Source organism: Scyliorhinus torazame, chromosome 4, assembly GCF_047496885.1.
Source record: "Scyliorhinus torazame isolate Kashiwa2021f chromosome 4, sScyTor2.1, whole genome shotgun sequence".
Taxonomy (NCBI): Eukaryota; Metazoa; Chordata; class Chondrichthyes; order Carcharhiniformes; family Scyliorhinidae; genus Scyliorhinus; species Scyliorhinus torazame.
The window spans coordinates 156,186,181-156,258,269 of NC_092710.1; the positions used below are offsets into that span (position 1 = coordinate 156,186,181).

Below are 72,089 nucleotides of genomic sequence, written 5' to 3' on the forward strand. Positions count from 1 at the left end.
TGTTGCGCCGCACAACAGAGCCATCAGCCATATGCACAACGATCGAGGAGCAGCCTGTCTGACAAGGCTGCCCTCAACTGGGACCTGGGATTCATGTCACATTACATTCATCCTCCACCATCTGGCCTGGGCTTGTGAAATCCTACCAACTGTCCTGGCTTGAGATAATTCACACCTCTTTAACCTGGGGTTACCCCTATCTTTGGATCTTTGAAGTCTTAATTACCTGCAAATGTTTGCATTCTAAACATTGTCTTGCATCTTTGAATTTGTCTATATATATGTTTCTGGAACATACCTCTTCATTCACCTGAGGAAGGAGCAGCGCTCCGAACGCTAGTGTTTGAAACAAACCTGTTGGACTTTAACCTGGTGTTGTAAGACTTCTTACTGTGCTCACCCCAGTCCAACGCCGGCATCTCCACATCCTATGCCCCCTAGTAATTGACCCCTCTACCCTGGGAAAAAGTCTCTGATTATCCACTCTGTCTCTGCCCCTCATAATTTTGTAGACATCTATCAGGTCGCCCCTCAACCTCCTTCATTCCAGTGAGAACAAACCAAGTTTATTCAAGCTTGCTTTATAGCTAATGCCCTCCATACCAGTCAGCATCCTGGTAAATCTCTTCTGCACCCTCTCAAAAGCCTCCACATCCTTCTGGTAGTCTGGCGACAGAATTGAACACTATACTCCAAGTGTGGCCGAACTAAGGTTCTATACAGTGGCAACATGACTTGCCAATTTTTATAGTCAATGCCCCGGCCAATGAAGGCAAGCATGCCATATGCCTTCCTGACTACCTTCTCCACCTGTGTTGCCCCTTTCAGTGACCTGTGGACCTGTACACCTAGATCTCTCTGTCTGTCAATACTCTTGAGGGTTCTACGATTCACTGTATATTCCCTACATGTATTAGACCTTCCAAAATGCATTACCTCACATTTGTCCGGATTAAACTCCATCTGCCATACCTCCACCCAAGACTCCAAAAGATCTAAAGCCTGCTGTATCCTCTGACAGTCCTCATCGCTATCCACAATTCCACCAACCTTTGTGTCTTCAGCAAACTTATAATCAGACCAGCTACATTTTCCTCCAAATCATTTATATATACTACGAACAGCAAAGGTCCCAACACTGAACCCTGCGGAACTCGACTAGTCACAGCCCTCCAATCAGAAAAGCACCCTTCCACTGCTACTCTCTGCCTTATATAACCAAGCCAGTTCTGTATCCATCTTGCCAGCTCACTTCAGACCCCATGTGACTTCACCTTTTGCACCAGTCTGCCATGGGGGACGTTGTCAAAGGCCTTACTGAAGTCCATATAGACAACATCCACTGCCCTACCTGCATCAATCACCTTTGTGACCTCTTCGAAAAACTCTAACAAGTTAGTGAGACACAACCTCCCCTTCACAAAACCATGCTGCCTCTCGCTAATACATCCACTTGCTTCCAAATGGGAGTAGATCCTGTCTCGAAAAATTCTCTCCGGTAATTTCCCTACCACTGACATAAGGTTCACTAGCCTGTAGTTCTCTGGATTATCCTTGCTACCCTTCTTAAACAAAGGAACAACATTGGCTATTCTCCAGTCCTCCGGGATATCACCTGAAGACAATGAGGATCCAAAGATTTCTGTCAAGGCCCCAGCAATTTCCTCTCTTGCCTTCTTCAGTATTCTGGGGTAGATCCCATCAGGCCCTGTGGACTTATCCACCTTAATATTTTTCAAGACACCCAACACCTCGTCTTTTTGGATCTCAATGTGACCCAGGCTATCTACACACCCTTCTCCAGACTCAACATCCACCAATTCCTTCTCTTTGGTGAATACTGATGCAAAGTATTCATATAGTACCTCGCCCATTTCTTCTGGCTCCATATATAGATTCCCTCCCCTGTCCTTCCGTGCGCCAACCCTTTCTCTGGCTACCCTCTTGCTTTTAATGTACGTCTAAAAAGCCTTGGGATTTCTCGAACCCTATTTGCCAATGACTTTTCGTGACCCCTTTTAGCCCTCCTGACTCCTTGCTCAAGCTCCTTCCTACTTTACTTATATTCCACACAGGCTTCGTCTGTTCCCAGCTTTCTAGCCCCGACAAATGCCTCCTTTTTCTTTTTGACAAGGCCTGCAATATCTCTCGTTATCCAATGTTCCCTAAATTTGCCATATTTATCCTTCTTCCTCACAGGAACATGCCGGTCCTGAATTCCTTTCGACTGACATTTGAAAACCCACATGTCAGATGTTGATATCCCTCAAACATCCGCCCCCAATCTAGGTTCTTAAGTTCTTGTACTATCTATATATTGTTTTAAGAAGCCCTCCTGGATGCTCCTTATAAATTCTGCCCTGTCCAAGCCCCTAGCGCTAAGTGGGTCCCAGTCAATATTGGGGAAATTAAAGTCTCCCATCACAACAACCCTGTTGCTTTTACTCCTTTCCAAAATCCGTCGACATATCTGCACCTCTACCTCCTGCTGGTTGTTGGGAGGCCTGTAGTGAAACCCCAACATTGTGACTGCACCCTTCGTATTTCTGATCTCTACCCCTATAGCCTTGCTGCCCTCTGTGGTGTCCTCCCGCAGTACAGCTGTAATATTCTCCCTAACCAGTAGCGCAACTCCTCCACCCCTTTTACATCCCCCTCTATCCCGCCTGAAACATCTAAATCCTGGAATGTTTAGGTGCCAATCCTGTCCTGCCCTCAACCAGGTCTCTGTAATGGCAATAACCTCATAGTTCCAAGTACTAATCCAAGCTCTAAGTTCATCTGCCTTACCTGTTATACTTCTTGCATTAAAACATATGCACTTCAGGCCACCAGTCCCGCTATTTTCAGCAACATTTCCCTGTCTGCTCTTCCTCAGAGCCATACTGACCCCATTCCCTAGTTTTCCTTCAATTTTTTCACCTTCCGACCTATTGCTCCGGTACCCACTGCCCTGCCATACTAGTTCAAACCCTCCGGTGTGACACTAGCCAAACCTCGCGCCCAGGATATTTATGTCTCTCCAGTTTAGATGCAACCCGTCCTTGTTATATAGGTCACACCTGCCCCGGAAGAGCTCACAGTGGTCCAGATAACGGAAACCCTCCCTCCTACACCAGCTGTTTAGCCACGTGTTTAGCTGCTCTATCTTCCTATTTCTAGCCTCACTGGAACGTGGCGCGGGAGTAATCCCGAGATTACAACACTTGAGGCCCTGTCTTTTAACTTTCTGCCTCGCTCCCTGAACTCCTGCTGTAGGACCGCATCCCCCTTCCTGCCAATGTCGTTAGTACCAATATGTACCATGATCTCTGCCTGTTTGCCCTCCCCCTTCAGGATGCCTGCTACCCGCTCTGAGACATCCTGGACCCTGGCACCAGGGAGTCAACATACCATCCTGGACTCTCTTTCACGTCCACAGAAGCGCCTATCTGTGCCCCTGAACATAGAGTCCCCTGTGACTATTGCTCTTCTGTGCTTTGACCCTCCCTTCTGAACATCAGAGCCAGCCGTGGTGCCACTGCTCTGGCTGCTGCTGTTTTCCCCTGATAGGCAATTCCCCTCAACAGTATCCAAAGCGGTATACCTGTTCGAGAGGGGGACAACCACAGAGGATTCCTGCACTGACTGCCAGCCCTTTCTGGTGATCACCCATCTCTCTGCCTGCACCTTTCGTGTGACCACATCTATATAACTGCTGTCTATGACGCTTTCCGCCACCTGCATGCTCCTAATTGCATCCAACTGCTGCTCCAACCAAACCATGCGGTCTGTGAGGAGCTACAGTTGAACACAGAACATAGAACATGCAGTGCAGAAGGAGGCCAGTCGGCCCATCGAGTCTGCACCGACCCACTTAAGCCCTCACTTCCACCTTATCCCCATAACCCTTCCTAACCTTTTCTTTTTCTTGGGTGCACTTTCTGCAGATGTAGTCATCCGGGATGCTGGAAGCCTCCTGGACCTGCCACATCTCACAGTCAGAGCACTGCACCCCTCTGATTGACATTGCGTTAACAAATTAATAAATTAAATTTAAAAATATTTTTTTTTTAAGTTACTGTTAACTATATGTTTCCCAGCACTAGATTTCTACTATAAATGTAAATGCTAAATACAGTACACTCTGGTCTCTAGCTTAGATACCCCTCTTAATTATTAATAAGTAATTAATTAATTATGTTTAATTAGTTCAACAATGTTTAATTTTGAAATTTAGTGCAGATTCCCTACCAGCCAATCAGGTCACAGCTTTCCTGTGATGTCACTTTTCAGTTATACCCCCCCCCCACCCCCCACCCCTGCAGTCGGATCACTCAGAACAGCAGAATATCTATCACTTACCTCTTCCAAAGCTGCTCCCTGGCTCTCTCTCTCTCACTCTCTCTGTTGCTCCCAAAAATGAAGGCTGCTGGAACCTGGGGTAAGATGTTATGTCACCTACCTTCCCAGGGTGCTCCCTGGTTTTCTCCCAGCTTCCCGGAATGCACCCTGGATCTCTCCCTGCAGATTACCAGTTACAAAGCCAAATGAAGAAAACAGAACAAAAAAGGGAAACAGCACCTCCTCAGGATGTGTCTCCTTCACGTGCGCAGCTTACTGACTGTGCACTTGATGCCTGTCTCTTATATAGAACTCAGCTAAACCAAGGTGTCTCACACTACTTAAGCTTCAAACAGAAGAATACAATGGACACCCTTGTGCCACTAAGCAGGCTTCAGGTGACTGACAGATAACTGCCTCTCAGCAATTAGCGTGGGGGTAGCTTCAGCCAATCAGACACTTTAGCTAGACACTGAACTTTTAACTGAAAAACAGGAAGATTTAAATTCACGACTCACCTCTTTAATTACCACACTGCCCCAAATTACCAAGTTCCAATTCCCACTCTGGCTGTGTCTCACTCAGGATGTGTCTCCTTCACTTGCGCAGCTTACTGAGGGTGGGACCCAGCTGGGTCCTGGGATCCAGCAGCCCTCCGTCTCCTGTCTCGTCTGGGGATTCCTGCCTCCACCTGATGTGCTTCAGCAGCAGTGTGGTGCTCAGCAGATTGTGCCTCAGAAACCTAACATTTCCCACCGAGGTGTGTGTATCTGCGCTGGTGGAGGGTGGGGGTGACAGCGTAGCGTGACTATTACGGTGGTATCCTCAGAGCTCTCCTCTGAGGTGGACTCGTGGGAGGCAGGAGAAGGGGCCTGCGGGAGAGTGGACATGTGGTCAGTGGGAGGGATGGGTCAGTCAGTAAGGGAATAACAACTCACATTTGACAGGTCCCCCGGGTGGAGCCCAGTGGTTCCTCACCTCTGCGGCATCCGCCAGCCTTCGCGTTGGTGATCAGCCTGTCCTCCGCAACCCCAGTCACCCCCAGTGCCCGCTCCTCGAAGGAGGTGAGGATTCTTACGTCTGGCACCCCTCTGCCAATCTGGGCATCTCCCGACAATTATGAGAGACACAGAGAGGGCATTGTTAGCCACACGCGTGGTTCACAGTGGTGGGAAAGGGGGGGGGGATGGTGAAGGAAAGGTCAGGTTGTCCCCTGTCAGATTCGAAGGGTCAGCTATAGAGCAACCAGTTACACCTGGGAGGAAGTGCCAGTGACCGTCAGCTAGGGGAGCGTGACCAGGAGGACAGACACCTCGTGCCAGTCACGTCAAGGATGCATTTGTGGCCTGTAGCTTGTGAGATGCTGCACAAGTCCCCGCTCGAGCCTTGGAATGATCCTGAGACGTAAAGGTTCAGGTCTGCGGTGACCTTGATGGCCATCGAGAGCAGGTATCCTCCTCCTCCACGTGGTGTCGAGTCCGTGAGGACATGGCACAGGTGCCGCACCATTCCCTTGTTGAGGTGGAGCCTCCTGCAGCACACACTGTTTATCATCTGTTCGAAAGACCAGAGACGCCTGTACGCCTTGGGTCGTCACTGGCCTACCCCTCTGGGTCCCTCCCAGGCCTGATGGGCGGCCGGGTCCTCAGTATGTGAGGCGGGGCTCTGCACATAGGTCGCTGCATCGGACCTCTGCCGATGCTGCTGCTGCCGCCTTCCCCGATTCCTGGCCGCTAGGCCAGCAGCACAGCGAGGACAGCCTCTGCAGAATCCAAGATATCATCCATCCCGTGTAATATCTGTGAGGAATTGGAGAAGGTGATAGACTGACAAGCAGCCGTGTCTTCCACACGGACCCTCTATTCCCCCATTGCCCTTCCTTACCCCTCTCCCTCCCTCCCTCCCTCCAGCACCCCCCCCTCCCCGCCACCCCTCCCACATCCCCTGGCACCCAACACACCTATGTCATGCACCCCCAGGCCGTATTATGTACAGTAATCAATACTTATACATTAATTCGACTTCTAAGCTACTTCCTACAACTAACAGGCCAATACTTAACTTTGGAAATGGCCCACCAGGTCAGGGAAACGAATGGCCTTTCGTATGGGTTCTGAGCCTGCGGGATTCAAAGCGGGTACAGGTGGATAGTCAGGGGTGCCTATCTCGTAGCGAGCATTGGAGTAAGACTTACGGTTCTCGCGGCTGTTGTAGAAGGTCAGCAGAAGGGTCTCGAAGGGTGCGGAGAGGAGAAGAAGGGTTGATTTGAACTTGGACTCTATTCTTATAGTCCCCAGGGGCTTCCCGCCTTTTGGGGCGGACCCTGTACCTGGTTCCAAGTGATTGGACTTCGTTCCAATCACTTGGTTCAATATTCTCCAATGCTGGAGCGATTCCTTGATCGATGGGCGGTTTTGGGGTGGTCGTTCACCTCTCTTTTGTGTAGGCTCCTGCTGGCGCCGAAAAGTCTGGGTTGGCTTGTGTGTCTAATTTGTGGCACATTGTTCCCGGGGATTGTTAATTTATATTCAGATAGCTGGTGTGTTGTTATGTTGATGGCTGCAGGTATCGATTCTGTCTGGCCTCCCCAGAGGCGAATACACAGTTTTACCTGCAGCTGCCTGTTTGAGTCCTCTTGGCTGATTTTCCCATCAGCCTCTTCCGTTTGCCATTTTAAATCGGGGTTTGGCCATTCTAATCGGGAGTTAGCCATTTTAACTGGCTACACTCAGCACAAATTTTTTTTAAACTTCTCTGTAAAGCATACTAGGACATTCTTTATATTAAAACCACAAAATAAATGCAAATCCTGATGCTGATCTGTGCAATTTCCAATAGGGATCACTGGAGTGTAATTGAGAGTGAGAACCTTGCTTGAATTGCCCAAAACCCAGCTGAGATCATATAATGGTGTTATCCTGATCTTTATGGCTCTGTTCAATGTTGAGCAATGCAGTTACTAAGTCATGGGGGAATCTCATTCTAATATCTGTGTCCAAGAAAGTTTACTGAAGCATTTTTCCAGGTTATATCATTTCAGACAAGACTCACAAATATTGAAGTGAATGTTGAAGCTTTGTCAAATGAAGCCCTAAATTTGATGTATTTACAATTATATCATGGGTTCATTGAGAAATAAAACACAACTCAGGTTTCTTTAAAATATATTGACAGTTCAGCACACTTAGAAATATAAGGTACTGTCGAACTCCTGCACTATGTACAGTAGGTCACTCTCATTATATTTGAGTGCAATTTCCAACATATATAGTCATTATATAGTTTCCTGGGCTGGACTGAGATATTCATTAAAAGCATGCTCACAGGGAGTTGTTTATGCGCAAGTCAGTGAGGATACAATATATCGTACTTCACACAAAATTAACAGGTACGGCTCTGTGAAACCTTTGAGCAAGAACAAGCTGGTGGTGTCAGAATTATAAATACTTGAGCAATTCTCATTTAGTTCCATTTAAAGCAATGATTTCACACCTTGTAAATCACATACACAGTCCGGTACTTAACAAAGAGACCTCAGAGAAAGTACAAAATCCATTGGATTCATTAATCTTGATGTTGTGCAAGTACAGGAAATAAAAGCAAACTATGGTTCCACTATTTCTTAGTCTAACTGAGGTTGGCTTATACACTCAAACTCTCTAAGAATAAGGATTATCTGATATAGCCACTACTACCGTGCAACTTTTTCAAATTATTTTTTCAAATGGTAATGAAGCTCATAATGGAACATGGCTTCCAACTTAATGATCAAATGGGTTTACCAAAAGAATGACTGCAGAAATAATAGTAATCCATGTTCTTCCTTCTAGTGTTTGGCACCGTGTCATTTTGAATGCACTCCAAAGAGACTTGAAAGGTGGCCAGTTAAAGCACTTCCCCAAGAGGAAAAAAAAGTGAACAAATTAAACTGGTGCACCTTTTTCTTTCACTTCCCCTTTTCTCAGCTTTCTCCTCCAACAATGACTCATGTTACAGTCAAAGTCCACTGAAGCCAGGAAACTTTCCAACACCTCACCCAAGTAACCACCTTCCATACACTTTGAGTTTGAACATTCACTTGAGTCACACTGCCAAACTCAATTGTATCCTCAACTAACACTTTGCACCAAAGGTCACTGAACAGAGATTAGCAGCAAGAACCCCAGAAAGAATCACCCAGACTCAAAATATTAGCTCCCTTCTCCCTCCACAGATGCTGTCAGACCTGCTATGATTATAAATAATAATAATAATAATATAATATTGTCCAGTATTTTCTGTTTGTTTATCCCAGAATTATGTTTTGGAGAGCCATGTGCCCGACGTGCTCAAAAATCAATCATATTTAAGAATCTCTTATAGCGAGCTAAAGCATAGATTGATATAACCGAAGTCTCGGGATCAGCACGGCTACCAAACAGCATTGATTAGAAGCCCAGAGCATTTGATAGCTTCCTGCTGCTTCTTGAGAAAGCACCACCCCATCTTTAAAGGCACTGTTTTCCAAGAGTATGTGAGTCTGGATGAAAAGGATCACAACTCCCAGCGCTAGGTACAGCCACCCTCCTTTCTTTAGGAGCCATATTGCCTGAACTACCAGTAGTACTAGGAATCTGCCTATAGTTCAGAGTATCAGTGTCTCTAAGTCTTCCTGGATAAATTAGTTTTCAATTCAATCAACTCCAACAACTATGCAACTCTAATATTGAGAAGTGCCCCAAGGTGTCTCACAAAAACATAATCCGTTGCAGGATAGGGGTTGTGGGGGATGGTTTGGGGTATGTGCAAAGGTTAGACAAACAGAGAGTTTAGAGGGGTTGTGGTGGGGTGCATTGTGGGGTTTGTAGGGCTGGAGAGGGTCACAGGGATTTAGAGCGGTGAGACCACAAAGGAATTTAAACATAAGAATGAAAATTTGGAGAGATAAGAATCTAATATAAGACAACAAGGAAAGGTGAGGGGGCTCTAATGTAGTATAAGATACAAGGAGCAAAATTTTGAATGCGGCAACGTTTCTTTTGCCAATGATGGAATGTTGCTGTCAAAACTTACATTTTATGAGTCAGACCTACTTGAAAAGGGAAGCTGGAAAGGAAACTGACACTCCTAGATGATAAGCAAACCAAGACTCTAACTGTAAATGGAAACCAAAACCTCTGGCTGAAACTATAGAAAAGGAGACAGAACCATCAGAATTGAGTGATTGATAATGATTTCAGTGGTGCAGTACAGGCACGCAGAAGTTGACAGAAACTGAATCCATAAACTGAGAATAAATGAAATAAAGTTTCTGTTACTTGAAAATAACATTGATGGATCTATGCCATCCAGACCATCCGAATCAGAATTGAGGAGGTTCTGCAGATGTGCGGCATTTCTGGTGAAGACCGCACCCCCATGGAACCTGGGTCATTTGTGCATGACTGTCAGCTGGAGATGAGTCTTAATCCAGAAGAAGAGGAGCTGAAATTCTTCATGAGGAGGACAATGTTTTGAAAGACTTTGCGGCTGAGGTTGATGACATTAGTACTGAGTGGACTGCCGAGCCAATTCATTTCACCTGTCTCAGCTGTATCTGTCATTTATTGTGTAATTTATATTATATAATTGCCTGCAATTTGCCCGTTAATTCCTTTTTAACTTATGTTGGTTCTGGGGTTCAGAGTGCAGGTTGTTACCGATGATAATATTTATTGTTTGCTTTGTTTGACTCTTGTTCAGCAAAATTATTCTGTTTTGAACTATGGAATCTTATTGCTTCATTCTTTTCGTAAATGACAGGGATCTTGGTTTTTTTCTTCAAAAACAACCTTACAAGATCGCAACCACATGCCAAGACAGCATTGGAATAGACAAACCTGGAGATAACAAATGTATGGATGAAAGTTGCAGTGGCAGTTGACTGGAGTTTGGGGCAGAAATTGAAATTTCATAGAGTTGGAAGCAACCCGCCTTGTAGTGAAAGGGCCGGGATTCTCTGACTCTGTGCCAGGTCGGAGGATCCCAGGGGGGTGCGCGAATCGCGCCATGCCGCCCCGACGCTGGCTCCCCGGTTCTCCAGCGTGATTTTTCGGGCGCCCACGGGATCACCGCCGCGCCGGTCGGGGACTGTTGAAAGCGGACCCCCGGCAATTTTCCAGGCCTCGACGGGCCGAGTGCCCGCTGGGTTCGGCCGAGTCCCGCCGGCGTGGGTTATGCATGGTCCCACATGGTGGGACCTCAGAGTTCTGTCTGCGGGGGCTGTCCAGGTGGGGGGGGGGGGGGCGGGGGGTTGCGACCCGGGGGGGGGGGGCTCCACGGTGGCCTGGCCCGCGATCGGGGCCTACCGATCGGCGGGCGGGCTATTTCCGTGGGTGCCTATGTTCCTCCGCGCCAGGCCCCTGCAGGGCTCCGCCATACTGCCGTGGCACGCATGTGCAAACTCACGCCGGCCGTGGCTTTCGGGTGCCGGATCTGCGGAGACCACTCCGGTGCCATACTAATCCCCGAGGAAGGGGTGGATAGCTGCCAGGTGAGGCCCGTTGATGCCGCTTTACACGCCAGCGTCAGAACTTGGCCGCAGGAGTGGAGAATCCGGGCCCGGGAGTCAGAAGCACAGCTTGGGGTCAGATTTTGGCCAATGTTGTATATTTTATATCTCAGAACTATGCAGAGAAGACACCCTTTAAATTGTTTTAAAATGTCTGTTCCATGCTTAGAGCTCTTTGATGCCAGCAACCTCTACAGTTTATTTACTTTTATTTGAGTCCACCTCCAGACTTAACTAATCAAGCTCAGTGAGCATCAATGGTGAACCAACTCACATAATCGAAAACATAGGGTGCAATCTAATGGAAAATTTTCTAAGAGTCATTATGGGCTTGATTGGCAGGGTGTTTCTTGACAGCCACGTTGCCGAGATCACGGCCTGTATTTAACGGCACTTAGTGCTGAAAATGAGCCGCCACCAGCGTCTCGCCAATATCGGTTGTCTCGCCATCTGATTCGGCAGACCCAAGTCTCAGCATCTCACGGCTAACAAGTAGGAACTGCTTTAAAATGCTCCCTCAACACTCACGCCCAATCAACACACACAGACCTGCTCAATGTGAGTGGGACATCTTGTTCCCCTGAGAAGACAGAGGACCAACAGTAGGGAAGCGGTGGCAGCGGCTGTCAATGCGGGCAGCTGACAAGGAGGACCAGTGTCCAGTGTCGGAAGAAGACCAATGACTTCCACCTAGCTACAAGATTAAGTTACCACCTCTCTCCTGGCATCAGGTCCGCCTGCCACCCCTCAAATTCCCAATCTCCCCCGCGCCACACAAAACACTGCCCACAAGTACACTCCTTCATGTCCAGTTGCAGTGCCCACACATGCCACCTGCTATAGACGCCCCTGATCCATCAAGCGTACTGCTCACAATGTCCTCTCCAATGGCCATGTCCTAACATCTGCATCAGCTCTGAGATAACCTTGTCCAGAGGTTCAGCATCTGACTGGGATGCAGCTGTGTCCTGGGATCCAGCAGACCTCCGACTACTGACTCCCTTGGATGTTTCCGCCTCCACCTGAAGTGTATCAACAACTGTGTGATGCTCACCAGATTGTGTCCCAGAAGCCTGTCCACCTAGTGGTCGAGTGGTTGTGTCCAAGACATGGCTCAGTCTATGATGACCATGATTGAGAGCCTTGATATTATATCCCAGTCACTGAGGGATATGTCACATACGCAGGTAGACATTGTCGAGGCACTGCAGAGTATGTCTCAGTTGCTGAGGGACATGTCCCAGTCGCAGGTGGACATTGACGGGGAACTGCAGAGTGTGGTCCAGTCACTGAGGAGCATCACTGAAAGCATCAAAACCACTGTGCAGACAATGGGAAGGTGCCAGGTCTGGCAGAGCCAGATGACGCAGAGGCCTGTGGAGCACACTCCAGCTGCCATTCCGTCCCATAGAGACCTCCAAGGGCCGATGGGCATCATAAGGGAGGAGGAAGCACTGAAGGCCAAGCCAGAATCTGCCGCCAAGGAGGTGGCGGCGGTCTCTAGTTCTTCCAAATGTCCTCCTCCTCTCACTGGCATATCTCAAGGGTAGTGGGCAGAACAGGGTGGCATGGTGACGCCTGTGACATGAGTAACTCAGCCGTGGCTCTCCGACTCCTGGTTCTCCAGAGGACGTCAAAGGCCACAGAAAGCAGCAGGCTGCCCCACCTCTGATATCATGGGAACACACCTAGATGTAGCAGCACACCACAAAAGATGAAGAAGAGGAAGGATAACTGAGTGGGCACTGGTGGGAAGAGGGCACTGTGTGTAGCTAGGAGGAATGGAAATATCCAATGTTAACTTTTAAACCATGTTACACCTGAAAAATATGAAGGCTCTGTCAAGTTAATCTTCATAGCGGGTCTGCCTGCACCTCCAACCTCGGTTACCTTCCACTCCACCCACCCCCTGTTCCCCGGGCACAATGATCCAAGATCAAATTCCTCGATGCAGATTCCGTTCAGAGGATGGGTATGAGCTCGCTGTCAGCAGAAAGACAGGAGTCAGACTTCAGCAGAAACTGAGGAGCAACAGAGCTTTCCTCACGGCAAATTATCATCACTCTCCTGCCTTGTATAGTGACCCATTGACAGTGCCGACACAGGCCCATCGCCCTGGGGTGATGTTACGCAAACCCTGGAAGGGTGGAACAGGGTAGTTGGGGGAGAGGGAGGTGGGAGGGCCGGGGAATTCGGAGGTGCTAGGAAGAAGGGTAATAGAAGGGGAGGACGAGAATGGGATAGGAGGGAGAGGAATGGGGGAAGGAAGGGAATGGGGGGTGGGGTGAGCTCACGGACAAATACCATTCCTATGAGAAGTGGGCGAGGATGAGGGCCTCCTTGGTCCTCCGAGCATGCCGGACCCTTGCCGCCCCCCTGTTATTCTTCCTCTGGCTCCTCCTGCGGCTTGTCCCCAGGATCATCTCCTCTTGGTCCAGCTCTTCTTTTTCCTCTTCAGTTGAGGCTGCATGTCCCTTCTACACCTCCAGCATGTTGTTCTACTGCTGTGCCAGGTTTTGTAGGGCACAGCAGATCACCACAAAGCAGGAGACTCTCTGGGGAGTGTACTGCAGTGCACCACCAGAGTGGGCCTGGCATTGGAACCGCATTTTGAGCTGTCTGATGCACCGCTCAATGATGGCACCGGCCTCATTATAGCGGTTCTCCGCATCGATCTCCGGCCTCCGCACTGACATCATCAGCCAGGACCTCAGCGCATACCCCTTATTCCCCAAGAGCAAATCCGTACTCCTGGGGTGGTCCTCGAAGATGCCAGTGATCTCTGAGTGTCCCAGAATGTAGCTGTCAGATACGCTCCTTGGGAAGCGTGACACATGTGCATGATCCAGAGGTGGTGGTCGTACATGAGTTTAACATGTTGCTGTTACTGAAGGGTAATATCCCGATATCCCTGACATCCCGATGTGCACAAGGCAACCTGCGTGCCATCAATTACCTGTTAGACCTGGGGCATCCTGTCAATAGCGGAGAGTCCTGCAGCCCGTGCATCTTGGTGGGCTTGGTCCAGCTCATAGTTGATATTGTCTGCTGCCCGGGCATGCAGGGCATCCGTGACTTCATGGATGTACTTGTGGGTTACAGCATGTGATATGCCGCACAGGTTCCTGCTCGTGCCCTGGATTGAACCGGTTACATAAAAGTTCAGAGCTGCGGGCTTTCCACCCCGTGCCAAGTCGGCGCAACGCGCCGCAGGTTTCGCACTGTGTCTTTGTTGAGGCGGAATCTCCTGAGGCACATGCTGTCCATCATCTCCTCGAAAAACCAAGGACGCCTGTACCCCTTGGGCCGTCTCCTGCCTGCATCAATGCTGCTGCCACCTTCTCCAGTGTGAGGCCGCCTGGGCTTCCACAGCACCGCAAGGACAGCCTCTGCGGGATTTGGGTTTGGATTTGGGTTTATTGTCACGTGTGCCAAGGTACAGTGAAAAGTATTGTTCTGCGTACAGTACAGTCAGATTGTTCCATACATGAAAACATAGGACATACGATAGATAAACAATGTAAGTACATAGACTTAGAGATCGGGTGAAGCATACGGAGTGTAGCACTACTCAGTTGAGAAGATGTGTGAAGAGGTCAGGTCAGTCCAAAAGAGGGAGAGGCTCATTCAGGAGTCTGGTAACAGCGGGGAAGAAGCTGTTTTTGAACTTGTTAGTGAGTGTTCTCAGACTTTTGTGTCTCCTGGCTGATGGAAAAGGTTGGAAGAGAGAATAACCTGGGTGGGAGGGATCTTTAATTATGCTGCCCACTTTCCCAAGGCAGCGGGAAGTGTAGACAGAGTCAATGGATGAGAGGCGGGTTCGCATGATGGACTGGGCTGTGTTCACGACTCTGTAATTTCTTACGGTCTTGGGCCGCGCAGTTGCCATACCAGGCTGTGATGCAGCCAGATAGGATGCTTTCTCCGGTGCAACTGTAAATATTGGTAAGAGTCAATGTGGACATGCGAAATTCCCTTCGTTTCCTGAGAAAGTATAGGCGCTGTTGTTCTTCCTTGGTCTTGGCGTCGGCATGGGTAGACCAGGGCAGATTGTTGGTGATGTGCACACCTAGGAATTTGAAGCTGTCATAATCAACATAATCAGCCATATTGTTATATCTGTAAAGAATTGGAGAAGGAGAGCGATTGACAATCAGTTAGGGCTTCCACCCGGGACCCACAAATCCCCCAAGTTTCCCCCACCCTTTTGTGTCCCTCCTTCTCTCATAGTGTCATGCATCGAGTCAGTTGTGATGGAGAACCTCACGCTGCACACCCACACTCGGCCACATCTGGAACCCCAAAACCCCTCACCCCAGAACCCTTCCGGGAACATGAGGGAGATGGTGCTCAGGTGTCCGCACCGACCTACACACACTCTTTAGTTGCAGGGATATCCCCAGTGCTGAAGCCCAGCTCTTGAGTGTTTGATTGTTGCCTGCTGTCTTTATGGTGCCGATGCTTCTAGAATTCAGGCAAACAATTTTGATTGACATGCAATGTAATAATCAACGTCTGAGACATGGCACATTTACCCACGAGAGGTCACTTGAGAATATTTTGTTTATTAAACCGTCAACAGGAACAAATATTTGAAAAGCAACCACATGACTTTGACATGATGACTTTTGGGGGCGACCATGGAGTGAGTGGTCACACATTTGGCAGCTCCCGCTCATGTTGGTCTTTTAGTGGTCTTTACGCCGGTTTGTGACAGGAATTTTGTAGGAAAAAGGTGCAGAAGTAAGAACAGAAGAAAGTGACCCCTAGTTTATGGAGCTGCGGCCCAGAAGTACTTGGAAAAGAACAAATCAGGTGGTGGTGGCGGTGAGTGAGGAACGGACAATGCTCGTGGATGTGGTGGACAAACAGGGTATGACCCTGTCGGCTCAGTGATCGATGGACCAGTTGGTGAAGTTCACCCAACAGCGGAAGGAGAGTACGGAGGACCTAGCACGGGTTGTGGACTCGATCAAGGCGGTGATTGACTGCGTGGAGACGAGACTGGAGGCCCAGGGACTGGCAATCCAGAGGTTGGAGGAGCAGGCAGGGGAGCAGGAGGAACAGTCCACCTCAATGGCAGCTGAGATTGGGATGCTGCGACACCAGCAGAAGAGACTGCTGGAGAAAGTGGAGGACATGGAGAACCGTTCTCGGAGGTAGAAAATTCAGATCGTGGGTCTGCCGGAGGGAATCGATGATGGCTGCGTATGTTGGGAAGATGTTGGAGAAGCTGCTTGGAGAAGGTGCGTTTGATCGACCGCTGGAGGTGGATCGGGCCCACAGGGCATTGATACGCAAACCCCAGGGGGGTGAGCCGCCGAGGGCGATGGTGGTACGATTACATCAGTTCCTGGACAAGGAACGCATTATGAGGAGGGCCAGGCAGACGAGGCGATGCTCTTGGGAAGATGTCGAGATTTGGGTGTACCAAGACCTGGGAGCAGCGCTGCTGAAGAGGAGGGTGAGCTTTAATAAGGTCAAGTCGGCCCTGTACAAAAAGGGCATAAAGTATGGACTACTGTACCTGGCTTGCCTATGGGTGACTTGTGGGGGCCGAGAGTTGGACCTTGGCTCGGCGGAGGAGGCAGCGGAATTTATGAAGGAGAATGGACTGGCAGGGGAAGGAAGATCTTGAACTATGATTGGGGAGATCTGAACTATGTTGTGAAAAACTTTGTGTTTATGATGTTCGGATTTCTTTCATTTTTTCAGTTTTTTCGGTTGTATTTGGGTTAGGCTGGATTACAGTTCTTTGTTAAGGGATGAGGGGTGGGCCTTTGTGTTCGGACCTTGGGAGAGATTGTTCGTTTGTTTTTACTTCTTGCCTTTGTTTTTGACAGTTTGCACTAAGAGCGGGGGGAGGGGAACCAGTGGGGGGTAAGATGCTTGGCGCCATGGGCGTGGGCTGCCAGGCTAGCTGGGCGGGATAGTTCACGGAAGCAAAGTGGGGGGGGTGAGCTGAAGATCAATGTGGGGGGAGGGGTGGGAGGGGAGTGGGGAGTTGGGTTGGGGGGGGGACTTTTGAAGTGGAGGAGGAAGAGGTTTGATGACGGTAGTTGCCCGAGGGCGGGCCAGGGGAGGTGCGGGACATGGGGTGCAGACTGGCCTAGGAGACGTTATGGTTGATCGGCAGGGGGTGGGGGGTGCCCCCGACCTGACTGGTCACACGGAACGTTCAGGGACTGAATAGACCAGTCAAAAGGGCCTGTGTGTTTGCGCACTTGAGTCAACTGAAGGTGGACGTGGTTATGTTGCAGGAGACACATCTGAAGGTGGTGGACCAGATTAGGTTAAGGGAGGGATGGGCTGGGCAGGTGTTCCATTCAGGATTCGGCTTTAAAACGAGCGGTGTGGCAATCTCGGTCAATAAGCGGGTGACATTTGAGGTGGGGAAGATACAGGCGGACCCGGGGGGAAGATATGTTATGGTTAGTGGAAACTGGAGGGAATGGCTGTGATATTGGTAAATATACATGTCCCGAACTGGGATGACATTGAGTTTGTTAGACAGGTGTTGGGGAAGATCCCAGACCTAGATTCACATCGACTGATTGTGGGGGGAGATTTCAACACGGTCCTGGATCCAAGGCTGGCTCGGTTGAGTTCTAGGTCTGGGAAGGTATCAGCTGTGGCAAAGGAGAGGGCAGCACGGTCGCACAGTGGTTAGCACTGCAGCCTCACGCCACTGGTGCCCCGGCCCTGGGTTACGGTCCGTGTGGAGTTTGCACGTTCTCCCCATGTTTGAGTGGGTTTCGCTCCCACAACCCAAAGATGTGCAGGTTAGGTGGATTGGCCACGCTAAATTGCCCTTTAATTGGAAGAAATTAATTGGGTACTCTAAATTTATAAAAATAAAGCTATGGCAAAGGAGCTTCGGGGGGTGGGGGTTTGATCCGTGAAGATTTGGGAGGCCGAGGAGTAAGGAATTTCCAGTCTACTCCCATGTGCACAAGGTGTATTGCCGGATAGACTTTTTTGTGTTGGACAAAACGCTGCTGGCTGAGGTGGTAGATGCTGAATATTCAGCAATTGTGGTGTCAGACCACACTCCGCATTGGGTAGACCTGCATGTCAACAAAGGAAAGGCCCAGCGGCAGCAATGGAGGCTGGATATGGGGCTGTTAGCGGAGGAGGAGGTGTGCAGCCTGGTGAGGGAGGCCATTCGGGAATATATAAAGATCAATGACACAGGTGAGGTTTCGGCCGGGATGGTGTGGGAGGCACTGAAGGTGGTTATTGGGGGGAACTTATCTCAATTCGGGCCCATAAAGAGAAGACTGAGCGGGTGGAGTTGGACAGGCTGGTAGGCGAAACTTTACAGGTGGACAGGAGGTACGCGGAGTCTCCAGATGACGTGCTTCTGAAGGAGTGTCAGAGACTGCAGCTGGAATTTGGGCTCCTGTCCACAGGTAAGGCAGAGGGACAGCTGAGGAGGGTAAAGGGGGCGGTGTATGAACATGGGGAAAAAGCCAGCAGGATGCTGGCACATCAGCTGAGGAAACAGGAGGCGGCGAGAGAGATTGGGAAAGTAAGAGACACAGGGGGAAGGTGATTTTGGATCCGACGGGGGGAAATGGTGTGCTTCAGGAATTTTATAGTGGATTGTATAAAGCGGAACCCCCAGCCGGGGAGAAGGGAATGGAGCAATTTCTGGGAGTGCTGGAGTTCCCGAGGATAGTTGAGGAGTTGGTGGAGGTGTTGGGAGCTCCAATTGGGCTTCGGGAGGTTATAGATGGGCTGGGGGCGATGCAATCGGGTAAGGTCCCTGGACCTGATGGATACCCGGTTGAGTTCTATAAAACGTTTTCCGGGCTGTTGGGGCCCATCCTGGGAAAAGGCTTTCAATGAGTCGAAGGAGTGGGGAGTGCTCCCTCCGACTTTACCTCAGGCATCGATTTCCCTTATTTTGAAACGGGATAAGGATCCAGAGAGCTGTGGCTCGTATCGGCCAACCTCCCTGCTAAATGTGGATGCGAAACTGCTGGCAAAGATCCTGGGCACACGCATAGAGGATTGTGTTCCGGGGGTAATTGGGGAGGACCAGATGGGATTTGTTAAGGGACGACACCTGACGTCCAACATTAGGCGGCTCCTAAATGTAATAATGATGCCTGCGGAGGGGCGCGAGGTCGAGGTGGTGGTAGCCATGGATGCAGAAAAGACCTTTGATAGGATGGAGTGGAAGTACTTGTGGAATGTCCTGGGAAGGTTTGATTTCGGGCTGGGATTTGTGGATTGTGTCCAGTTGCTATATCAGGCACCGGTGGCAAATGTAAGGACCAACCGGGTTCGATCGGAGTATTTTAGTCTGTGTCGGGGGACGTGACCGGGGTGTCCACTCTCCCCACTACTGTTTGCCCTGGCCATAGAGCCTTTGGCAATGGCGCTGAGAGCATCAAACATTTGGCGGGGGATAGTGAGAGGTGGGGTGCAACACAGGGTTTCGCTCTACGTGGATGATCTGCTCCTTTACATAGTAGACCCATTGGGGGGAATTGCAGGAATTATGGAGATACTGGAGGAATTTGGTTGGTTCTCAGGTTACAAGCTGAATATGGGCGAGAGTGAGATCTTTGCGATTCAGGCAAGGGGGCAGGAGAGGAGACTGAGGGAGATGCCGTTCAAAGTGGTGGGAAGAAGTTTTAGGTACCTGGGGATTCATGTGGCAAGGAACTGGGGTCAGTTTCATAAACTAAATTTGGGCAGGGTGATTGAACAAATGAAAGGGGACTTCCATAGGTGAGACGTGCTACCGCTGCCATTGGCGGGGAGGGTACAGACTGTGAAATTGACAGATCTCCCGAGATTGCTGGTCATGTTTCAGTGTCTTCCAATCTTCATCCCCAAGAAATTTTTCGGAAGATGAATGCGCCGATCTCGGGATTTATATGGGCTCAGAAAGCCCAGAGAGTGAAGAAGGTCCTTCTTGAGCGGGGGCGCAGGGAGGGGGGCTTGGCCCTTCCGAACTTTATTAATTACTACTGGGCGGCCAATATTCCGATGGTTAGGAAATGGGTAGTGGGGGAGGGGTCAGTGTGGGAGCGAGTCGAGGCGGCATCTTGCAAGGGCACGAGTCTGAAGGCTTTGTTAACGACACCTCTGCCACTCTCGCCAGCCCGGTACTCCACACGCCAAGTGGTAGTGGCAGCCCTGAGAGGGTGGGGGCACTGGAGGCAGCATATGAGACCGGAGGGGGCATCGGTCTGGTCACCGATTTGTGATAATTACAGGTTCACTCCGGGAGGGGGGGGAGGGGGCCGGAGGCAGGTTCCAAGCTTCCCTCGTTCTCTCTATGGGGACTACAGGATAAGGTGATGACTAAAACAGGGGTTGGGAGGGGAAGGTCTCTGAAATATATAAGGAACTGATGGGGTTGGAAGGGGTCCCAATCGGGGAGGTGAAGAGGAAGTGGGAGGAAGCGTTGGGAGGGAAGCTGGAAGCCGAGTTATGGGAGGAGGCCCTGAAAAGAATCAATGCATACTCGTTGTGTGCCAGGCTTAGCCTGGTCCAGTTTAAGGTGGTCCACAGGGCTCATAAGACTGTGGCCCGGATGAGTAGGGTTTTTGAGGAGGTGGAGGACAGGTGTGAGAGGTGTAGGGGAAGCCCTGCGAACCATGTACATATGTTGTAGGCGTGTCTGAAGCTGAGGGGATTCTGGCAGGGATTCTCAGATATCATGTCAGAGGTTCTGGATGGGAGGGGAACTCCGAGTCCAAAGATGGCAATATTTGGATGTCTGAAGATCCAGGAGCCCAGGGGGAAGAGAGGCCGACGTTTTAGCCTTTGCCTCCCTGGTGGCCCGGAGATGGATTTTGCTGGGATGAAGGGACTTGGAGCCTACAAAGTCGGGGGTGTGGATCAATGACATGGCAGGGTTTCTTAGGCTAGAGAAGATTAAGTTTGCCTTAAGGGGTTCATTACAGGGGTTCGCTCAGAGGTGGCAGCCATTCATCAACTTCTTCAAGGAAAATTGACCATCAGCAGGAGGGGCGGGCGGGGGGGGGGGGGGGTGCGATGAAGGGGGGCATGGAGGTGAGAAATAAGGGCAAGGAATCTTATATGCGTGTAGCTAGGAGTTAGGGCAGGGGGAAGTTGGGTATGTTATTGTGGGGTTTTTGCATGTGTTGGATTGCTCTTGTTTAGAGTGTTAAAATGGTAAAATTATAAATGCCTCAATAAAATGTTTTCTAAAAAAAAAAGACATTGCACATGACACACTAACCATTAAACAACAAGGAAACGTAACTGTTCCATATTGGTACCAATATAAAGCTATATCAGCAACTTTTCACAAAAAACACACACACACACAGTATCGCCCCTTGCATGTTCCTCAACAGAAATGGAGGATAAACCTGAGAATGTGTTGTCATGTCCAGAAATTTGTTGTAGAAATAATCTGCCTGTCAATGTGTGACTTGTTCCACATATCAGTGCCATTCTCCATCCTGGAGCCGCAGCTGTGCAGGCCCTCTCACATGGCCCAAACTCGCTGGAATCAAATCCTGGCGTCCACATATTCCACTGGTGCTCGCGCAGTTGAACATCCTTGACTTCCAGTGGGCTTACCCCCACGGTGATGTGCCAGTTACATGCAGCACTCACCACACCTTCAACAAAAGCATCCGCAATCTGTGAAAGCATTTCTTCAACGGCCTCATCTTGTCGCCCATTTGGATCAACGTCACACACCAAGTTCTGCAGCGTCTTCTTGCTTCAAACCGGATCGCCTTCTGGACTCATACGTCCCCCTGAGCCCAGTGTTTCAGTACCCAGGTACCTTAGAATAAATTGTCCTTCTTTCTGGCTACAGAAAAGGAAGTAAACAGCAACAGCAGTCTCCAGGCATCTGCACCACCAGCAGGGGTAAACAGCAAACACAACCTGCAGCTGTGAAGTACTCTTACAACTAACAAAGCCAATTCGTTATTAGTAATAGTCTTCAGCTGTGAAGCTAGAGGCTGCTCAAAGTCAAAGGGAGTTAAAGTGTCCTTCAGCATATAGCGAAGAACAGGGCTCTGGCCTGGAAATGTTTGGTAGGACAGATAAGCAGCAGCTGTAGTTGCCCCTGTTATGGATATCCACACTATCTAAAGGTGGCTTGATGACCTCACAAATGAAAAGCACCTCAACCCCCTTCTCCCCGCATGCAGTAATACTTCAGCCCCCCAACCAAGCCTAACCCTCCCTTCCCCCCTCCCTACGAGGAGACCCCCTACCGCTCCTGAGCACTGCGACAGCAGCTCCAGTGCCCTTGAGCTTTCTGCCGGAAAATAGAAATGGCTGCTCACCTCCTCAGTTCTCCTCTGCAGCCATTTCGCCAGCCTCATGTTTTTAAAAAGGAATACTGAATGATTTCTTGCTGGGGAGCCGGTTAATTCCCGGGAGGCCATTACAATCTCGCTAATGAGATGGAAATGAATGCAAATTATGGTTCAATGTAGGGCGGCACGGTAGCATAGTGGCTTTCACTGTTGCTTCACAGCACCAGGGACCCGGGTTCGATTCCCGGCTTGGGTCACTGTCTGTGCGGAGTCTGCACGTTCTCCCCGTGTCTGTGGTTTTACTCCGGGTGCTCCAGTTTCCTCCCGCAAGCTCTGAAAGACGTGCTGTTGGGTCATTTGGACATTCTGAATTCTCCCTCCTTGTACCCGGACAGGTGCCGGAAAGTGGCGACTAGGGGTTTTTCACAGTAACTTCATTGCAGTGTTAATATAAGCCTACTTGTGACACTAATAAAGATTATTATTGGAATGATATGCTCGCCACATTTGGACGATATCCAGAACTTGCCATCGTGAGCAGGTCCATTAGATAGCAACGAATCTCGATTTTGGCCTTTTCAGCTATTTCACCGGTGCGCTCAAATCTGCACCGGGCACAATGTGCTCGTTAGATAGCGTGCATAATCAGTTGAATATTCACTGGTGAAAACAGGGAAGGCAAGGGTACATTAAAAAAATATTTGTACATGGGAGTTGCAGGCTGTGCGAGCATTTATTGCCCATCCCTAATTGCCCTTGAGGGGGCAATTAAGAATCAACCACATTGTTGTGGGTCTAGAGTCACATGTAGGCCAGACCAGGTAAAGATGATTTATTTCCTTCCCTAAAGAACATTAGTGAACCAAATGGTTTTTTACGACAATTGACAATGGTTTCATGGTCATCAGATTTTTATGAAATTCAAACTTCACCATCTGCAGTGGTGGGATTTGAACCTGGGTTTTCAGAGCATTACTCTGGGTCTCTGGTTTACTTGCCCAGTGACAATACTATTAGACCACCGCCTCCCCTTGTGGCAGAGATTGAACAAATCTTTACTTATGTTTGCCTGGAGCCATTTCATCCTCAAGAAGATGTTGTTTACCCTCCACCAATGGAGGACAGCCACTCATCGGTTGTTAGACAACTGACTTTTTCTGTCCCAGACTAAGGATTGTGAGGCTAATTTTAGCACCCTGTTGCCTCCCCATAAAAAAACAGTGATTGAACTTGGCACCTCCTTGGTTTACTGGCTGCATTCCACACACCTTGTTGTCTTTACATCTGGAGCAACTGAAGGAAGACATCTTGCCTTAATAACAGCAAGACATCAATTCTGGGAACTGGTCATCTAACTTTTCGATCTGAACATAAAGGATAGCAGTCCTTAACAAAGATTTGAGTAAAATTAAACTTGCTATATAAAGAACACAAATATAATCTATTTTTAAAACCTAAGTAAGATGTGGGATTCCTTGTCATGCTATTTTAAAGAATTAAGAACATCATTCTTACAACATTATACATCTGTAAATAGCATTTCTGTAAAAGTGGTTCAACTTGTCAACTATTTCTGTGATTCGTCCGGCCAATTCTATTCATAATCAGTTTCATTATTATGTTATAAATGGCCCTATATGAAACCCACTGCTGATCAACCGATCATTTTGATTTTGATTGTGGAAAATATTTTTCCACTTATCTAACAATTTTCCTCGTTGTGATCAGATGTAGAGGGAAAATAACGTACTCTGTGATGTACTTCTAATATTATAAATAATTGCTTTTACCTTTGATTTTGTTTTCAAAATTCATGCCTGTTTCTTCAAGAGACAGAAGAAAGGTTTCCAGAACATTCAAACTAAATCTGATTCAACAAAACAGTTTAAAACATATACTTTTATTAATGTTTCCTGTTAACTGAACAGACTTCATCAACATCTGCATGGATTGTAAGTGCTAAGGAGATAACTGAATGGAACATACAAAGATGCATTGATTTTAATTTTACTTTAGCCTTTTACCATGTGAAAGTAACATTGTAAAAGGAAAAGTGGTCATTACTGACCACATTTGAAAAGAGTCTGTAATTTTTCAACCATTATTTTACCACTTACCCTTAAAAATAGCCAGCTCCATCTGCTTTGAATTAACTATTGTCACTCCCACGTAAATGACATGTTTCAGTTCTTGTGACTACTGTATTTCAATTCATTAACAATGCAAAGTGCTCTTTCCATAGCACGACAGGAAAATTGTGTCATGTGAGATTATCAGTCAGTGTTGGATTCATTGATACCATCCACAGTAATCTAGCGGACTTTCAGTTGGCCTCTCTGTCCTTGATCGTGGGAATGAGATAAAGAAAAAAATTACGCCAACATTCAAACTCTTGACTGCTATCTCATAGCTCCTGCTATAAAGTTCATGCCTAGAAATCAGCTGAGAACAGAATTAGGCTCATGTGTGACGCACTTTGTTAAAAAGTCTACTGACATTTATTGTCTAGACTTGTACACGTCAATGCACATATGGGCATTTTTTCGTACAGCTGTTGGCATCTGTGAAACTATACTCCAGCATGAGGAGGAGTCAAGAAAAAGAGGAACAAAAAATAGCATATAAAGTGTCTCTGTGTCTCTATGGAGTTATACTTTATGATGTAGGCCTCATTTCTAGACAATGAGAATTTTAAAAGATGCTCAGCTTGCAGACTGTAGATGCATAACTAATGAATATAAGACAATGTGTCACTTGTGTCTAAAGCCTAAGAGCTAGTGTGACTTCTTTAATCTAGTAGAGGATATTGATGTGACTTCATAAAACAGAGCAACCACAATGCATGAGCACAACAAATACACTTTTCCTCTGAAAATAAAAATATTACACGTTCCTTTCAAATAAAAGTTAGTATTACAATGAAACCTAGTAATAAATTATAACTTAGAAAAATTTACAAATCTGGATTGGTCGCAAAACTCCACTCAAGACACTCAAACAAATAACACAATGCTTCCTTTTTATTATTATCCAGTCTTTTACAAGGGAATTTGGCAAGCTCTTGAAAGAAGAGGACATGGCCAGTGTAAAAGTTAGGTGAGGGCATGTTACCACACATTCAATTGTGATCATGGGCGGGCCATGGCCTCCTGGAGCTTGTTTGAGAACCTTGCTTGAATGAAGAATTTCCCAGAGATTTTCCTGAATTGGCCTCAGGTTTATTTCTTCTTTTATTTTGCCTCTCCCAAGTGATTCTGTGGCTGGGGATGGATGAGTGGCCCATCAATGCACAGCAGGTGCAGTAATATTGATTTGTTGTGCTGCGACCACCAATTGAATTCCACCTAACTAGAAGCACTAATATGCATTGCGCCACTGTCATCAATTGAATTACACACTTACATCTACTTGTCCAAGCTAAACATGCTACTGCCATCCACTTGACAGTCATAAACAATTGTCAATACCCAACACTGGAACTAACATAATCAGCATAGAATGTGCTCAATAGTGTGATAATTTGATACTCTTACATTAACAGTTACATTCATACTTTTTCCTCCAAAGTATTCAATATCTGATTTGACTACTTTTAATTCAGCTTCAGCTTTTCAATAAATTACCTCTCCAAATTATTACACAAAGCTAAAAATAAACACATTTTATTTTAGGACAAAGATGTGCAGGTTAGATGGATTGGCCATGATAAATTGCCCTTAGTGTCCAAAAAGGTTAGGTGGGGTTACTGGGTTACGGAGATAGGGTGGAGGCGTGGCCTTAAGTATGGTGCTCTTTCCAAGAGCCGGTGCAGACTCGATGGGCCAAATGGCTTCCTTTTGCACAGTAAATTCTATGATTTATGAAATAAACACTCTGACAATCACAGTAATGATAATCAAATAATGATCGTGGAAAATATGCCAGCTATCAACCATTGAACTTCAATGAGAAAAGTGCATGTAAAGTGTGTATTTTTTTAAAAGACGTTGCACATGTTTACAGGAACTTCTGTCAAGTCTGATTTGCTTCGGACAAAAATTACTACTTTTTTCAGTAAAATTGAATCTTCAAATATTTTTTTCTTCTCAAACAAACTTCCCAGTTCTGCAGCCATTTCCTTAACAAACCAAAAAATGTTCTCTTTAAAATGATCAAGAGTTTCCCAGATCAAATATTATCCGTACTGGAGAGGAACATATAATGAAACATAGAAAATTATATCATACAAGCACCAAGAGTCATTTCCCCTTTTACAGGCATGTTGTCTTTCATTTAAATAATAAAAATAAGGCATAGGCTTGCTTTCATAATGATCCACAGTAAAAGAAATGTGTAATTTCCAAATACATTAATATTTTTCAATGAGATTTGTGCTTGATGCCAAGCTCTATAATTTCCAAAGATTTCAAAGCCACATTAAACATAACATTAATTTGAATCAACTATACTTCAAACTGTGTGCAACTTTCTTTTCTGAAAGGTAACTATGGTTCAGAAAATCCGTGTTACTGATAATTTATTATTGCATTTTTCTCCCCTCCTCTTTTGCAATTGATGACTCATGTTGGATTCCAGTGCCGCATGCTCCTGCAGTGAACTAGACTGTTTTTATTCATTCACAGGAAGTGGCCCACATATATTGTCCATTTCAAATTGCCCTTGAGAAGGTGCTGATGGCATGCTTGGCAATTTTAAAAGGCTGTTTAAGAGTTGGAATGGGTCTGGAGTTACATGTAGGCCAGAGTGGATAAGGATGGTCAGGGCAGATTTCTTTGCCAAAGGACATGGGATATTTTACAACTATCCAATAGTTTCATTGCCACTATTATTGGTAGTAAAATTTTGTTCCAGATGTTATTTATTTATATTTCAATTCCTCAGCTACTGTCGGATTTGAACTCAGTCTCCAGATCATTAGTCTAGGCCTCTCGATCACTAGTCAAGTAATATAATGACTATATATGACAATTTAGATAGCTAGAGTTGATTGACCAATGAAGGATATAGAGTTTAACTGTTTTCTTCAGCTAGAAGTGGTGGTTTAGAAATCTGATCTCATCTGAGAATGATCACGCGGGGGACAGGCATACACTACACCGCTGTTCATATGGTCCCAGGACAATATGAAATTGGTATTCGCACTGATTATGATCCAGCCATGCAGCCATTGCAATCTCCGGAGAGTAGCCTTGCCTCCTTGAGAGAGGATGGCAACATGCCTGCTGTCTTACCACCTAATTTGCTTTTGCCTTTATTGCTCTCATACAGCAAGTTGTGCCAGCCTTCTCCAGCAAATGCAGTCATACTGTAGTCTGCAGCCTGGCCCTCTAGACTCAGAGCTGTTCAAAGTCACTCACCACAGATATCTGCAAGCTTTCTCAATGGAATATCAGCAGTTTTCCACCTCTTAAACTGGGGGTAAAACTTCATAAGAGCAGTAGGGTAAACAAGCACACAAGCCAGGCACTAAAGGATTGTAAAAGAGCAATTCATAATTCTCTCCTTCAACTATTAGATTCAGAGGGAATTGAATTGTTGGATACATTTGTTACTGTTGGTGGGGTTAGGGGACTTCAGGGACAGGGGAGGGGAGTGATCCTATGCAGGGTGCTCTTTTGGAGGATCGGTGCAGACTTGATGGGCCGAATCGCCTCCTTCTCACTGTAGATATTCTGTGGACTGTTCTGATTTTGACTCTGGTGTTTATATTTGCAGTGAAGTGAGCACAGAACCTAAAAGGCTGGCTGACGGAAGGCAATAGGGTTTTGTTTGTAAAATCAGTGGTGAGAAGGCATGTGGGATTGTTGGTGTATTAGGGATTGGAACGACAGTGCAAGTGAAGTGCTTTTGAATCAGCTCTGGCAGCTAGGACTACTGGCGATCACTGCTGCTCCTGCTCTTCCACTTCTTCATTTGCACCTTCTCCTCATCACCCCACTCTTGCTTTTGGTCCCTTTTCTCCTGCAATCCTTACTGCCCAGATGGTAGCAATTCTGAGCAGCCATAGTTGGATTTGCATTTCACTAATGCACTATATTCACGCTAAGTGCCATTTAACACATTTTGACTCTGCACTTAATTGTGCTGTTGTATATCTAAATAAATTATCAGATGACTTTACCAATAGATTGGCTTTAGATGCTGGCACAATCCATTATTATTTTAAATCAGCTGTGCCTGAATTTGAATCTCCTGTCACTGACATTACAGTCAATTTTAACTCTCACTCCTGGAGAAATCTAGGTAGGGCTGTGGAGGGGGAGGGAAGTTAAAATGGGGTGGGATTTGCCACCTCAATTTGACCGACCGGAATTTTTAAATTACAGAGATAGAGATCTGGTTTCAGTTGAGGTAAGAATTGTAATTGGTCATTTTAACTGGAGATATAATAATGAAAGAAGAGATGGCTTCCCTGCCAGGCAAAACCTACAGGGAGCAGCAGCCAAGGCCAGAGAATCACCAAGGTCATCTTTTGTGGGCTGAGAGGAACCAGTGTCTCTCAGGATCCCACAAAGAAACCTTTGATGTCCCAAGCCCCAGACTTCATCCCCTCTCCAAACAGGATGCCCCTTCCTGAACATTTACCTTGAGCCAGGGATTGTGCCCATTGTCCCTCGCAATGGCCCTTGATGCCCAATTTTAATAGTTGCGCAGCTTCTTCCCATTGACTGCACTGCCATTTTTGTCGGGGCATTTGCAAGCAGTATATGAATGAGGCCTAGTCATTAGAATCAACTGATCCTTGCTACTGTCACTCCAGGTTAAGTTTTCTCCTTGTGTTCCAGCATGGGAATTAAAGTTGAGCTGTTAATATCAGGAAGTAAAAATTGCATTCAAACTTGAAAGGTATGCCAAAGAATATGGTACCGATAGGAACTGATTTTAAATTTGTGCAAGTGAATGGGTCTTGAGTGTGTTAAAATCTTGCCCACATACTGATCTAGAATTATAACTGCAATATGAACATATTTTGACACAACAGGAAATGCCTCAACATAGTATTGACTAAATGATCAGTATTTAGTCAATACTGTTTTGAACACTTCCTATTTTGTCATATAGAGGCTGGAGAGATGTACAAATGCTTTATTGGGTAATTGGAAATGCCCTTCATTTGCTCTTGGCAAACAAATTTGGCCTCCAGAGATCACCAAATAGATAATGGCGCATTCCCATGACCTCACAATGAACAGTCGTGAGAAAGAACACAGTAAAGTGTGCGTGTTTACATCAGAATTCTGTTGAAATCTCCAATTTTAAAAGAAGAGAATGTAAACTATAATCAATAGGTAATTCAATAGTGATTCTTGGAAAAAACCAAGTGCTTCCGAAAAGGGAAACAACAATACACCGCAAACAACAAAAAATGTTTTTATTTAATACAAGTTATGGGAGGTGAAGATGTGGGCATGCTGCCATAGAACAAGAACAAAACAAAGAACAAAGAAATGTACAGCACAGAAACAGGCCCTTCGGCCCTCCAAGCCCGTGCCGACCATGCTGCCCGACTAAACTACAATCTTCTACACTTCCTGGGTCCGTATCCCTCTATTCCCATCCTATTCATGTATTTGTCAAGATGCCCCTTAAATGTCCCTATCGTCCCTGCTTCCATCACCTCCTCCGGTAGCGAGTTGCAGGCACCCACTACCCTCTGCGTAAAAAAATTGCCTCGTACATCTACTCTAAACCTTGCCCCTCTCACCTTAAACCTATGCCCCCTAGTAATTGACCCCTCTACCCTGGGGAAAAGCCTCTGACTATCCACTCTGTCTATGCCCCTCATAATTTTGTATACCTCTATCAGGTCTCCCCTCAACCTCCTTCGTTCCAGTGAGAACAAACTGAGTTTATTCAACCGCTCCTCATAGCTAATGCCCTCCATACCAGGCAACATTCTGGTAAATCTCTTCTGCACCCTCTCTAAAGCCTCCACATCCTTCTGGTAGTGTGGCGACCAGAATTGAACACTATACTCCAAGTGTGGCCTAACTAAGATTCTATACTAAGCTGCAACATGACTTGCCAATTCTTATACTCAATGCCCCGGCCAATGAAGGCAAGCATGCCGTATGCCTTCTTGACTACCTTCTCCACCTGTGTTGCCCCTTTCAATGACCTGTGGACCTGTACTCCTAGATCTCTTTGACTTTCAATACTCTTGAGGGTTCTACCATTCACTGTATATTCCCTACCTGCATTAGACCTTCCAAAATGCATTACCTCACATTTGTCCGGATTAAACTCCATCTGCCATCTCTCCGCCCAAGTCTCCAAACAATCTAAATCCTGCTGTATCCTCTGACAGTCCTCATCGCTATCCGCAATTCCACCAACCTTTGTGTCGTCTGCAAACTTACTAATCAGACCAGTTACATTTTCCTCCAAATCATTTATATATACTACAAAGAGCAAAGGTCCCAGCACTGATCCCTGTGGAACACCACTGGTCACAGCCCTCCAATTAGAAAAGCATCCTTCCATTGTTACTCTCTGCCTTCTATGACCTAGCCAGTTCTGTATCCACCTTGCCAGCTCACCCCTGATCCCGTGTGACTTCACCTTTTGTACTAGTCTACCATGAGGGACCTTGTCAAAGGCCTTACTGAAGTCCATATAGACAACATATAGAGATTATTATTTTAAACAAATATATATAATACATAAATATATGATGTTAAATAGAATCAATCTTTTTATCAGCCCACTACATGTGTTAAAATGTATGTACAGTGTATAAGACTGTAATATCCTCAGTCCAAGATATATGGAGTTATTTTTAGCTGTTGGTGAACAACCCAGCGGAGATTTCTCCAAGATATTTGCAAATCTAGGGCATCTGAACGATGCAGGTGGGAAATTAGGAAATAGAGGTGCGCCGAGCTGCTTCTCGAGTTGCCATAATGACTCTTGCAGAAAACAAAAACATAATCAATACAAATGTTATGTTATAAATGTAAATTATCTAAGACGTTGTTCATTCCCTTCGCTGTCATATCTCATTTCCTTTTTTGACCGAAATTGAAACTGATCAAAATTGGCATGTTAGTTGACCACAAACTATGATTACTTTTCATCATTGTATTTAGAAAGGTTAGCAAATATTTCATTTTACCAGATTTATTTTGTGCCACCTTGCTGTATGGGTATGAATCAAATTAGACTGTTGCTATGTGCAAAAATGTTAGATTTTTGTGTAGAATACAACCAACTGTGGTTTTAAAGGAGAATTAAAATACAGTGGAGAACTAATCTGTTTACAACACGAGATCTTCTCTATTTATTAAATGTTTTTTTTTGTTTTATTTTCATCAAAGGATTAGATTTTGAATTATTCGGGTATTTTGGTTTCAGGGAAGTTCTATTAATAGCTATAGGTAACTTATGTCGACATTGATGCAGATTCAGCACTGCTCTGTACAAATCAACCACAATACAGTAATATCAATTAAGAAATTGAAAATTGATTCTATTTGTTGCAAGAGGAAGGAAAAAAAGAAAAAAAAATTGAGTTCAAAAGTCCCTCATTGACAAGTCCATCAGACATAGTCTGTTGAGTTGCTAAAGCAAGGGAGTTTAGATGGAGTAGATGACTCCTTTTGACACCATGATATGGGTTTCAAATTCAACCCAGTTGGATGAACGAATGAGTCTCTCTGTTCAATCTTCACCCCATATCCCACTACACCTACCAAAATAAAAATTGGTTAATTTTTCTTTGAGTTCTAATAATGTTGCAGAACAACATAGTATTCCATTGGTAAACAAAAAAAATAACAAATGTTCCCAGGTTGCTTGACAGCTCACAGCAATTTTGTTCAATGCACACAAAGAGATATTTTTCTGCAATCTTTCAGATAACATTTGTTGTATTTGTTTTGTGCCAGAGTTTTAAAAAAAAATAACGCACACATGGGGCTGAATGTTATGGTGGGCATCATTTCTGGGGAGCTAGGCGTGTAAAATACCCACCCCGCACAACCCTGAACTCACCTCCATAATGCCACAGGCAGCACAGCCCACCGGCCATATTAAAATGACCAATTAAAGCTCAATTAGGCTTGTTATCCATCCCATAATATGTTTGGCATGGGCAGCAGGGTGGGAACATAGAACATACAGTGCAGAAGGAGGCCATTCGGCCCATCGAATCTGCACCGATCCACTTAAGCCCTCACTCCCACCCTATCCCCGTAACCCAATAACCCTTCCTAATCTTTTTGGACACTAAGGGCAATTTAGCATGGCCAATTCACCTAACCTGCACACTGTTGGACTGTGGGAGGAAACCGGAGCACCCAGAGGAAACCCACGCAGACACGGGGAAAACGTGCAGACTCTGCACAGACAGTGACCCAGCGGGGAATCGAACCTGGGACTCTGGCGCTGTGAAGCCACAGTGCTAGCCACTTGTGGTACCGTGCTGCCCTGAGCGGAAAGTCCGATTTTAACTTCAAATGGTGAGGGGGGCGGGAACATAGAACATTACAGCGCAGTACAGGCCCTTCGGCCCTCGATGTTGCGCCGACCTGTGAAACCACTCTAAAGCCCATCTACACTATTCCCTTATTGTCCATATGTCTATCCAATGACTATTTGAATGCCCTTAGTGTTGACGAGTCCACTACTGTTGCAGGCAGTACATTCCACGCCCTTACTACTCTCTGAGTAAAAAACCTACCTCTGACATCTGTCTTATATCTAGCTCCCCTCAATTTAAAGGTATGCCCCCTCGTGCTAGACATCACCATCCGAGGAAAAAGGCTCTCACTGTCCACCCTATCCAATCCTCTGATCATCTTGTATGCCTCAGTTACGTCACCTCTTAAGGGATGGTTGCTTTTTGTGGGCTGCCCTTTGCTGATCGTAGGGCAGCTCCCCTTAGAATGACACCCCTCTCTCTCTCTTCCTTCATACCAATTTTGTCTCTTAAATCCACCCTCTCCATCTCCCACTGCTTGTGTTCCTAATGCTCCAAAGCCCTCCTGGCCAAAGACCCTGGACTTACCTGCTCTGGAGATCCTGGGCCATGGTTTGGAGATCCTACCAGCTGCTGTCCTGGTAGCTGCCACTGACTTCCTGGCACTGTCGGGACTGACGGAGCTGTCAACCAATCGAATTGGTCGGCAGCTCCAGCGGTTGGGCACTCTGTCCCAATAAAATCCCAGTCAACCCTTGTTGATGAGCCCCGCAGTGCTTTATTGTGTGGGGCTGGTCAGCATGGAGTTGGTCGGCTTCATGCTGATGTGGATTCCGGAGGAAATGGGGGCCATGTTATCCATGCTCCCTTTATTATTCTGCTAACGATGTTGATACAATGAACCAATTGGAATATTCTACATAGTAAATTCTGCCACACATATCAAAAAGTCCACTCTATTAAGTGTAAACATAGATAGATTATTTCCTTTGATAGATACATTAAACACAGGAGATCAGATAAGGACCTGATACTGAAAGGCCAAGATTAAAGGAAATTTCTTCACACAAGAGATATCAAAATGTTGAAACCATTGGTGCAATAAATTGTGAATTGAAAGCATTAACATTTTGGAATTCCCCACATTTAAGTCTTGGTGCATAGAGAGTTGGTTGACTCCAAGTCTAACAGATTACTATACTAACTATAAATATAACTGGGACAGTAGGCAGGCACAGGCAGTGCATAGTAGTTGATGCACGATCAATAACTACTAAAACGAGGTTGTAGTACAACTGAAGGCTTTAATAAGCTAGAAGTGTTCCCCAGCAGCTCAGGTACAGAATGAGGGCTGCTGGGACGGCACGGGTTCTTATACCCCGCCTATCGGGGCGGAGCTGCCATACTCTACAGCCAATGGTAAAACCCCTAGGTTTAACCAATGGCACTTCAGCCTCTCAGGTACTGTAATACCTGATAATACCACATTCACCCCCCTGTTAAAAAAAGAGTCCGGCGGGAGTGGTGGTCAGCAACTACAAAATATAACAACATGGTATAATCAGTTATGGAGGTACCGTGGTACCTCCTTACAGTGTTTAGTGATTATTTACAAGCATGTCAGACATGTACATTCAGTGTTTAATATTTACAGATCAGTTAAAATGTTGCAATCAGTCGGTCGGGTGCCATGGTGACCGTCTGTGACCGTCTGTGCCTCGATGGTGACTCCAGTGGGGGCTCGGGCGTCTGCAACTCCGGAAGCGTGGCTTCGATCTCCATGGCAGCTTCATCACCCCTAGACGGCGCTGGTGGGAAAAACAGGAAGGGGGCGCCTGGTGGGGATGTCGGTGGGTGGGGGTGGCGGGAGGACTGATCCTCCTGTAAGGTGCTGCGGTGGAGGGGAGGGTGGGACTGGTGGCTGGGATATATGTGGGACTGGTGGCTGGGATATATGTGGGGTTCCGGCGGGCGCCAGGTCCCGTAGGGAGACCGTATCTTGTCGGCCGTCAGGGACTAGGCGTATTGGGGGTTAGCATGTAGCAGATGGACTCTCTTGACCAACGGGTCCGACTTGTGCGCCCGCACGTGTTTTTGGAGCAGGATGGGTCCGGGTGTTGCCAGCCAAGTCGGGAGCGAGGTCCCGGAGGAGGACTTCCTGGGAAAGACAAGGAGACGTTCGTGAGGTGTCTGATTGGTGGTCGTACTAAGCAGTGACCGGATGGAGTGGAGGGCCTCCTGGAGGACGTCTTGCCAGCGGGACCGTAGGGCCAGTAGAACGGTCTTCCAGACCGTTCCGTTCTCCCTCTCTACCTGTCCATTTCCCCGGGGGTTGTAACTGGTCGTCCTGCTCGAGGCGATGCCCTTGCTGAGCAGGAATTAACGCAGTTCGTCGCTCATAAAGGAGGACCCCCTATCACTGTGTATGTAAGCGGGGAAACCGAACAGTGCAAAGATACTATGGAGGGCCTTGATGACGGTGGTTGCGGTCATGTCGGGGCAGGGGATGGCGAATGGGAACAGGGAGTACTCGTCAATCACATTCAGGAAATACGTGTTGCGGTCGGTGGAGGGTAGGGGCCTTTGAAGTCCATGCTGAGGCGTTCAAAGGGAAGGGAAGCCTTAATCAGGTGCGCTCTCTCTGGCCGGTAGAAGTGCGGTTTGCACTCCGCGCAGATTTGGCAGTCCCTGGTGGCCGTCCTGACCTCCTCGATGGAGTAGGGCAGGTTGCGGGTCTTAATGAAATGGAAAAAGCGAGTGACCCCCAGGTGACAGAGGTCCTCATGGAGGGCTCGGAGGCAGTCCACTTGTGCAGTGGCACATGTGCCGCGGGACAGGGCGCCAGGAGGCTCGTTTAGCTTCCCTGGATGGTACAAGATCTCGTAGTTGTAGGTGGAGAGTTCGATCCTCCACCTCAAGATCTTGTCGTTTTTTATCTTGCCCCGCTGTGCATTATCGAACATGAACGCCACCGACCGTTGGTCAGTGAGGAGAGTGAATCTCCTGCCGGCCAGGTAAAGCCTCCAATGTCGCACAGCTTCTACTATGGCCTGGGCCTCCTTCTCGACTGAGGAGTGGCGAATTTCGGAAGCATGGAGGGTACGGTAGAAGAAGGCCACGAGTCTGCCCGCTTGGTTGAGGGTGGCCGCCAGAGCTACGTCAGACGCATCGCTCTCGACCTGGAAGGGGAGGGACTCGTCGATGCCGTGCATCGTGGCCTTTGCAATGTCTGCTTTGATGCGGCTGAAGGCCTGGCGGGCCTCTATCGACAGGGGGAAAGTTATGGATTGGATCAGGGGACGGGCTTTGTCTGCATAGTTGGGGACCCACTGGGCATAGTAAATGAAAAACCCTTGGCAGCGCTTCAGGGCCTTGTGGCAGTGAGGGAGGGGGAACTCCATAAGGGGGCGCATGCGTTCAGGGTCGGGGCCTATAACTCCATTTCGCACTACGTAGCCAAGGATGACTAGGCGGTCGGTGCTAAACACGCATTTATCCATATTGTATGTTAGGTTAAGGATTTTAGCGGTCTGGAGAAATTTTCGGAGGTTGGTGTCGTGGTCCTGCTGGTCGTGGCCGCAGGTGGTGACGTTATCGAGATACGGGAACGTTGCCAGTAGACCATACCGGTCAACCATTCGTTCCATCTTGCGCTGGAAGACCGAGACCCCGTTAGTGACACCGAAGGGAACCCTTAAGAAGGGGTAGAGTCGCCCGTCTGCCTCGAAAGCAGTGTATTTGCAGTCACTAGTACGGAGGGGTAGCTGGTGGCCGGCGGACTTGAGGTCCACTGTGGAGAAGACATTATAATGTGCGATCCTGTTTACGAGGTTGGATATGCGGGAGAGAGGGTACGCGTCCAGCTGCGTAAACCTGTTGATGGTCTGACTGTTGTCGATGACCATCCTATGCTTCTCCCCGGTCTTTACCACCACTACTTGAGCTCTCCAGGGACTGTTGCTGGCTTAAATGACCCCTTCCCCCAGTAACATTTGGACCTCTGACCTAATAAAGATCCAGTCCTGGGCACTGTAGCGTCTGCTCCTGGTGGTGACGGGTTTGCAATCCAGGGTGAGGTTCGCATACAGGGAAGGCGGGTCGACCTTAAGGGTCGCGAGGCCGCAGACAGTAAAGGGGGGTATAGGGCCGCCGAATTGGAAGGTCAGACTTTGCAGGTTACACTGGAAGTCTAAACCCAGAGTGTAGCTGCGCAGAGGTGGGGAAGAACATAAAGGCGGAAATTTTTGAATTCCCTTCCCTGGACTGTGAGGTTTGCTAAACAGAACCCCTTTATCTCTACAGAGTGAGAACCAGAGGCTAGGGAGATTCTTTGATTAACAGGGTGGATAAAGAGGGAAGAGCACCTTACCGTGTTGGGGTGTATAAAGGTCTCCGTGCTCCCAGAGTCGATCAGGCAGGACGTCTTGAGGCCGTTGATGAAGACGGTCGTCGTTGCTGTTGAGAGTGTTCGAGGTCGAGATTGGTCCAGGGTCACCGAGGCCAGACACAGTAGTTGTGGATTTCGTTCAGGCAGTGCGTAGTTGGCCGAGCTGGGGTCCTGGGGCATCCAAGATGGCGTCTCCCATTGGTCGCATGTGGTGGTCGGGGGCGGACAAAATGGCGGCCCATCCGTCCAACGTGGTGTCCGAGGGACAAGATGGCGGCGCCCGGGGTCCGCACGTGGGCCTGGGATACAGGGGTGGTGGCGACCGCTGGCCACCTGGGGCCCCTGCAGAAGTTTGCTGTGGCGGTCTGGAGTCACCGCTGGAGACCGTGGCCACCGCTCGTGCCTGATAGACCCCCACAAAATGGTCCTTTTTGCCGCACTCCCTGCAGATGGATGTGCGGGCCGGGCAGCGCTGGCAGGGGTGCTTTTCCTGCCCGCAAAATCAGCAGCGGGGTCCATCGGGGTTGGCGGGGCGCCTCACAGCGCAGACGTGCGGGGAAGCGGGGAAGGTCTCTGGGGCGGCCGCTGCGGGATTCCACGCTGCCCAGGGGGGCGCCGCGCGGTCGGGCACGTAGGATCGGGCGTTCTTGGAGGCAACGTCCATGGACCCTGCAAGGGCCCGTGCCTCCCTAAGTCCCAGGGTCTCTTTCTCTAAAAGACGCTGGCGGATTTCTGAAGAGCTCATACCTTCTACAAAGGCATCCCGGACTGTGAGTTCCGTGTGCTCGCTCGCCGAAACTTGCGGGCAGCCACAGCTTCTGCCCAGCACCAATAGCGCGCGGTAGAATTCCTCCAATGATTCCACTGAGTTTTGTCGTATTGTTGCAAGCAGGTGACGAGCGTAGACCTGATTTACTGGGCGAATGTAGTGTCCTTTTAAAAGTTTGATTGCTGCATCAAAATCTTCCTCCTCCTCGATGAGGGTGTAGATCTTTGGGTTTACCCTTGAGTGCAGGACATGCAGTTTCTGCTCCCCCGAGGGTGTGCCTTCTGCCGTCTGCAGGTAGCCTTTCAAACACGCCAGCCAGTGCTTAAAGATCGCCGCTGAGTTCATCGCGTGGGGACTGAGTTGCAGACACTCCGGCTTGATTCGGAGGTCCATCCTTTCTACTTAAATCTAGCTTATTAAATTGATGCACGATCAATAACTCTAAAACGAGGTTGTAGTACAACTGAAGGCTTTACTAAGCTAGAAGTGTTCCCCAGCAGCTCAGGTACAGAATGAGGGCTGCTGGGATGGCACGGGTTCTTATACCCCGCCTATCGGAACGGGACTACCATACTCTACAGCCAATGGTAAAACCCCTAGGTTTAACCAATGGCACTTCAGCCTCTCAGGTACCGTAATACCTGATAATACCACAGTAGTGAACTGCCTAAGGATAGTTTTCCACACCTCACAGTCTTGTGTTTTCCACATTGGAGCCTCCCATTTTCAATTTCAAATTGTCTAACATCACCATCAAGCTCTTCCTCCCTTTTAGTATACATCCCTCTAACCTTCTTTCAATCACTTCCTTCAGCACATTCTCATGTCTTAGAATATGGCCACTTCAACCTTGTTGCCTTTTCTTCATGATATCCACTAACCATTCCACCACCCCTGCCCCACCCCCCCCCCACCCCCGCCCCACCCCCCACCCCCATCATTCTAAGATATTTTTTATTTCTCTTGTCTTCTCTCCAATTGACCTGCTCCATTCTTCTCCAGAACCTCATTTCACTATTTTCTGGTCTTTTCCCAAGAGCCACTTTTCAGCATTGTACAACGCGATGCTGCAAATCACAGGCAGTGATCTTAGGCAATTGAGGACCAGCAGAGATTTTGGTGATTGAATGGGAACTGCCATAAAGGAAAACGTCCGGAAGCAGAGCATTGTTCACCATGCTATCCCAATGTTTGGTGCAAGTTAGTGCAAAGGCACTGTTCACACAAGGTAGTTTTCCATGAATATATTTGTACACAAGCCCCAAGAAAATGAGGAAATCCAGTTTGGTCACCCAGTACTTCAAACTACCCTCAATTTTTGATAAATAGCTGGGAAAATAAGGAATGCAAGACGGGTGAACTCTTCAGTGAAAGAGGTTACCTTAATGAGAAAAAAGCCCTGTACAGTATCATGGGTGCTGTAATAAGTAGAAATGAGAGAAAAATATATAAAAATGTAAATAATCTGGTCATTACAGCTGTAACATTTTCAGAAAATGCAAAAAAATGCTGTTGTATTAAACTAAGGCAAAGAGGACCAAGGCTGAGTAGTTCCTGATTGAAGACCAGCAGGGTTGAAAACAGCAATGGACAAGACAAGGTAAATGAGGAAATCGTTATTAGCAACACTAAACTTGGGTTTCAAAGGCTTGGAAATTGTGAGGGTTTGGAAGCACTAAGTGACGTTAGGGCTTCCATAGACCTGGAGGCCTTGGAAAATATGAGCTATAGTTGGAGACTATGTAATGATTTTGGGTTTCAAGATTGTGCTGCTGCAGGAAGAACAGACAGGATACTATATTTATAGATTAAAGGAATAAAAGGAGAACACTTAATGATGTACTGCCCATATCAATATCCATGAGCACGACAAGAAATGTTCTCGCAGAGAAAGAAAGGCGAAAGCTGAAGACATGACAATTGTTTTCTCACACTATTGCAGGAAGAGAGATTTCAGTGGGGGCCTTGTATAAAGGAGCAATTTTGTCAGACTGGTGTCACACAGAGTTAAGAATTGATGAGGGAACATCCTGGTTGACACAAAACAGGGAACTACAGAAATGGAAGTAATGTGAAAACCGTCACAATCTGCTTTGACCTCAAGGGAACTAAGATCACTGATAGATGAAGAAGATGCATGGGTTGATGATCAAAAACAAGAACTGATAGCTGGGTGGCAAGATGTTAAATTTACAAAAGTCATAAAGATATTGGGAGTAATTTTAATCTAGCCAACCTGATTTTGCATTGCATTGCATTAACTTTACTGGAAAATAAATGTAGAGGGCATAAATGATCCAATGCCATCATTTTCCTGCTGGGTGAGTGATGTTAAATTTACCCTCTATATGTGTATTTTTGTTACTTATTTGTGGGATGTGGCCATTGCTGGTATAGCCAGCACTTATTCTCCACTCCTAATTGCCTTTGGCTGTGAACCACCTTCTAGAACAGCTGCAATCCTTTGGTGTAGGAACAGCCACAATACTGATTGGGAGCAGGTTCTATTTTGGCCCAGAGACAATGAAGGAACATTGATATGTTTCCAAATCAGGATGGTGTATAGTTTGGAAGGGAATTTGCTCAAGGTGGGATTCCCATGTGAATGCTCCCTTTGTCCTTCTCGGTGTCAAGAGCTCAGAGGTTTAGAAGGTTCTGTCACAGGAGCCTTGTCTTGTTACTGCAGCGCCACGGTCAATGCTGGGTAGTAGCTCTGGTTTAAGTATTATTTGACCTTTCTCTAGTGGTTTGATAAAACGGAGTGGCTTGCTGGACCCTTTCAGAATTACCCATATCACTGTGGGCCTGGGGTCAAATGTCAGTCAGACTAGGCAAGGACAGCAGAATTTGTTCCCTGAAGGATTTAGTGAACCAGGTGGATTTTACAACAATCTTGTTATTGAGATTAGCTTTTTATTCCAGCTTTATTCATTAATTAATTTAGAACATCGGGGAATATGAAATGGGTAGGAAGTTGGCTGAGTGACAGGAAACAGAAAGCAATGGTGAACAGTTGTTTCTGGGACTGGAGAACTGTCTACAGTGGGGTTCCCTGAGGGTCAGGATTAGGAGCACTGATCTCTATCAATAAACTATCTTGGGTGTCCAGGGCACAATTTGTGGATGACACAAAAGTTGGAAGTATTGTTAACTGGGAACAGTGATATATGTGAGGACATAGACAGGCTGATGGAATGAGCAGACACGTGGCGGATGGAATTTTATGAGAAGTTAAACCTTCTACACGGGTGGGTATGTTATGTTACGACTGGATCCGTCATTGATGTGAAAGTAAAGAATGGAAGATACGACACAGCTGGCAAACCCCCAAGTTAATGCAAACAAAAAGCCAAGACGAGGCACCCACGGCACAGCAATTGGAGGAAGCCGTGACCAGGGGAGACCATGGTAACTTTTTTTAAAAAAGGAAATACACAATACTCGATACATTAAATGATTCTTATGAATATTTATGGTAGAACCCCTCTGAAGCGTAATGTTATCTATAAAATCTCTGGTGGTTGCAACGCGTGGACAAACATACGGTACACACATTGCTTTTAGCAATCTATGTGGGGGGGGGGGGGGGGGGGTAAGTGGTTTATTATATGCACCTGTAACTCCTGAATATACCGGGAATATGCTACATCTGTATTACTTTTGGAGGGAGAGGCAGCAGGAAGAATGCTGTTGCCTGTGGCTTTCTTCCTGCTGCACACATTCCTGAGTGTATTGCGCAAGGCTGCCCTCAGCATTCACCTCCTCTATGAATAACTATGAATAAAGAGACGCAGCTGCTCAGGATCAGGTTGCCGAGCCCGCTCACACACCTCGCCCAACCCTCCGCCGTCTTCATTGAATACCAAAGTAGCAAGAAAATAGCGCGGCCGACCAATCCTTTCCCCCTTCTCCCGTCCTTGCAAAACCAAAAGGCACTGGGGCGAAGGGGGGGGGGGGTAAAGTCTCCCCTCTCCTTTCGCACCGTTACTCTTAGAGAGAGGGGGGGGGGGAATCCTGCCGTGCCCATGGCAACTGGGTGCAACTGAAAGCCCTCCAATACCCGGGAGATCCGCACACACAGAGCGCGAGAGTGCGGAGGGATATCACCTACTTAACCCAGTGAGAGCGCGAGCGCAGCCTAATTTGATGAGCGGCGGTGACGCACGGGCCTGATTGACAGCTCTCCCGACCAATCGACTGCGGCCGCCTGGGTGATTGACAGCTGGCTGGAGCCGGGAAACGGGCCATTTACTTATCAGGTTAGTGTGAGGCGCAGTGGACCGCAGTCAGCGATTGTATTGAATGGGAGTTAGTGTTGCTGACATTATTCAGATTGCAGCCACGTAAGTAATACACAGGCAGCGGAAAGATGATGTCTTATGTCGGCTGTTGCTGAAAGGGATCGGCCTGGTCCTAACGGCCATCCCTTCATCTAGACCAAAAAAAGAGGCAGCTGCAGATATTTATTTTTCTTTTGTTTTCATTTTTTTGTCTCCCTGGAATATTTTTGTTTTTGTTTGCAAAAAAAAAAAACTCCCTCAAAAAATTGTGCATCCCAAGGTCGTCATCTCAACAACTGCAATTGCAAAAGGCATCTGGAGTTTCAAAGTCATCGCTGTGTTTGGAATCTAGGCTTGGAGGAATTAAGCCTGCACGGTGGGAACACGATACGATTGATCTCTTTTGTCCTTGACTGTTACTTTTTTTTGAGAAAAAGATTTTTAAAAACATTATCTACATATGCATATATAATAGGTGCTCGCCAAAAGTCGGGAAGTACTCGCCAGCCAAAGACTTTCTCAATGAGGGCGTGCGTGCAAAAATAAATCTCTTTTAAAGTTGTACTTGGACGTTGCAAAGCAGATGACGAGAGGGGTGAATGCCAGACTTCTTGTTTGATGATAGTTTGAGGCTATTTTGTTTCAGCTGCACAGGAGGGGGAGACGGCGGCGACAGAGGGGATCGGACGCCACCTAGAGTCGGAGGGTGAGGAAGCGGAGTCCATTCCCCTGTCTGTCGCCACCTTGCTGGCTTGTGTGCAGAGCGCCTGGGCCACTCGGTGCGCGTTGTGTGTGTTTGCTGCTGCGGTGAATGCCCTCACGTAACCACCAGAACAAAAAGCATTGTGAGCTGGCGCTCCACGTTCCGATTCGACAACATCAGGGCTCTGGTTGCATTGGACTGTTTTGTGCTCTAAACGCTGCATTTATATGACCCATCCGAATACCCTATGCAAAAGACAAAAACTGTAGCAATAAACATACAGTCTGCATTATCACTCCAAATGGTGCTTATTTTATATTAAAGACCAACTTCTACTGGGGCGGGGGAGGGAAATACAACTGGACCCTACAAGTCTAGACCAAAGCACAAGAGACGGGGAAACGCTCCGAAGGTTTCTGGAGTAAAGAAAACTCTCTGATCTGTCCATACAAACGCGCCAACGTTTGTCAGTGAAGCCTTTTTTTAAAAAACAAAAAGAGAGACTACTATTTACAGCCCCATGAGCATACAGAGATCCAGTCCAATCAGCATTGTGAGGTATGGACGATCGAGGCACAAGACACACCACGAATATGAAGAATTGTCTTGTGTGAGGACGAGTGACTGTAGCCAGAGTTTCAGCCCGAACCTAGGCTCTCCCACTCCACCTGAAACCCCTAACTCGTCTCATTGCATTTCTCAAATCGGACAGTATCTATTGTTGGAGCCTCTAGAGGGTGACCACGTTCTTGGGGCTGTGCATCTGCACAGCGGCGAGGAGCTCGTTTGCAAGGTAAAACAAAATACATTTACCAATAGCTTCACCAGTAAAACGCCATTCAGATTTCATGACGTGTGTGCACAATACGCCAGGGGTAAATGAATGAAAGTGCAGCCTCTTTTGTTAATGCGAAGTTAGAATGCGTGTGAGATACTTGGGCGGTCGAATCCATGAAACTTAGTACATTTCTGAAATTTAATCACAAAATCGTTTTTTCATTCGGTAATGCGATTTCACAAAGTAATATTTATAGAAACTTTGAAATTTCACCCTAAGGATAGGAAACGCATGGGCCATTGTGCTCCAGCTATAGCCATTGTGCTTTACTGTAAAACGATGAATCTGCTGAGCTACTTCACCCCGATTCTGTACAGCTTCTTGGTGCAGTAGTTAGTAGAGGAAAGGGTGTCGGAATTCACTTTTGTTTCCTTTCCACAGGTATTCGATGTTGGTCGATATCAAGAAACGTTAGCAGCTTATTTTTATCTGTCTGCGCATGAAAGCATCAATCAGATAACTGAAATTCTTCTAGGGGAGCAACGAGCGTATGTTTTTTTTGAAAAGAGCCATGGGGATATGCATTCATTTGTCCGCACTTGCAAGAGGCTCAAAGAGGATGAAGCAGCGCGATTGTTCTACCAGATAACGTCTGCTGTGGCACACTGTCACGATAATGGCGTGGTACTTCGAGATCTCAAATTAAGAAAATTTGTATTTAAAGACGAGGAACGGTAAGACTGGCAGCCCGTGGCCGTTTTAATCCCGCAAATATAAGGCAAAGCTATTAGTATAAAGAGTGGACTACGATTGCAGTAATGCCCCCATACAGCAATACAAAACAGCATTCTGTACAGTTCAAACTGTTACACTCCAATGACGTTTATTATTTTAAGTAACACATTATTACGTTGCTGGTTTCTGGACCAAGATTTCGGAGGCTGAAGTCAAATACAACTTTAGCAACTCTTATTAGCCCTCGCATGGGAGTTTTGTCCCACGTGTGGGTCTCTCCTGCTTAAGCCTTCTGCAGAACTAGTGGCCATTGTTCGATTAAACGTTTGTTTTCCCTTTGAGGGTTAGAAAAGTAACTCCTAGTCCAGACACATGGTGACATTGAACTTTTTGTTTGATCAGCACGCTGGCAATCTTCACAGAAAGCTGAAATAATGCTCAGCTCTTTAATGCGCACAAGAACCAGTTGGGGGACGATCACAACCACCCACTTTATTGAAATGGATGGGCTGCTTTGTTGCAAGATACTGAGTGTTCTTCCCACGCAGTGAAACCGCATAAACTCTTGCAGGTTACAGTAACGGAAGGCAGTCTTTCTTGTAGCTCACACATTTGGTGCAAAACTTAAAAGAACTGACTGCGTCAGCCACGTGCCACTGCAGTGTGTGAGTGCATTTGATTCCGGATTTAAACATGCACACTGACCGAGTCTGCATCAGATATCTACCTACTACTCCATTTGCTTAATTGAATACATGTCCCCTGACCAAAGAAGTTCGTTTCTGACAATGCAAGTCGGGCGATTTTAAACATCTGCAGCAGTACAGAGCCGTGCACCATTCCATTGTGCAAGTCAAACAGCATAGTGAGTCACTTGTGTCTCCCTTGTGTGCAGAAACGTGGACCCACTCACTCACTGCCGTGCACAAAGGAAAACGATGTCTGGTTTATTCTTAGGAAGGTTTAGGAAGTGGTTCACAGCTTGCAAAGAATATGGCTGGAAATGAACAGCAGGATGCTGATAGTTGGAATGCAGATGTATATATTGGGAATAGCAATGCACTGTTGAGTAGAAGGTCCTAAATTAGGAATCTGGTGTAGTGCTTGTCCCCAGAGTGTTTCCAGCACCCTGTGTGTCTGGTGCAGTCGGTGACTGACTGCCTCTTGCCTCTGGAACCGCAAGAGCTGAATGTGGATTTTGGTTGGAACCTGGCGCAGCGCCCGGCGCATGGAGACCGGTTAGTTTGAAAGGCGGACTGTTGGGGTTTTGGTTTCTTTTGTGTTATTTTGCGACTTGCAGGTTTTGTAGTTGACTTTCTAAACTCGCCCATGAGGAGAATGTTGTGATCTGGTTTGCCGTGGTTTTCTGGGCTGCAGAACACGCCGTGGTCCCTGACAGGCACCCTGCTATCCGCTCAACCTGCAGCTGCTCTGCTGCACCCAGCTCTTGGCGTTGTGGTCTTGCTGAGGTGTGGCTTACCCTGGTGGCAGGTTCCCCAAGTCTCTATAGAGACAGCAGCGTGTTTCCGGCGGGCTGCTTTGCGGCCTCATTCACACTGAAATGGGAAGGTATTGGCACACCTAGTTTCATTTCTGCTCATCAGACAGCTGCTTTTGCAACAACAAAATCTGGAAAGGTATATTGTGCCTGGAGTAAAAGTTACCATTGCCTTCTCCCTGTCCCCGATTAAAGCCTGCCCAGGGAGCTGCCACAGGAGCAGTTGTCAGATCAGGTGTGCTCTCTTTTATATTTGAAAAAAAATCTCTAATCTAAATGATAAAAAGAGACAGGGTTGCTCCAGCGTCCTCAAGCAAACATGCACTTTCAAAAGGGACCCAGCGACTAGGAAAAACAAATCATAAAACCGAGGACAAAAACAGAAAATGCTGGAAAATCTCAGCAGGTCTGACATCATCCATGGAGAGAGAGAAGGGCTCACTGCGTTTTGAGCCTGGATGACTCTTCATCTTCATCCAGACTCAAAAGGTTAGCTCCACAGATGCTGTTAGACCTGCTGGGATTTTCCAGCATTTTCTGTTTTTGATTCAGATTCCAGCAGCAGTAATTTGATTTTATCATAAAACCAAGGGATCGTTAATGTTACCCATATGCACCGACACTCCAGGCCCTACAGTGCCCACAGCTCACAGAACCCCCACCAGCATATTGACGGCTGCTGCATATGCTCCTTCCCCATGGCCACCTGGGTTGGGCAGGACCTATAAACGTGTGTGTGTGTGTGGCAGGAGGGGGAGGGAGGTTATTATAACTGCTACAGTTAGTGAGGATTTAAAGCTTCAATTGAAAGCAGATCCAACAACATTCAAGATCTTGTTAAACCAGAAGAGGACAAAAAAGAAATCAGCTTTTACAAATCCAGTCTTGCTTGTGTAACTCTCCAGCTTCTTTATTTTTATACCTGCCTTTCTTTGCGATAGTGCCTTTTCCTATTAATCTTTCAGTGGTTACTTTAAAAACACTCGCCACCTAAATGCTTAATGTGCAATGAAATATGTAAATTAAAAATGACTAGCTCCAGTTGCACAACTTGGGGGAGTTGAGAATATGTTCACCAAGTGGCCAGTTCTATATGTTAATGTGTGCATAAATGCATACAGTAATACTCACTGTTCCTGCAATGTGGAGGAAAGGAAATTGGTGGCCAGTGCTTATTATGTGCTGGGTGTTTGTTTTTGTTGATTTAGAGGAATGTGTCTGCATGTCAGTATCACCTTGAGCTGCAAATTTGTTCCTGTTGTGAGCTGACTGTCTATGTTGCAGACAAGAGAATTAACTAATCACTTTCTTGCATAACAAATTTAGTCTTTATTTCAACTACAGTCTTTTGTTAAGTCACCTGAGACTTTACATAAATAGCTTGTGGCATCTAGTGGTAGAAATGGAATATTCACAAGTGAACAATTTTCATACTCGTACTGATGATACATTTTGATGTGAAGATTTATTGTCAGACTCTCAAAATTGGAGGAAAAGTATTAAAACGCATAATGCTTCAGGTACCTTAAGCTTCTTTTCTGTACCACTTGCTTGCATTTTTAAAAAGTATAGCAGCCCTAAGCAAAACGGAATCCCCAGTTCTTTGGCTTTCACAGTCGTTTACAAGCTCTCTCCCGTATATATTTTTTGTTCTGTTTAGAGTACAGTCCTTATTTACTTCGGCAATTCAGCTGGCCATGATAGTGATATCTTGATGGGAGCTGCGTTATTAGTTCTGATGTCTGTCCACTTACATCTGTGAATGTTTAAACAAGCTGCCTGATCAAAAGCTTTTTTTTGGTGGTGGGGGGGTCGGGCAGAACCTAACTGGCTACGATTAGATTATTCACCAAACATTATGTTGTGAACCAGATTTCATGAGCAATTTTCTTGCATCTGGGGCTACTTTGATTATTTGATTTATCCTGAGTTGGGTTAACTGGAAGCAACAATTGCAGCTGCTGCTGGATTTTCTGGCAGGTGGTTGCCTCAGTGTTGTAGAACCAGTCCATGTGATGCCGATGGAGTGACGCCCAACTGCCTCTGCCTTCGTTTGGGGTAGATGTGATGAGTCAGGAGCAGAATTTTTGGCGTAATTGTTTGTCCACAAGTGTTTGAGTTCCATAATGGGGATGGTGCAAGGAAAATTTGCTAAATTTTCCATGTTAGTCTTGACTTAATAACACAAGATGAACATTGCATGTTGTCACGTCATTTTCCAAATTTCTGTATCTAATCCTACTGACTCTAGTGGCGGCTCTGTTTCAAAATGGTGATGGTTCTCCCTGCCTCTATGTATGTACATATTTGGCGCTACGATAATTGCACAACTTTCCTTTGAATTTTCATTGTCAACAAATTGCTCTCATTAGCTGAAGTGATATATGTGGCAGAATGTTCCATACCTTTCAATGCTACAATTCAGGGATTTTCTTATATATATACCCTTTTGAACAGCAACATTAGAGATTAGTTTTCTGCTTGAAACTCTTGAGAGAATAGCATTGCTTCATTGACAACTGAGACTATATATTGCACAGTTTGGGTGTCTCCTGGATGGATGTTTCATTCTTTAATTGCTGGGGCTTCATTGCTCTCAAGTTTTAAAAAAAAACTAACTTTCACTTCACCTTCAATGCAGTGACTCATTTTGATTATAGTTTCTGGTACTTTGTGACTTAGCCCCTTGAGTAAAATGTTCTTTATGTATGAATCTCAGAGTCTCAATAGTGAGGGTTGGTGGGTAGAACCATGAGGAATATCACAACCAACCCCGGTCCTGACCCCACAGATGCATGTTTCCCAACAGTGACGCGCCCCCCCCCCCCTCCCCCCCGCCTCAGGTTAATGGTCAGGGGCCAGTTCTCTTTTCCTTGTGTTTTTTTTCTAAACTAGCCCCAAGGCAGAGATGATGTGGATTTCCGAGTTAATGTAGCTGAGACCAGAGGTTGAACTTGTGACTGTATATGAAACATTTCTTGTATGGACCTGTGGCAATATTCCATATTTATGACATGATTTCTGAAAGACTGGAGCTGCGATGTACAAAACACATAATTTTGTAAGGTGGCAAAATGTAACAGCTGAAAACTTTTAACCTGTGGTGGAATTCATTTCAGCCTGACTCCCACTAGTCCACTGCAGTGCAAATGCTGAATGTGCATTTAGCCGGAGAGCTGTACAAGCTGAGCTTGAATGATTTCCAAATGGAGTGTTGCAACAAGGAGGAGACTGTTCAGATATCAAAATAAATTGCCACATTTCTGCCCAAGTTGTGCAATGGCAGTTTTTATATTTAGTTGTGCGGTGGTGTTTTGAATTATTTGATTGAATAATACTTTGTTTATTTGTAGCACTCTTTGAACTTGCCGAGAGCTGTCTGTCATTCGTGTGGAAGTCTGCCCCATTCAGAGTAGATTGCTGCTGTAATTTGCTCCCATTTTGTTCATATGCTCTGATTCAACAAGCAGTTGCACTGTTGGCAAACATACTGCCCATTGTATCATGGCACAATTGTGTTGCTTTTTAACTCTTTATGATCAGCAAATGCTAAAAACCAATCTTGTGCATTGCTTTCAGTTTATGCACATTTTTTTAATAGCTTCCATCTTTGGGCACCTGAATGTGACAACAGAATATTTCTACAGTGTAATATCCTAGGAATAAAGAGCTCATTAAGTGGCAGCCGGCACTTTGAATTTCATGTATAATTTCATGCACAGTATCACTATGGAAACAAACTAAGATGGAAATCCTAAATGCATGAAAGATCATTTTGAATATTTGAATATTTCAATGATTTTCAACAAATTTATGCTGGTTCATGGTAAACCATAGCAACGGTTGTTGGAATTGTTTTTTTTTAATGTATTGGATGGGTTACATTTGCAGACTGGTGGGAAGAACACAAAAAAAGTATAAATCTGCACAAATAGAGGAGTAACAAAACAAAAAGATCAATAAAGTAAACAAAATTGAGAGGGGGTGCAGAGAAGATTCACCAGAATGTTGCCTGGGATGGAACATTGAAGTTATAAAGAGAGGTTGAATAGGCTTGGGTTGTTTTCTCTGGAGCAGAGAAGACCTGATTGAAGGGGTGACCTGATTGAAGTATACAAGGTTATGAGGGGCATGGACAGGGTGGATGGGGAGCAGCTAATCCCCTTAGTTGAAGGGTCAGATATGAGGGGACACACGTTCAAAGTGGGAGGTTTAGGGGGATTTGAGGAAATACCTTTTTACCCAGAGAGTTTTGACAGTCTGGAATGCACTGTCTGGGAGGGTGGTAGAGGTGGGATACCTCACATCCTTTAAAAAAGTACCTGGATGAATACTTGGCACGCATTCAAGGCTATGGGCCAAGTGCTGGCAAGTGGGATTAGGTGAGCAGGTCAGGGCCTTTCATGCATTGGTGCAGACTTGATGGGCCGAAGGGCCTGCTCTGCACTTTAGTATTCTGTGACAGCCCCTGGTGGGATTGCCTATTTATTCTCTTGTTGAATAAAACAAAAATCAATAAATTAAACACATGTTAGCAGATTGGGGAGAGAGAGAGGGTGACAGCCCCTAGTGAGGAAATAACTAAAACATAACATTAAAAGGAAACTTGCAAAATCAAAGAAAAATGTGATCCTGAGGATGTTGATGCACCCCAGCCCCTGCGGCTCCCACTAGTCGCAAAAGGCCTGAATCGTGCAGATGGACACCGCATGCTCCCTCTCAATGGCTGCTCCCTCTCAATGGCCATCCGACTGGAAACATAGCTGCGGTAGAGGGGCAGACAGTTAGGTCGAGTGACCTCCCTTGACCACCTGCTGCCTGGTCCTGTTAAAGGCCAACCTGGCTAGGTCCAGGAGCAGGCTTCGAGGCCCCCTGCCCACCAGGTGACCCAAAGATTAGGAGTGTGGAGCTGAAGTACAAGCATAAGTTGAAGAGCAGCCCCTTCAAATATGAAATACGGGGCTGAAATCTCAGGCAACCCAAGTGGAACACTGACTCCCCTTGACTGCAGGAAAGACATGTGGCCTGGGAGTCTGTGAACCATCTATGATTGCATGACATCACTGCAATGCACTGCAATGCAAAACCCTCTACCCCAGGTCCTTGTTGAAAAAGGGGACGACTCCCAAGTAGAGAGCCTTCCACTGGGGACCTTGGTTTATATGTGCATAAATTGATAATGGTGGCAGCACAGATTTGAGAGCACTATTAATAAAGCATACAGCACCCTAGCCTTTATCAATAGGTGCATAAGAGTACAAAAACAAGTGAGCGATGGTGGTATAGTGGTGAGGATAGCTGCCTTCCAAGTTGACCTGGGTTGGATTCCTAGCAATCACGGTGATGATTTACTCATAAGTTTTAGGCGGCATGGTAGGACATTGGTTAGCACTGGTGCTTCACAGCGCCAGGATCCCAGGTTTGATTCCCGGCTTGGGTCACTGTCTGGGCGGAGTCTGCACGTTCTCGTGTCTGCATGGGATTCCTCCGGGTGCTCCGGTTTCCTCCCACAAATCCCGAAAGATGCGCTGTTAGGTGAATTGGACATTCTGCATTCTCCCTCTGTGTACCCGAATAGGCACCGGAATGTGGCGACTAGGGGATAATGTAAGCCTCTTTGTGACACTAATAAAGATCATTATTATTAAAGTCATATTAAAACTGTATGAAACACTAGTTCGGCCTCAGCTGGTGTATTATGTCCAGTTCTGTGCACCACCCTTCATGAAGGGTGTGAAGGCCTTTTAAGAGAGTGCAGGAAATGTTCACAAGAATGGTTTTAGGGATAACTTCAGTTGCGTAGATTGGAGAAGTTGAGACTATTTTCCATTGTGGAGAAGGTTGAGAGGAGATTTGGTAGAGGCATTCAAAGTCATAACGAGCCTGAAGAGAGTAGATGGGGAGAAACTGATCCCATTGCTGGAACCAGAGGGCACAATTTACAGAAATCGAAAAGGACAAGATGGGGGGCGCGATTCTCCGAAATGGAGACAAAGTCCCGAAGCCGGAGTGTTTCACTCCGGCGTCGGAGCCCGCTCCCAGCCCCGTATTCTCCCGCCGCTAGGGGGCTAGGAGCGGCGTCGCGCGTATTTTACACGCGCAGGGCCTTGGTGCCACGTAAAAAGCGGCGCCGCGTCAATGGCGCGGCCGGCATCGCGTAAATGACGTCACCCACGCATGCGCTGTTGCCGTCCTCCCCGAGGCCGCCCCGCAAGAAGATGGCGGATGGATCTTGTGGGGCGGCAGAGGAAGGAGGTCCTCCTTTAGAGAGGCCGGCCCGCCAATCGGTGGCACCGATCGCGGGCCAGACCCCATCGGAGGCCCCCCCCCTCCCCCCAGCGTTCCCGCGCAGTTCCCTCCGGCAACGGCCAGGTGTGGACAGCGCCGGTGGGAACCTGTCGCGTTGGGGCGGCCGCCCATCCGGGCCGGAAAATGCGAGCGCCGATTCTCCGAGCGGCCAGGCGTGATTCTCGCGGCGTTTGTTTGGGTGGGGGGGGGTGGGAGAATCGCGTGCGGGTGTCGGGGCCGCGTGGCGGGACTCGCGCAGCGCCCCGGCAATTCTCCCACCCGGCGTGAGGGGGGAGAATTCCACCCGAGGAGTGGTTGGATGTGGAAGGCTCTGCATAATTCTATAAATTATTGAAGCTATACTGCAAGTCTGGCATAGTTAAATGCAGGAAATATTGAATTGGAAATTGAGGCGTCACTATTCTCCCATTAGTAAGGAGGAACTAATTTTAACTGGTTTGATCAAGTTTTGTGCATGTTAATTTTATAAGTTAGGCTTGTAGTGAGTTGGAAGTTTACATGTCCGCCATGTAGGGCAGTGTTCTCCTCTTCAGAGGTCTGCCTGCCCACTACACTAAGTCTTTTTCATATAGAGTTTTGTGTAAAAGTGTGTTGTTATTTCTCTTACGATTTACTATTTTTATTTCAAGTGTTAATTCAGAATCTTTGTAATTTCCTTTTGATGTGTGGAGCTGGTTGTGCTGTGAGCATCATTCACTGTCTCTGAAGTTCATATCCAAGAAATGAGAGAGCTAACCTGCCTGCCAGTATAGCTCAGTGGCAGTTTGCAAGTAGCGAAAGACGTTTTGACCCATATCCTTCCTTCTGTTCCCTTCCTGAGGAAGTGCCTGGTTTTGGGAAGAAGAGGAAGTTACTTGTCCAAAGATTGGGAGTTGGATGTGTGTGAATCCAGAAGGAGCACTATATGTTATTTGACTTCCATTTCACCTCTTTTATGGATGGCAGCCCTATCATTGAAGCCCATAGCTTTAAAAGTGGTACAGTTCTAGTTAATGTGACCAGTCTTAGAATTCCCCTGTTCAGAGCGCAAGAGCAGTATTCTGTTTCGGTGGCTCCTTCACTTAATATAACACACAGCATTTAATAAAATGTAGCCAGAAATTAGGAAACATACAGCCGAGCAAGAGATTTGAAATGGACAGCCAATAGCCACATTCTGTGAACTGCAGAAGTTTCAAGTCTACCATATCTAGGGTTTATATTTGCATTCATTTGTGGAGTAAGCAAAAACATTCAGCCTGTTATTAAAGTCAGTTTCTAATTTGTGCAGTATTTGTTATATTGAGCAGCTTCTTTGAAACACGAGTATATTTCCTTGGCAAAGTTATGTTACATGATTTTTTAAAATTTCTCTGTTGTAGGACTCTAGTGAAGCTGGAAAGCCTGGAGGATGCTTGTATCTTGAATGGTGAAGTTGATGCTCTCTCAGACAAGCACGGGTGCCCAGCTTATGTGAGCCCTGAGATTCTTAACACCAATGGCAGCTACTCTGGTAAGGCAGCTGATGTTTGGAGCCTAGGTGTGATGCTGTACACGATGCTCGTTGGACGGTATCCCTTCCATGACGTGGAACCAAGTTCACTCTTCAGCAAGATTCGGCGTGGCCAGTTTAACATTCCAGAAACTCTTTCTCCACGGGCGAAATGCCTTATCCGTAGCATTTTGCGTCGTGAGCCTTTGGAAAGGCTGACATCCCGGGAAATCTTGGACCATCCCTGGTTTGCCTCTGATTTTGCATCTTCTAGTTCCGGATATGGTGCTAACGAAAAGGAAGCAGTTGATCAGCTGGTACCTGATGTGAATATGGATGTTGAATTGGACCCATTTTTCAACTGAGATTACCCATTGGTTGGATGTGGTCGAGAAGATATTAACAGCTGGTACCCACCACATGGCATCCTTCCTGAACTGATTAATGGTACCTTGAATCAACCTAGCTTGGTAGCAAAAGTGGTGAAGATGTATAGTGACTTAAATGACTAGCAGAGTGGGACTTCTAAGGGTTAACATGTAGCACAACTAATCAGGTCGTTCTGCTATCAAGTTAGATTGATTGGAAGGAAAAGGCAGTGTAAAATGTTGCAGCTTCTCATCTCATGGAGCCACGGAGAGCGCTGAATACTGCACACATGCATAGTTGTGCAGTATATCACTCATTCTATAATGGTTGCAAATCACAAATAGAAACTTAATTAGCCTCGACACACAATGTAACACATTGGCATCGCACTGTTAGATTATTTTCCTTCTCTCATTATTCAGGGAATATACAATCCTCCTGTAAAGAGTCTCCTAAATTTGTTTCTGATGTTTTAACATTTTACTCAATGTGATTCATTAAAAAAAATTTAGGTGCACATAAACCGACCATAAAATGCGGGTGCTAAAATAAAGGTTCTGCTTGTGTTTATATGTAGCTATTTTCATTATCTTGTGTAATTTTTTTTCTGAGTAAACTAAATATTGTCAGAAAATGAGCATGTTGATGCTCAGTTCCCTAAGAGGGGAAAAAAACTGTTTTCTGTTGAGTGTACAATACTTCAATGCAGGTTGGTAGGATCTATTGAAATGAAAATGTCAGCTGTAGCTTCACTGGTAAGGAAGCCCTTATTGGTAGACATTCAGGGTTTGAAATACATCCACTGGCACAATTGTATGAGTGCAAAGAAAATAGTGTCCAATGATATAATTTTTGCAGGTTTTGTAGTGTTTATTTTCAACTTAAATATCCTGCAGCAGTGTACAGTGGTTAGCACTGTTGCTTCACAGCTCTTAGGGTCCCAGGTTTGATTCCCAGCTTGGGTCACTGTCTGTGCGAAGTCTGCACGTCCTCCCTGTGTCTGCATGGGTTTCCTCCGGATGCTCCGGTTTCCTCCCACAAGTCCCGAAAGACATGCTTGTTAGGTGAATTGGACATTCTGAATTCTCCCTCAGTGTACCCGAACAGGCGCCGGAATGTGGCGACGAGGGGATTTTCACAGTAACTTCATTGCAGTGTTAATGTAAGCCTACTTGTGTCACTAATGAAGATGATTATTATTCTCAAAATGTATTTTAAATTTCCCCACTTTTTCACTGCTCACCCAAACATTTCTTCCACTACAGCTAGGTAACATCTGCCTTGGGCTGTGTAAAGGTATGAGGCTAAGCTATCATGTCCCAGACACTCTTATCTAGCCCTCTTGAGACCAATCAAATTTTATGGTGTTTTCTTTGGAAAAAGTGAGTGCATACTTACTAAAACAGCAACAAGTATATGTGCTGTCACAATAATATAGATCGTGCAATCGTGCCTGCATCATAGCTCCTTGCTTTTGGCAGCTAAAAGTAGACTTTTTGAACATGTGAGTTGGCGAACAAAAACTTATTGGTGTTTGTTTGTTTATTTAATCAACAAAGTATTTGTCTGACTTGCTCTGCTGCAAACACAGGCCCTCCTTGTGTGCAGCAAAGACTTCTTTAAAAAAATCTTGCACAAGTGTTGAGTACCTATAATTGAGTAATACCACAAAACAAATGAGTTTAAACTATTACACAAGTGAAGTGAGTAACTGGTTAGTGGTCTAATTCTCATACCAGCTGAGGTTATTCATGAAGGTCTGTCTTCTCAACCATGCCCCTTGCCTGAGGTGTGGTAATCCTCAGGTTACATCACCACCAGTCAGCTCTCCCCCTGAAAGGAGAAAGCATCGTCATCTGGGACTGTGGCGACTTGACACTTAGTGGATTAATATTCTCTTTTGTGGCTTGATGCTGTACAGTTTTTAATGAATACTGAAATTGAATCCTGGATTGGGCATTCAGTCTATTCTGACAACTCAAAGTTATTTTAATCAAATAGATTTTGAATCAAAATTAAATGGCTTGAAATTAAAATGAATCGATTGCTTTTGTTAGTAAAATTGTTCCTGTTACTTGAAGGTTGTGCTTCCAGAGGCACCCCACCTGGTGTCTGAAAAATATTATGTTTTCTAGGACTGACCAATCATGAATATCTGTGATTATTAGAAATCCACTTGTTAATGGGTTCCCTTCACATTGAGCTCCGTTGCATATGTAAACGTAAGTTATTCATTTAGACAATTTTTTTTTTTTAAACTAGTTGGGAAAGCATAATGTGCCTAGATTAAATTAAGTTGGGCAGTTCAGAAAAAGGATTGGAATAATACTTGACAGTTAAGTAATTTACTCTACTTTTATTACTTATGATTAAAATATTGTGAAAATAAACTAAGTATAACCTTATTTTTTACAAATAATTATATTCAATGCAAGCACATTTATGGACCTATATTTGTAAACTTGAGCACAGTCACATCTGCAGTGTGTATTTCAGACCCTGGATAGGTTGTAGAGATTTTATTTACATTTTAGCTTGTCAAATTACTTTTCTGCTTTCAAATTGCTGTAAGAAATTTCTTACCTTGCATACTTTTTTCCTGTGTTGTCTCCAGTACCTTGGTTGTTTGATTACTGCCTGTACCAGTTCTGTGAAATGGTCATGTTCTTGAGTAGGTATATGTGGACTCTGTAGTACGTATCTGTTAACTTGAATTTGTGTTTTTATCTATGTTGCATGTACGTACAGCTACTTGACCTATTTGGCTATTGCCTGCATTTCAGGAGAGCTTGTATATGCCAATTAAAAACACAGAAGAGGATGGCTAATTAAAGTTCTCATTGGGAAGGGGGGGTGGGGGGGGGTGGGGGGGGAGGAAGCTGCAGCTGACCTGCCAAGTGTTAATTTAAAATATTTCAAATTAATCACAAAAAAAATGGGAGTGAATTTTTATTCACTCTGTGGATGGTGCTATGTTGAGAAGGACTACTTGTCTTTGTTTCAGTCTGAAGTGGAAGGGGAACAGAGGAGACTGCATGGTGGGTTTTACTGCCTCTGGTGTTTATTGTATTTGGTTTGATGTTTTGTCCTAATCTCCTTCAGTAAATAAATTGTGAATTGCACAACTAAATGAGTTATCCTATTTCTTCTACATTAGTAGATTTAAAAAAAATTGTGACCAACATGTGGAAATCCTTAACCTGTGAGTATGGTTTCAACTTCACTCTGGGAGGGTTGGGAATGGGCGGGATTCTTCGTGAATCGGCGCGATAGCCCGAACCCGGCGCCAGAAACTGTGCGAATTACTCCGGCGTTGGGCCCCCGAAATGTCGCGAATTCTCCGGCTGGGAATGGGCTAGTAGCAGTGTGACGCCATTCGAGACGGCGTCACCCGTCACGGACGCGTGCGCCATCAGTGATGGCGCGTGGCGTCACTGCACAAAAGGCGCCCCCCCCCCCCCGAGACCCGGCAAAATGGCCGCCCGCCACGCAGCACCAAGTGAGAACCCCCCCACTGCCTACCCCCCCCACTTCCCCCATATCCCGGAACACTGCGACACCTCGGACCCCCCCCTTTCTGTCCCAGGTGCATCTGGTGGGCAACGGTCAGGACAGGCTGCCAGCTCGCCATCCCAGTCGCCCGAGCCACAGCCTAACCCATCTAGGCCGGGCCGCCCCAGGAAACGGCCGCCATAGGGGTCCCTAGTCACAGGGTAGGAATCACAGGAGTCCACCTCCAATTCTGCTGCACTGTCTGGGGAGCCACCTTGACGTAGTCATAGGGCCTGTAAGGCCAAAACATTAGACTGAGTAAGTTGGCACGGGTGCAGGGCACAGATTAGTTCTGGGGCTAGGGCACATGTATGAACTGTTTGTTATTAAAATCACTTTCACACCTACAGATGCTGCCTTTGTGCTCTGTCAGATGTGCGGGGGTGATGTAAGGTGAGGGGTGATAGAACGTCGGCCTCAGGTGAGTGTGCCCTCCCTCCCCCCCCCCTCCCGGGCAGACGACGGGACCGTGCGCTGCAGTGTAACGGCCGCATGCAGCGAAGGTGAGGGTGGTACTGTGGCCATGGGTCAGATATTGTCCAACGATGTAGAGCCCAGAGCTCATCGCAAGGCGGGTTGTCATCATCCTCCATGGCCTGCAATGGACACGCTTTCACCGGCGACCGTGAGAGCCCGGCCCGTTGTGCCGCAGGTTGATGTGCAATGGAGAGGTGCTGTGCATGCGGGTGGTTGGTGTTGGGTGAGGGTGGTTGGTGTTGGGTGGGGTGAGGGTGGTTGGTGTTGGGTGGGGTGAGGGCGGTTGGTGTTGGGTGGATGGGGTGAGGGTGGTAGTCTGGTGCCGTGGTGTGCAGTCTGTCCCATACTCGGCGATTCCCACGCCCCCCCCTAGTCCGTGAACCGGACGGCTATCAGCCTGTCCCGTGCCCGCTGGCCCAGCCGGTAACGGTGGGCAGCTTCCCGTCCATGTCCAGCCCGTCTGTCTTGACCATTGCCCCCATCCTCATCTGGGGAGGTCTGAGCCTCGTCTTGCTGTTCCTCCCCTTCCCCCTCCTCTGCCTGCAGCACATCGTCCCTCTGTTGGGCTATGTTGTGCAGGACGCAGCAGACCACAATGATGCGGCCGACCCGATCTGACGGGTGCTGGAGGGCCCCTCCAGAGCTGTCCAGGCACCTGAAGTGCATCTTCAGCAGCCCAAAGCACCTCTCTTATCACACCCCTGGTCGCTGCATGGGCATTGTTGTAGCGGTTCTCCACGTCAGTCTGTGGCCTCCGTCTAGGCATCATCAGCCACGACCGCAATGGGTAAACCCTGTTGCCCAGCCCCTCAGCCGGGGGGGGGAGGGCTTCCCTCGAACATGGTGGGGATGAAAGATTGCGCCAATACGAATGAGTCATGTACACTGCCCGAGTACCGAGCGCAGACGTGCAGGATCCTCATGCGGTGGTCACAGACCACTTGCACATTCATGGAATAGGTCCCCTTCCTATTTGTGAACACGGCCCTGTTATCCACAGGTGGCCGCACGGCGACGTGCATCCCATCGCCCCTGGATCATGGGCATCCCGGCCACGGCAGCGAAGCCTGCTGCCCAGTCAACCTGGCTGGCCCGGTGCACAGGGAACTGGATGTAACGATCAGCAATGGCACATAGGGCATCTGTCACTGCACGGATGCACCGAATCCTACAAGATGCCGGACAGGTCCCCACTTGGCGCCTGGAATGACCCCGTGGCATAGATGTTGAAGGCCACCATAAACTTGATGGCCACGGGTAGAGGGTGTCCTCCCCCAGTGCCACGCTGTGCCAGGTGTGCATCAGGTGGCAGATGTGTGTGCCAAGGTTTCCCGGCTCATCCGGAGTCTCCTCCTCCTGCATGCCCGGTCCGTATGGTCCTGATTCGTCAAGTGGGGCTGGTACACACGGGGCCTCATCGGGCGTCTCCGTCGCCGTGGCACCACCACCACCTCCTCCTCCTCGTCCTGTCGGGCGGGTGGCCCTCCAGCCTGGGTGGCTGCCACCTGCCTTCCTGCGGCACACTCCTCTGCGGCAGCCTCCGCCGCCTCCCTGGCACGCTCCTGCTCCAGCTCCCCCAGGGCAACGTGTAGAAGTGCGGCTCCCGCCACGGCGGCCTACATCGCTGGGTGATGACCAAACATAACTGCGTTTGAGGGTGGGGGGATAGACAACATGTCACCATTGCCCATACTCCCCCCTCCCGCAGCCACGTGCCATGGGCTGCATGGTCGCGACTGTTGCCAGCTGGCACATGGTCGGGGGACATCCCCTCCCCTCCTCGGCATCATGCGCCCCCCACCCCCCCGGCACGCATCCTCTCCATCACTCTGCCCCCCCCCCCCCCTCTCCTCCCCAGCACCGCACCCTCTCCATCACACACCACCCCCTCCCGCCGGGCACGCACACTCCCGAACGGCTCCTACAACCCCCCACCACCTGCGGCTGTGCCATCACTTCTCCAGCGGCTGCCCCACGCCGACCCTGACCTCTGCGCTAGCCAGCGTCAACCAGCACGACTGGTTGAAGCCGTTAAATAGGTGGTTTGATTTACGCTGGCGTAACCCGTGGTTAAGCCGGTGGGACTTCGGCCCATCCGGCCCGGAGAATTGGGGCGGCCCCGGGCCCCTTTGCGTCGCACCGGTCGTCGACATTCTCCGAGGCGCACGGCGTGATTCGCGTTGACGGGATTTTTGGGGGGCCGGAGAATATCGCGGGGCAGCCGGGTGGGCTTTACGTCACCCCCCCGGCGATTCTCCGACCCGCCGGGAGGCCGGAGAATCCCGCCCATTACATTTTGAAAGAGGTCCTGCTAAAATGACTTGGCTATTCAATTTGGCTAAAGGGACTTCTGAATTATTTTAGTTTTAAATTTAATCAGCTGATTTGTACCATTCATCCACACATTGCAGTTTGTGTGAGCTTGCTGTGTGTAAATTGGCTGCTGCATTTCCTATATTGTAACAGTGGCTATATTTGAAAAGCACTCGATTGGCTGTAAAACGCTTTGGGACGTCCTGTGGTTGAGAAAGGCACTGTATAAATGTCTTTAAATTTTGTAGAGTGGGGTTTTGAATTACATCACCTCTGTCAATGCTCTCATTTTAAATTGCATTTCTTAACCCGCTGCAAATCAGCCGACCTGTGCCATCAATTGTATCCGTTGGTCCAACTGAAGGCACGTCGAGTGTGGATGAATGGGCGATATATTCTCCTAATGTACTTGCATAATAACTAAATTCCTTCTTTTGCAATTCCTTGTTTGGAGGTCTAAAACATAAACTCCTGATCAAACCAACGTCAGCAGCTGTTTGCTGCCAGATGTTGAGTTACTTGTTAACTGATCCAGTGTTGAGTATCTGCAATCCTGCTCTACTGTCGTAATTTTCGAATGAGCTGGGAGCCAGACACTTCTTTTAGAGTCAGGTTGTTGTCATAACTGTTGAGTGCCCATAATCAATATGGGCACATCTTGAGTGCCTAAAGGCTGTGAGGTGCAGGCTTGTATGCCATGTGACCAAACTGTTGAGATCAGTAGATAAGTTAACAAACTGGCAACTTCACTTTGACAGCTTGCACCTTCTGGACCGTTCCAGACTAGGAAAACTCCTGTGAACTCCATAAATGTCATTCCAATGAACTGACACCCAAAATCTTCCTGATGTTCAGTTTCATTGGGGCAGAGGAAGTGGGAGCAATGGGAATTGTTATTGACGCCATTCCTCTAAGCCCCGCCTCATTTTGAATGCCAGGCTTCCAGCAGGACCGGTTGTGGGGGCAGTGGGACAGGGTGGTAGGAAGCTCATGCTGTCAGCTGCAAAAACTAGTGTTGTTGGGTCCCTGCACTTGTTTTTCAATTTTCATCCCAGCCAACAGCTGGAAGCTTGACAAACGCCACAGATCTTGAGGAGATTTGGATGACCTTGCCTAGTTCATTTCGGAAAATTAAGATCCCGAAATTTTGGAATGAATTTTGAAAGCACAGGGTGGCACGGTAGCATAGTGGGTAGCACTATTGCTTCACAGCTCCAGGGTCCTAGGTTCAATTCCTGGCTTGGGTCACTGTCTGGGCGGAGTCTACATGTTCTCCCCGTGTCTGCGGGGCTTTCCTCCGGTGCTCCGGTTTCCTCCTATGGTCCAAAGATGTGCATGTTAAGTGGATTATCCATGCTAAATTGCCCTTTGTGTCCAAAGAAAAGGTTGGGTATGGTTACAGGGATAGGGTGGAGTTGTGGGCTTAAGTAGGATGCTCTTTCCAAAGGGCTGGTGCAGACACGATGGGCTGAATGGCCTTCTACACTGTAAATTCTATGAATATACAGTTTGTTTAAAAAAAAAATGTGAAAATGTATTTAACTGCAAACATGTATCAAAACAGGTTATTGCAAATAAACACCCTGGGAAACATACTTCCCAACAATCAACTATACAGTCTGTACAGATTTTTACCCTTTTTCTCCCCCCTGCGATGAACAGCTCCTCAAACACGGTCACAAACATCCCCCACCTTTTCTCTAACTCCCCTGATGAGCCCCTTAACACTTCCTTTATCTTCTCTAACCGCAGGAAGGCGTACAGGTCACCTACCCTATCTCCTCTAACCGCAGGAAGTTGTACAGGTCACCCAACCAAGTCGCTGCCCCTGGCGGCGATGCCGACCGCCACTCTAGCAAAATACGCCGCCGTGCAATCAGAGAGGCGAAGGCCACAACATTGGCCTTCCTCTTCTCCATGAGATCCAGCTTCTCTGAAACCCCAAATATCGCCACCGAAGAGTCCGGGTCCACCTCCTCCACTATGCTGGCTAAGACTGCGAACACTCCCGCCCAGAATCTTCCCAATTTTTCGCAGCCCCAAAACATGTGCGCGTGATTCTCTGGCCCCCGCCAACACCTCTTGCACTCATCTGCTACCCCCTGAAAGAACCCACTCATTCTCGCCCGAGTCATATGCACCCTGTGCACCACGTTAAACTGTATCAGGCTCATCCTTGCACAAGAGGAGATCCCGTGTTTACCCTGCGCAGTGCCTCACTCCATACTCCCCAATTGATCTCGCCTCCCAACTCTGCTTCCCATTTCTCCTTGATTTTCACCACCCGCTCGCCTCCCTGCTCCCCCAGCCACTTGTAGAAATCCCCAATTCTTCACTCCCCTTCCACATCCGGAAGCAGCAGTCGCTCCAGCAGGGTGTATCCCAGCAACCTAGGGAACCCCCTCCACACCTTTCGCGCAAAGTCCACAACCTGCAGATACCTGACCTCACTCCCCCTCAGCAGCTCTACCCTCTCCCTTAGCTCCTCCAGACTGGTGAACCCTTCCTCCAAATACAGATCCCTCACCTTGACCAGCCCCACTTCCCTCCACCTCCTGTACGGTTTATTTAAATAAAGAAATGCAGCACCTCACCTGCCCATAATGGCAGTATTTCATGTTTTTTTAACAAACTTTTATTTTGCTGAATTCGGCTGAAATGACAATCCAGTTATCCCCAGTGGGGCTTTTAAAGAAAGATGTTTAAAATGCATTGCAAAGTGGTGTGCCTACTCCTGCAGCTTGTGGAGCACAGGTTTACACGCTGGGGTGGACAGGTTTTTGTCCGTTTGGGTTTTCACACTTGCGTTCAAAAAGGGAACTCATGTTCCGTGATCTGGAATGTTCCATGATCCGGAATGTATCTATTTTAATAATATTTAAACAGTGCCATGACGCTGGAATCAAACTCGTAAATCCATTGCAGCTACTGAAATATGACGCATGTTGCTATAAGAACTTTGCCTCTTGTGGAAGATAAGACAGGAATTGGGTTTTACAGATGTGCAGCTTCTGAGAAGTGTTTGGCTTGTTCGTGTAAGATGATTGAATGGTGTGCGTGTGTGTGTGTGTGTGCATGCGTGCGTGCGTCCAGCATTGTTGAAATTGTGTTTTTTAAAAATTCACACACAACATCACAGCCAATCACCAGTGAGAGCACACGCACTATAAAACAGGGAGCACCACAGTTCCCACTCATTCCAGCAGGAGATAGCTCAGAGCACAGAGCTCACAGCCTCTCTGAGATAGTGTTAGGGCTGGGTCCACAGGTTAACGGGTAAAGTACGAATCACAGCCATGAGTTAACAGATGTTATCAAGAGTAATAAAACAGTTGTACCATCTACAACCGTGTTGGTTCGTTTGTATAGCGGAACACCCAACACGACATAGTACCAGGATTGGAACCCAGCAACTGTGAGACCTACCTGCACATCTTCAGAGATCCGCCATCCTGCGTCATGGACACCAGCAGCCCGCCGCAGCCGCTCCAAATCGCTGGAAACCTCGGCGTCAACTGGAAGCTGTTTAAACAGCGCTTCCAGCTCTTCCTAGAAGCCACAGAAAGGGAGAATGCATCGGACACCAGGAAGATCGCCCTCCTCCTCTCCACGGCAGGGCAACATGCCATCCACATCTACAACTCCCTGGTATTCACGGAAGGTGAGGACAAGACGAAGTACAAGACGGTCCTTCTAAAACTTGACCAACACTTCAGCGTTGAGGTGAAATGAGAGCTTCGAGAGGTACCTCTTCCAGCAGCGCCTGCAGGGTAAGGATGAGCCTTTTCAATCTCTTCTGACACACCTCCGTATCCTCGCGCAGTCCTGTGGCTATGAGGCCACCTCCGACTCCATGATTTGGGACCAGATAGTTTTTAGGGCCACCTCGGGCACCCTACGCCAGCAGCTCCTCAAAATCACGAGCCTCACCCTAGCCACCGCCATCGAAACCTCCACGAAAACGCGACTAGCTGGTACTCCCAATTCCAGGTGACCGAATCGGCACGGCAGGGGTCCTACGAGGCCGAGCGGGTCCAGTCAATCGAGTTCCTCCCGGCCCGTGGCCCGGACGAGGGCGGCCATTTTGCGCGCTTTCCGCGGCCTCCCGCGCTTGTACGCGCCAAAAGAGACCTCGACGCAGACGGACGTGACGCGCAGGCGCATTCTACGCAGGACTGAACTGCGCATGCGCGGTGGCGCAACGAATGCCATGACGTCACGACGTGCGGCAACTGTGGATCCGCACATTTAAAGCGGCAATGTCCAGCAAAAAATCGACAATGCCTCCGCTGTGGCAAGGTGGGCCACTACGCTGCCTGCTGTCGAGCAGCTCCACCTGCCACGCTCCCCAATTCCGCCAGCCTCGCAGGGACGTGCGGGCCATTCAGCCTCCATACACGGAGTCATACCCTGACGACGTACAGACCGGTGATACAGACGACCGGGAAGCCTTCCACGTTGCGGTAATTGACAGAAATCGGATGTCCCCAAGTTGGACCCACCAGCTGAATTCAGTGCACAGCGTTAATCCGGGTGATGAATGGTGTGTCACCCTAACGGTCAACCGATCACCGATAACATTCCGTCTGGACACTGGCGCCTCCGCCAATCTCATTGCATGGTCAGCCTTCTATGCCTTGAAGGTCAAACCACCGATTCGGCCATCCCTCTGTCAGTTGGTCGATTACAACGGTAATGTTATCCCGCCCATGGGATCCTGCCAGCTCGAGGTTACACACAATGCATACACAGCCACACGGTCCTTTGAGCTAGTTGGATCCTCGAAGGACTCCCTGCTACGCGCACAGGCGTGCAAGGTTCTCCACCTCGTTCAGCGGGTACACACTCTGTCTCCGGAAGGCACGTCCGATTTCCCGGATGCAGACTTTAGGGCACAGCTCCACTCGCTCCTCGCCCACAACCAGGAGGCTTTCGAGGGCATGGGCACACTGCCCTACACTTACAGAATACGGCTCAAACCGGACGCCACCCCGCTCATTCATGCACCTCGTAGAGTCCCAGCACCACTCTAGGACCGCCTCAAGCAGCAGCTGCAGGATCTCCAGGACCAAGGAGTGCTTTCCCGGGTCACGGAGCCCACGCCATGGGTCAGCTCCATGGTGTGCGTTAAAAAGCCCTCTGGCGAACTCCGGATCTGCATCGACCCGAAAGACCTGAACAATAACATCATGAGGGAACACTACCCAAAACCCAAACGGGAAGAGATCACGCGCCAGATGGCCCTGGCTAAAATTTTTACCAAGCTTGATGCCTCAAAGGGTTTTTGGCAGATTCAGCTGGATCAGTCCAGAAGGAAGCTGTGCACCTTCAACACTCCCTTTGGCAGGTACTGCTACAATAGGATGCCGTTTGGCATCATCTCGGCATCCGAGGTGTTTAATTGGATCATGGAAAAGATGATGGAGGGCATCGAAGGGGTGCGCGTCTATGTTGACGGCGTCATCATCTGGTCCACCACACCACAGGAGCACATCAGTCGTCTCCAGCACGTCTTTGCTCGGATATGAGAACACGGCCTGCGCCTCAACCGAGCCAAGTGTTCTTTTGGCCAAACTGAGCTAAAGTTTCTGGGGGACCACATATCCCGGTCAGGGGGGCGTCCGGATGCAGACAAAGTGACAGCTATACAGCCATGCCGCAGCCGGCAGACGAAGGCAGTGCTACGCTTTCTCGGGATGGTCAACTTCCTGGGGAAGTTTATTCCCAACCTAGCCTCCCACACAACGGCTCTTCGCCACCTCGTGAAGAAGACTAGGGAGTTCCAGTGGCTGCCCGCACACCAGAAGGAATGGGAAGAGCTCAATCATAGATCATAGAATTTACAGTGCAGAAGGAGGCCATTCAGCCCATCGAGTCTGCACCGGCTCTTGGAAAGAGCACCCTACCCAAGGTCAACACCTCCACACTATCCCCATAACCCAGTAACCCCACCCAACATTAATGGCAATTTTGGACACTAAGGGCAATTTATCATGGCCAATCCACCTAACCTGAACATCTTTGGACTGTGGGAGGAAACCGAAGCACCCGGAGGAAACCCACGCACACACTGGGAGGATGTGCAGACTCCGCACAGACAATGACCCAAGCCGGAATCGAACCTGGGACCCTGGAGCTGTGAAGCAATTGTGCTACCCACAATGCTACCGTGCTGCCCAGGATCAAGCTCACCACAGCCTCTGTATTGCCGTTCTATGACACTGCTCGAGATACAAAGATCTCGACTGATGCCAGCCAGTCCGGCATTGGGGCGGTACTTCTGCAACGGGACGACACTGCATCATGAGCCCCGGTCGCCTATGCCTCGCGGGCCATGACCCCTACAGAACAGCGCTATGCACAGATTGAGAAGGAGTGCCTGGGTTTGTTAACCGGCATAGATAAATTCCATGACTATGTGTATGGTCTCCCTCAGTTCACCGTGGAGACCGACCGTCGCCCCCTGGTCGGCATCCTACAAAAGGACCTTAAAGAGATGACACCTCGCCTCCAGCGCATTCTGCTCAAGCTCCGGAGGTACGACTTCCAACTGGTCTACACCCCGGGAAAGGACCTCATCATCGCGGATGCCCTGTCCAGAGAAGTGAGCACACCGCCCGAATCGGGGGGGGTTCGTCTGTCAGGTCGAAGCGCATGTGGCCTTCACATCGGCCAATCTGCCGGCTAATGATGCAAGTCTGGCCCGTATTCGCCAGGAGACTGCGGCTGACCCACTTCTACAACGTGAGATGCACCACATGACGGAAGGGTGGCTCAAAGAACAGTGCCCACAATTCTACAATGTCCGGGACGACTTGGCCGTCATTGACTGTGTCCTCCTAAAGTTGGACCGGATTGTGATCCCACACAGCATGCACAGGCTGGTCCTCGAACAATTACACAAAGGCCATCTCGGGGTTGAGAAGTGCAGGCGGAGGGCCCGAGAAGCTGTGTACTGGCCGGGCATCAGCGATGACATCACCAACATGGTGCTCAACTGCCCCACCTGCCAAAGGTTTCAGCCGGCGCAACCCCCTGAGACGCTTCAGCAAGGAAACCTTTGCTCGCCATTCCGCTTACCGTCGTGTCGGACAATGGGCCCTGTTTTGCGAGCCAAGCATGGTCTTTTGCCATTTCGTATGGCTTCACACACGTGACGTCCAGCCCTCTGCATTCCCAATCAAATGTCAAGGCGGAAAAGGGCGTCCATATTGTGAAGCGGCTCCTCTGCAAGGCTGCTGATGCCGGATCTGATTTCTGTTTAGCCCTGCTGGCCTATCGCTCGGCCCCACTGTCCACGGGCCTCTTATCAGCCCAGCTGTTGATGGGTCGTGCCCTCAGGATCACTGTACCGTCCATTCATGTTCCTGAACCCATGCATGCTCCAGTACTGCAAAGGATGCGACAGCAGCGTGCTCAGCAGAAGGTGGCACATGACACTCGGGCAACTGATCTTCCTGCCCTGGCGCCTGGAGACAACGTCCGCATGCACCGACCAGAGGGTGGCTGGTCGGCAACTGCCGAAGTTCTCCGCCGCGTGGCTCCCCGCTCGTTCCTGGTTCGCATGCCTGATGGCTCCATTCGCCGGCGTAATCGGCGGGCCCTTCGGCTGCTTCCGTGCTCGCTACATGGTCATGCACCGGTGCCACACCCTCCTGTTGTCCCTGATGTCGACTTTGTGGAGCTTCCTGCCACCATTCCTCTGTCACCTGTGGCCAGGCCCATTCCTCAGCCGGTGGATCCTGACCCACCCTTGAGGCGGTCAACCCAAATTTGTCGCCCACCTACTCGGCTGGACTTATGAGCCTGTTTGCACATTGGACTCACTGAATTGTTATGTAACAATGTTAATGTGTTTCTCTCTTTGTCGTTTAAGGAGCTCTCTTTTGATATTTGATGATTGCATTTGTTTTGTTTGTGGTACAACCTCGTTGCAATGTTGCACCTGACACCTTCCTATGTATATAGTTTAGCCTCATGTACATGTTGTAGATATTGCACACACATACTTAGATGCACTCAGTACACACCAATATTTATTACCATATAGGCACATATTCTTGTAAAAAGGGAGGATGTCATGATATTCATATAAACATATCATGGTGCAATCACACACACACACTGGACAGGTCAACGGACCAATCACCAGTGAGAGCACACGCACTATAAAACAGGGAACACCACAGTTCCCGCTCATTCCAGCAGGAGATAGCTCAGAGCACAGAGCTCACAGCCTCTCTGAGATAGTGTTAGGGCTGGTTCCACAGATTAACGGGTAAAGTACGAACCACAGCCATGAGTTAACAGATGTTGTTATCAAGAGTAATAAAACCGAGTTGTACCATCAGAGTTTGTAGAGCGGAACACCCTACACGACAGTCATCAATCTGAAAGGTTCACTCTTGTTTCTCTTTCCCACAGATGCTGCCTGGTGAACTGACTATTTCCAGCAGGCACAATATTTGTTTTGTCTGACGACTGCTCTGTCTGGTTTAGTTGCTTCAGAAGTATCACTGAGTTAACCAATTCTTCCTGGTGGCATTCTAAATTAAATTTTTGCTCATCTCCATGTGGGTATTCTGATCCAACTTTCATTCAGCCCAAAGTAATGTCTTGACACCATGGACTGGATTCTCCAAAAATGGGACTGGATTCTCCAAAAATGGGGCTAAGTCCCCACACCGGCGTAAAAACGCTGGCATTCTACTCCCCAGCTTCCTTCAGGGGGCTGGCAGGGACCCAGAGTAATTCACGCAGCTTTGGCTGCGGATATGGGCCCCCGCACTTCCGGTTCCGAGTCCGCGCACGGCTGCGGCCTCCAGCGGCCATACAGAGTGCCGTGGCGGACACGGACCAACACGGACAATGCAGGCCTCCCCCCCCCCCCCCACCGATCGGCCGCACGCCGCTGCATTGGACCGGCCCGATCGTTGCCCCGGCTGCCCAAAAGGCCCCTCCTGGTGCTCGATTCCCCCTGCACCCCCCCCCAGGGAGGGCCTCTGGCAATGACTCCCTAGCCGCGCGTCGTAAATCGCGAATGAGCGATTCTCCAGGGCCCAGAGCGGCACCGGGCTCGATTCTGTCAGGAACTTTGATTCTTCGCCCCCGCGCCAAATGCGAATTTGGCGTGGAACTGCGGAGAATCCAGCCCCATAATTTTATATTTTGCCCTTTTGCCTTCATTCTGGACTGTAAAGTGTACGTTTCTCAACATTGGAACAGGAGTAGGCCATATGACCCCCTCAAGCTTGCTCCACCTTTCAATAAGACATATGACCTTCACTTTTCTACATTTTCCCAACACCCTTGGATTCCCCTTACTGTCCAAACATTGACTGTCTCAGTTTTGAAAGTATTCCGTGACCATCCACAACCCTCTGGTGGAGAATTCCGATGATTCGCAACATTCTGAATGAAGACATTTATGTTCTGAGTTCTAAATGGCTGACCATGAACCTCGAGTTTGAGACTTTTCTGTTGGGCAAATAGCCTCGCAAAATCTCAAATATTTCAATGATGTCATCTCTCATTCTTTTAAACTCCAGGAAATACATTCTCCTCCATCTCTCCTACATAGGGCAGTCTTCTGACCCTGGGAATCAACTAGTGCACCTTTATCTTTTTAAGGCAAATATATCCTTCCTTTTGTACTGGGAACAAAATTCTACACTAGCTAGCTGTGGTCATACCAAAACCTACATAACTGTATCAACCTTTTGTTCATCTACTCCAACTAACATGCAGCAAACCTCGACTCATCTACTGCAACCAACTTGCAATAAAGGCTAACATGCATTTGCCTTGCTAATTCCTTACTGTACCGCAAACACGGGGCACCTAAATCCTTCTGAATGCCAGCATTTATGCCTCTCCCCTCACCTCTTTAGAAATGTTCTGCACTACCATTCTTCCTGTCAAATGGATAATTACACACGTTTCCAATTTTACTTCAGCTACCATCTTCTTGCTCAACTGGTCTGTATTCCTTTGCAGCTTTGTCACATCTCCTGAGACCACACTTGTTATGTATTTCCTTCTCAGACGCAAGTATACTCTTTTAATGTTGTGGTACAGTGCTCAAAACTGAAAGTATTCTGAAGTGTAACCTGACCAGTTAATTGGAGAACCTTCACTTATGTAAATTGTTATGTGTCCATTGTTCTCAATTTCATTTGGGTGGATCTTATTTGCGTGGATTGGCCATGTTAAATTGTCACTTTGTGTCCAGTGGTGTGCAGTATAGGTTACAGGGATAGGGCAGAGTTGGCAGGGGAGTGGACCTGGGAGGAATGCTCTTTCGGAGGGTCGGTGCAGACTCGATGGGCTGAATGGCCTCCTTCTGCACTGTAGGGATTCTATGATTTCCTGCCATCCTGCACTAATTCAGTTCGACTTGCTTTCTGCACGTCACCCTTATTTTTTTGATGCCTCTGCTGCACCTTGCATTTGCATTTGCAAAGCATTCTCAAACGAATGCTACTCTTTACGATATGGAGATGATGGGCTTATTTTACAGTACCTTTCCCTTTTTTCATCTGCACTTGCTTTTGCTGAAGTTATTGTTGCATATGTTCCCTTGCATCCTGCAATATTAGGTTCCACGATTTTACCTGCTATTAATGTCAGACTAATGGATCTATAAATTGCCTGGGCCAAATGTATTATCTTAATGTGTCATATATTTGTGTAGAACTTACTTTTTCAAGTATCTTGTGGATCCTCCATGATGAGTGTCCTCTTCCATCCTATGGTACTGTATGAGGTCTTGGATGAATGTCATCAGGCCAAGGGATTTTTTGTTTAGTTCCCCTAATTCAGTAAGTTAAATCTGTCATATTGACTTTAATATTTTACCATGCTGAATGTACAACTGAAAGGAATATTTAATACACACTCTAGTGCCCCTGGAAAATACACATTACAACGATCTTTTCACTGCACCGATTTTAGAGTTCTATCCTCATTGCTGATACTTGAGATCTATCTCGTGTTATTTTTAACATCTTCAACAAAACTCCTCTCTGGGTCATCGTCTCATTTTAGATAGTTCTTGAATCTGTTTCACCATTCAGTTAGATCCCGCCTGGTCTGTTTCTTAAATCAATTTACCTGCTTTGTTTCCATAACATTGAATATAATTGCTGAGCAAACAGCTTTTCAATCTCTTTATAAATTTTCAGATGACCTATCCTCAGTAGCTTTTGGGAGTGGGGCAGAGTTCTCAATTTCCATCACCCTTGTGTGAAGAAGTGCCCGTTGACACTATCTCTGAATAGCCTAGTTCTATTCCAAGGTTATGCCCTCTGTTCTGGGCTCCCTAAAATGGGCATTTGGTGGGATTAAGAATAGCATAATGAAATAATTTAATAACCTAGCACCAGTGATCAATGTTAAACCTGATACCCTGAGGGTTTCAGTGGAAGTAGTCCATTTACTATTGAGCACTATTCCTGTATTGGTATGCTTCAGTGTGTTAAGCCAGACTAGTCTACTGCAATGGTAAATTGGACAATGCAAACATTTCCAAAGGTAGTTGGTGCAATAGGGCAACTTGTAGGGACTAATCTTTCCGGTGTATGTATCAAAACAAGATACTTGAAGCTGGAATGTAATACTGTGCTGCTAACATTCCAAAACTGATGGGTATCACTGTCAACTTGTCAAAACAAGCTGTATTAGTCATTCGGATAGAATTTTTGGATTTTACTACAACTAGTCAAATTACTATATGGTTAAATGTAAAGGTGTTGAGATTCATATGGAACCTCTAAGAATATAGAACCTTTTTAAGGCAAGAAAACGTTGCAAAATTGTCGTTAAAGGCACCGTCTCCTGATGGTGGTGCAATTAAAACTGTGAGGATGCTCAAGGTCAATTTTATAACTAAATATCTCAAACTGTTGGGG

General features: G+C 47.5%; 1 protein-coding gene across 2 annotated transcripts; it reads left to right on the forward strand.

Moving 5' to 3' along the window:
- The first annotated feature begins 41,946 nt into the window (after positions 1 to 41,946).
- trib2 (tribbles pseudokinase 2) lies at positions 41,947 to 56,968 on the forward strand. 2 transcript variants are annotated; one of them, XM_072498802.1, is made up of 3 exons: positions 41,947 to 43,471; positions 43,898 to 44,190; positions 53,360 to 56,968. In XM_072498802.1, the coding sequence occupies exons 1-3, from the start codon at positions 43,199 to 43,201 to the stop codon at positions 53,832 to 53,834; spliced, it is 1,041 nt and encodes a 346-aa protein (XP_072354903.1). In that variant the 5' UTR covers positions 41,947 to 43,198; the 3' UTR covers positions 53,835 to 56,968. The 2 variants fall into 2 exon arrangements, with proteins under 2 accessions (XP_072354903.1, XP_072354904.1); XM_072498803.1 differs by lacking the exon at positions 41,947 to 43,471 and adding an exon at positions 43,661 to 43,681.
- Positions 56,969 to 72,089: the final 15,121 nt, after the last annotated feature.

Excerpts from the sequence above, each read along its gene's own strand:
- trib2 (XM_072498802.1), top strand. The coding sequence starts at position 43,199 with ATGAGCATACAGAGATCCAGTCCAATCAGCATTGTGAGGTATGGACGA. Across the intron at positions 43,472-43,897 it reads GCGAGGAGCTCGTTTGCAAG|GTATTCGATGTTGGTCGATA; the intron begins GTAAAACAAAAT and ends TCCTTTCCACAG. Across the intron at positions 44,191-53,359 it reads GTATTTAAAGACGAGGAACG|GACTCTAGTGAAGCTGGAAA; the intron begins GTAAGACTGGCA and ends TCTCTGTTGTAG.